The sequence below is a fragment of the Myripristis murdjan genome, chromosome 14 (assembly GCF_902150065.1).
Source record: "Myripristis murdjan chromosome 14, fMyrMur1.1, whole genome shotgun sequence".
Classification (NCBI taxonomy): Eukaryota; Metazoa; Chordata; class Actinopteri; order Holocentriformes; family Holocentridae; genus Myripristis; species Myripristis murdjan.
Window position 1 is genome coordinate 4,959,654 of NC_043993.1, and position 62,719 is coordinate 5,022,372.

Here is a 62,719-nt window from a genome sequence, read left to right on the forward strand (position 1 = left end):
TGGGGATTTTTTTTTTTTTTTAGACATGTTTCTCGTGCGCACGAGAAACTTTCTCGTGCGCACGAGAAAACACATGGAGATTTTTTTTTTTTTTTAGACATGTTTCTCGTGCGCACGAGAAACTTTCTCGTGCGCACGAGAAAGCATTGGATGCGCGCGTATGCCTATATGACACGTCCTTCCGCTCCACGGCGTCAGCCACCACATAAACCTCCGGTTTGCGGCTACCGCAACAGCAGCAGCTGCTTTTTCACCCGCTCCCTCCTTGATCTCCCTAAAATTACTGTGACAGACGTTAACCGAATCATTCAGGCTAATTCCGCCACAGCCAGCAAGGGAAAGGACAAAGGATTTACACTCTACGTGTCAAATTACTTCCATAACTATGAAGGTAAGTTAAGTGTTTTACGTTAGCCTCAGACTAGACTAGCGTACATGTTAGCGAGTGGCTAACAACGTTAACCTTCAGCGGCATCAGCTGCACCAATGATGTTACTGTTGTATTTTGTCCGGTGTCTTTTTGATAGAACGTATTTAACCTATATCTACATGTTGATCACAGTTTCAAACAAGGCTCCGACAGGGCTAACAGGTAGATGTCAGTGCTACAGGTCAGTGAGGAAGAGTCAGCCTCCTCACAGCCTGAGTGTAAGGGAGAGTCCTCATGCAGGTTCACTTCAAATTCCCGAGAAAACAACTTACTCAGATCAAGTTTTTGTGAGACATACCATTGTGATAAACGTCGGTTCGGCTTACAATGGATTCAACTAGTCTTTATTTATTTATTCTTAACAGTTTATGGTATTTATAGAACAGGAGGCTAGAGAATTATAGGGGTCTTATCAGGTGAATGCTCCTGTTTATTTGCTTACACATCTCCTCTTTATGCTCACTGTAGCTGTAATGTGTTGCAAATGCAGTATTTTCTTTTGTCTTAACATGTGTGTATTGTAACAGATTGTACTGAGGGATTCACGTCCTGTAGAGCTGACAGCTGCCAGTGTTGGTGTGTGGCCGGCCCCGCCCTGTGGAACCACGTAGCAGCTCTCTTGTACCAGACTGCCCACTACTCCCAGAAGAAGCTCACCTCTGTCCCAATTGTTTACACACAAGAGGACATGTTTATCCAGAGGATTACCTGTGACAATGATATCACAAATATCATGAAGGAGAGGGTTGACTTTTTCTTTTTTTATGTCTTTCTCAGCATATATTTGTCTAATTAGTTTTCCACTATAAGGCAAACAGATCCTCCGCATACTGACGCAAACTTTTACTTAATCACTTTATTTCACTGGACTGTCTGTGTCAGTGTGCGGGGGATCTGTTTGTCTTAGTGTGTCGCACGTTCCTGCTGCCTTCCAGCACCTGACTACCTGTGGCTGTGCGAGATTTCATTGATTGTAGTTTTCCACTATGTTGACTGAATGAAATGTCATAAACCTCCAACTTACTGAATGAAATGTCATAAACCTCCAACTATGATTTGAATTAAAAACATACTGATTGAATTACAAATGGCTGGTGTTGATTAGTTGTCTATCAAATATACAAATATGTGCATATTTTAAAATGAAGTAATGAGAAAATATGACAGGCCTTGATACCAAAGTGTTTATGTCAAAGTACCAAAATGTTAACACAAAAAGCAGTAAAGTTGAAGTTACATTAAGTAAAACATACACATCAGTTGAAAAAGAAACAAGTATTTCAACAAATAGTAGTTAATTCAAAGTTAACAATGAAATATCCTTAGTAGGTGAACATACAGATGACAATGAAAGAAACAGTGATGTCATGTGATTGCATTGAAACTATTCTCCAAACGCACACAAATTATGGTTGTTGTCCATCCACAGACTTCTATGTTCTAGTACAAAGCTAGACAAATTAATATGGTACACTTCCAGCATGTAGTAGTCTGGCATAAAGACACACAACAGTGTTCAGCAGTTGTACCAGATGTTCGCTGATATTTGAACTTTCTCATCTTCTCTGTGGTAAGGATAGAGTTGACTAGCTTTGCACTTAACCATATGAAGGATGCAATGGTTACTCCTGTGAAAAAAGGGCAAAACAACGCAAAGGTCAGAAATTTGAGCATTGAGGTCAGAAAGGTCAGACACTGAGGTTTTCATCACCATGTAAATATACTGTAGGTCATTACAGCTAGTTGCAATCAGACTGGGAAATGTGTCTGCTTTTAAATCCTCATAAAACCAAAGAGACATTGTGATTCAAGTTTGACAGCATTTAGGTGATACAGTAAGTAACAATACAAACTTTATGCCTTAACCGGATCTGGGTTAATACCTTGCAGTGAGATAAGATAATTATTTAGTATTATGTAAACACACTATACACACCTACACACAAATACGCCTGTCTAGTCAAGTTTAACAAGTTACCATGGTTCTTGGCTTGTGCCACCTCTGTTCTGACTCTGCAGCTGTGCACTGGTGGGACAGAGGTGAGCTTCTTCTGGGAGTAGTGGGCAGTCTGGTACAAGAGAGCTGCTCTGTGGTTCCACAGCGCGGGGCCGGCCACACACGCCTTGTTTGAAACTGTGATCAACATGTAGATATGGGTTAAATACGTTATATCAAAAAGACACCGGACAAAATACAACAGTAACATCATTAGTGCAGCTGATGCCGCTGAAGGTTAACGTTGTTAGCCACTCGCTAACATGTACGCTAGTCTAGTCTGAGGCTAACGTAAAACACTTAACTTACCTTCATAGTTCTGGACGTAATTTGACACGTAGAGTGTAAATCCTTTGTCCTTTCTCTTGCTGGCTGTGGCGGAATTAGCCTGAATGATTCGGTTAACGTCTGTCACAGTAATTTTAGTGAGATCAAGGAGGGAGCGGGTGAAAAAGACAGCTGCTGCTGTTGCGGTGGCCGCAAACCGGAGGTTTATGTGGTGGCTGACGCCGTGGAGCGGAAGGACGTGTCATATAGGCATGCGCGCGCATCCAATGCTTTCTCGTGCGCACGAGAAAGTTTCTCGTGCGCACGAGAAACATGTCTAAAAAAAAAAAAAAAAATCTCCATGTGTTTTCTCGTGCGCACGAGAAACTTTCTCGTGCGCACGAGAAACATGTCTAAAAAAAAAAAAAATCCCCATGTGTTTTCTCGTGCGCACGAGAAAGTTTCTCGTGCGCACGAGAAACATGTCTAAAAAAAAAAAAAAATCTCCATGTGTTTTCTCGTGCGCACGAGAAACATGTCTAAAAAAAAAAAATTTCCCCATGTGTTTTCTCGTGCGCACGAGAAAGTTTCTCGTGCGCACGAGAAACATGTCTAAAAAAAAAAAATTCCCCATGTGTTTTCTCGTGCGCACGAGAAACTTTCTCGTGCGCACGAGAAACATGTCTAAAAAAAAAAAAATTTCCCCATGTGTTTTCTCGTGCGCACGAGAAACTTTCTCGTGCGCACGAGAAACATATCTAAAAAAAAATTTTTCCCCATGTCCCTTTAGGGGTTCCGTAAATTACAGCTGCAGATGCACAAATTAAAAGACCATATCGCCATGTAATATATGTGAGATCATTTCATCCCACGGGCAGATATTTTACCTTCTTGTGAGAAAAACAAGAACCGCCTTGAGTCAAGGTAAGTCATATAGTCTCATATTACTTACCATGACTCAAGGTGATCTTTGGTCCAGTGAAGAATGTAGTCATTTTGATTTTGACCACAGTTCCTTCTTTAACCATTTTAGCCAGTTGGCTAGCTGCTTAAAAAACTGTTCTTTGGCTCCGCCCACAGGAGTTGAACTCAGCCAATAACATTATTTCTCCCTCTAGAGCAGCTTTAAGAAATATTTGTTGCATTAATCTGGCTTTTCTACAAATAGTGAACATCTCGTGTTGGGCTTAAAGTCTTGACTGCTTCTCTTTCCGGTTCACAGTGCCCTCAGGCTACCAGGCAGCATCCAGCATCATGGTCCGTCTGTTGCCATGGTGCCACCGGGGGTCATATTATGGGCTGGTGGGAGTGTCAGTCAAACCTCTCGGCGCTGAATGGAGAGGGAGCGGCCTCAGCATTAGGTCATCCCCTCCCCTCCTGTTCTCTCTCTCCCTCTTTATCCCCTCATCGCTGACCTCGTTCGCCCACTAAAGACCCCTCCTCGCTGTTCGCCCCATCTGTGGCTCCTTGACAGGTCTCATCACGCAGCGACCTGCCGGGCAGATTGACAACTCAATGAGACGACCAGTGCCGCTCTTTTACAAGCACCATTTCACGGCTGCAGTCTTTGTATGACAGCCCCCCTCCAACGCCCTCTTTCTCTCCCTTTCCCCTTTTCTTTTTCTTTCTGTCCAACAGCCCCATCCACAACCACAACCCCACCTTTCCACTGTTTGGGGAGCCGTGAGCGGTGATGTAGTGCTAAATAAAAAAGCACGGGTAAACTAGTAAACAGTGTATGTCTTCCACTCATCATCAGCCAAACAACCACCAGTATAAACTGACTGCAAAAAATCTCTTAACAAGCAGGGTAAGTTAGTGTCATAGTCAGTGTTAAAATGATGATAAAGATGTTAAAGGGTGGGATAATCCCATGTGGCTCCAATGCAGTTTCACTTGTTTCAGAAATTTTATGAGAACAAGTATAAATATATTGATACAAGGCAGAATAAGGCAGATCAGGCCACTATGATCAAGGAAATGACACTTGATTCAAGAAAATTCTGGAAATAAGTTGATTAGCATTGGGAAAAAAAAGTGGGATTAGCTCATCCCACCGGCAGATTTTATACTTTATTTGAAGAAAAGCCAGATTAAATGAGTTGAGATGGAGACTTACACAGTTCAAAAATCAATTACAGCTGCTCAAGCATTAATTAAAAGACCCAATCCCCATATTAAATGAGTTAATTTGATCATTTGTACCATGTAGTCGTGTTATTAAGGTTTATTTCAGACCAATAAGGTGAGTACCGTGTAAATAAAAAGGGAGGGTAAATTCCGTTTAAGGCGGGTTTAGCCTCCTCTAAATCCTCAGTTTGAGCAGGGTCGGGCATTAAGGGAAAAAAGGGAAGGCGAGAGGGGGTGATGCAAAAACAAAAAAGATGGAAGGTGGAAATGAGGGAAGTAGAGAGGGATAGAGGAGGGAGGAAGGGAGGGAATGAGGAAAGGATGGATGGATTGAAGGGAGGGAGGGGATAAGCTCACGCCTTGGTGACTCTCAATTGAAGTCTGAATCACCAGCCACAAAAAACGGCCCGCTCCATATACTTCATTTTTGCATGTGAATGGATGGCCCATTGTTCGGGCCTAACTGCACATTTAACCTGTCTGGGTAGAAAAGAAAGGAAAATTTCTCTCTCTGGGTGTCTCTCCTCACACCCTCTCTCTGCTTAACAAACCAATTAACTGGACATTTCTCCTGCAAAGATGACTGTGTTTTTTTCTTCGCACTTGTCCTAAATAGCAAAGCGGCGGCTCTCCATACAAAAGCAAAGGGATGTTTATTGTTTGTGAGAAAATAACACTCCCTCCGTTTCCTAGGCCTCCTTTTCTGTGTGTGTTCCTTGTTGGAGGTTGGATCGAGTTGGGCTGATTTGTTCTTGGATCAGTCCGAGCCTTAAAGATGGCCAAGTGGTAAGAGAGGCTATGCTGTAAGCGGATGGTCACAGGTTTGATGTGTCCACACAGCAAAAATGAACTCAAATGAAAATAGAGATTGACATCAGGGCAGAAATTGGTGCACTCATCTGGAGATGACAGCTAAATGTCTGTGTGGTTTGGCTGCTTGGGTTCAGCACTGTAATTATATTTACACATTTGTGAGCAGTATCAGGTTTTAGTTTGGTTCCCACAAATACGTGTTTTTTATCAGGTTTAATTTGGGGTTGAGCAAAATTGAAATGGGCTTCCCAGCTCTAATGGGAGGACCATTATGTGTATTTTCATGTTTCATCCAGATTTTTGTTTATCACGCTCTTGCTTGAGTCCAAAGTTCACCATGGTCCCCTGTGTGTTGATCACAGTTGACGACTGCTTCATATATGAGACCCATTCGGAGCACATTTGGTAATTTCATAAGATGCTCTGACCTCAGTTGGAAAACAACAATCTCGTTTTGTGTTTTTTTTTTTTTTTTTTCTTTAATTCTTGAAAAGCTGACTTTGGGCAGGCAAGCTCTTTCACCAAAACGCATGCATGCATAATGACCCCCAGCTCTTCTGCAGGTGTGTCCTCACAGAGTGCACTGCTCACGCTGCGTTCAGGAGTGGGGATCATTTTTTTCGTCTGTAGCCCCTGGCTGTGCTTTGTGTGGCTGAAGTGGCTCAGAAACACTGCTTGTTTGGCTCTGTGCTGGCACCATGCCGACCCACCAAAACCCAAAGCCAGCATCTGTGTCTTGGAGGGGGGATTTTTTTGGCCCAGTGTCATAAAAAGTGCGGTTCATATTCTCAACGGCCAACCGTTACTCACTCCATGACATTAGGTGGAATTCATCCGGGCATGGCCAGCACTATGATAACTTTTTAAAAAAAAAATTTTTTAAAAATGAGCATAAACATTATTAGATCTATACTAGCCAACAAGTCAAGACATAATGGAGCTTGAACGCCAAATTTTATGTGAACCTGTGTGGCCAAAGAAAACACAACACCAGCAGCGTTTTAGTGTCTAAACAAATTAGTTGGTGCCTTCAGGGACGGATGTGGGTCTAACCTGTCAGACTGATGCTGCTCGCTCTGTGAGACTTTCCTTTTCTGTCTGAACCTCGACTCTAGACAACCTCGACTCCATCCTGTGAAGTCATTTAGTCTCATCTTCAGTGCTGACACCTCGTTTTCTGTCAAGGTAAAACAAATCTACCAGTGGGATGAGATAATCCCAATTGTTTCCAATGCAATCTCATTAAAGCATAAAATATGTTGAAATAAGACCGAATAAGGCAGATCAACCCACTGAGATCACGAAAATGACACATGATTCAAGAAAATTCTGGAAACAAGTTGATTAGCATTGGAAACAAGTGGGATTATCTCATCCTACTGGCAGATTTTTTTTTACACTGCAAAAACCCCTGATCTAACCAAGACTTATCAGTCTTATATCTAGCAATAAAGTCTTTGATCTTGTTTTGAGAATAATATACTATGCAAGTGCAGATTGGGTAAGATTATTAAAAATTATTTTAAGAATCCTTGTCTTTTTTTTTCTTACTTAGTAAATCTTAAAGTTAGTTATTTGACATGCACAACAAGCTAGATGACTGTCAGAGACTTGTTTCAAGACGACCCTGTAACAACTGCACACAATCACACGTAGAGTTTGTCAAGTCTTAATTACATTATTGTAATTATTCCAAATACTGGCATTGGGTCAACATTAACGCATTTATTTATAAAGCAGTAACGGATCATAGACATCAGCAGTATCAGCTCACCACACTCTTTATAGACCTTATCCAGAATGGTTATCAATTTAAATGCAGTGACATCATCAAGGTTAGATTTTGTCACAGCATACACACTGTTGTTGAAATTTGGTTACTGTTGAAAAGCAACAAGTGATCTTTTTGTTTTTGCTAACAACCCCAAACAAGGCAATCTTTGTGTCATCTCTCTCTGTATCTTACGTCATGTTTTATTGTTCATTATTTCATTCATTCACTCATTCTTTCATTCATTCATTCCTGGTTTTATTTTGTTATACTGACTTCCCTCTCATTTCAGATAACTTCACTTCCTGCCCCTGCGTGTGATTTGTGGTCACACCCCGATTAGTCTCACCTGTGTCTCATGAGTCTGTGCAGATAGTCGGTGTGTTTCCTCCACCTCAGAGCCAGTTTGTCTTTGTCCTCAGTGCCAAGCGGTCCAGTGTTACCTCCTAGCTTTGAGGATTGTCTCCTGGTGTGTTTCAGACCTCTGCTCATTTTCCTGGGCTTTGCCTTTGCCTCCTCCTAGCCATGTGTTGTTGCCTGATTATTGACCTGTTGTTTAGACCCCTGCTTTTTATGCTGGGCCTTAATTTGGCCTTCACCTTACCGGACCTGTTGCCTGACTACAACACTATTGCGCTGAGTCATGCTTTCGAGTCCTCACCTGTTCATCTGTCATCATGATCTTTCAGAGAGATTCTTTCTCAGTTAGTAGCAGAACATCTTGGCGTAAAAAGTAAAAGTGAGACCGGCATGTACGGCTACTAAAACATTATTGCATTTTGAAACCACGGCTGCAACAGAGTTTAAAATCTGTGTAAACACAGCATCCAAATAAAAATCAGGACATCTATTGTTGTCAGTAGCTGCCACCTACTCTGCAAAATTCTGCAAACAAGTTGATTGGCTTTGGAAACAATTGGGATGCAGATTTTTCACCTTGTTTGAAAGACAACTAGATTTTTAACACTGAAGACGAGGCTAAATGTCTTGCTTAGATGGAGCACAAAAATGTTTTTTACATGTTTGACCTGAGCGCTGTGGTTTCTCCTGTTGCACTCCTTACTACCAGGGGTGCAAAATATTCGCAAGATAGGAATTGTATGATTTTAGAGTAGGAGGTGAATATTGGTGCACAGACCCAGTACCGGGCGCCGGGTTCTGTCACTTAGTCTCATGGTTTCACATTAACCCTGAACCTCCGCTGGAGCATGCTGTTCCTCAGGTTTAGGTTATTTTCTGCTGTTTAAATTGTTCATATTACTATTTTTTTCTATATTCCTTGTTTATAGGGTTTATATTGCTTGCTACTATTTATTATCTGTTTATAATGTAAATTTGCTTCATATTCTGCTATCCACTTTGCTACTGTAATGTTTGAAATTTCCCCACTGTGGGACTAATAAAGGAATATCTTATCTCTTATCTTAGACCTACTTTTAAAAATTATCGGCGTTATTGTAACTCTGGATGCACTCATTGCACTCACTGGAAGTCACACTGGACAAGAACATCAGTTAAATGCCCACCCAAAGGAAAAAAAAAAAAAAAGAAAACTGCAAACTTAAATGGGAATGCTGCCCTAAGCCCTGTCATGAAAGCAGGTTCCTGAGGAGTTGAGTCCTGGTGAGAGGAGAGAGAGGGAGTGAGGACGGCGTCTCGGTACCTGTGAAACCGTCAAAACAGCCCACTGGGGTTTGTTTGTGTCGGCAGCCGAGTCGATCCTCAGCAAGAGCCCTCGCTGCACAATGTGCAACGCCCCGGCCTGCTGGTTCTGAAGCCGAGCCAAAGGGGCCAGCTGTAAGAGCGTCCCAGCCGGGGGTCCCAGCCCGTAGCGGGTCCAATGGGCCGGTGCTGAGAGGCTCTGACAGAGGCAGCTGCGTCCCAGCGGCCCCTCAACGCCCCGCTCATTCTTCTAATTAGACACTTGGAGAATTAGCTCCCGCAAGGCCAGGGTCCGCCTCCTAACGCCCCGCTCTCCTCCACCAACACCCCCCACCCCCTGCCCCTAGCTGGAGCGGAGTACACTGGAAAAAAATGTGCCCAGACAGGAGTGAGTCTCAGTCTTGCAAGTTCGGACCTCCACATGAGCTGTTTTCCTGCTTCAGTGAAAGAGTGGATGGAAGTGAGATGATTTACTCAAGAATTTTCTCATATCATGAATCAGAAGTGTTTTGTTTTCAAAAAATATTAAACCAAATTGAGTTGTCTTCACTGCAAAAAAGTCTCCATCATAACAAGTCATTTACTCTCATTTACAGTAAAACAGTTTGTTTTTTTCTTCGCACAAGTGAAATAATAACAAGGATGAAATTATCCTATTTTTTTCAAGGCCAATCACATGTAATTGTCTTCATCCTAGTGGGCTGATCTGCCTGATGCTGCCTTGTTTCAACATTTATACTTCTCTCTGGAAAAAAAAAAATCCAAGTGAAACTGCATTGGAAACAGGTGGGATTATTTCATCCCACTGTCAGATTTGTTCCGTCAAGAAAAACAAGAGATCAAAATGATTCCATGACTTGTTAGGATGCAGATTTTTTACAGTGTTCTCAGCAGCCGTGCAGGCAAAATGATCGCTAACTCTTTCTCAGATTTTAATTGTCTTCAAAATGTAAAAGCTGTGCTAGATTTGAAATGAGAGGTAACTGAACTGTTTGTGTTTATGAAGGCCCACCCAGAAGTCCAGTATGCTGCACATAGTTCATTCACGCTTACCAACCCGGCTGCTCTATGATGCTTCATATCACAGAAAACCAAAGACACAAGAGGGGAAACTGGCGGGTCCAGTTTAGCTCTGGGCAATATGGATGGAATCAAACACCCAAATATCTTTGACCTCTGCACTGATACTGTGACAAGAATGATGACTGTTGGTGCTTTCATAAAATATCAGTGATGTGGGTATGATGATGGAGCAGGTAGAGGCACATCACAGAACAGCTAGAACAGCCTGATAGGTTCAGGAATGCTTCCCTTTACCATAATACAGCATTTAAAACCAGAAAAAGACACTTACCACTGCCATATCATGATGCTACAATGTCCAGAATCCAAGATGATATCAAGTGTCATATCACAATATCACAAAAACATGTTTTTTTTTCTTGGCATTTGTTTTTCCATTTTATGTTTCTGCAAATTTGAGATTTGCAGAAACATGAAATTTGAAATTTCACATTTAAGTTTTCTGAGACGAGTGAAAAAAACCAACAGAACTTTGAGTCTGCAGACCGGAGTTTGAATTCCATGACATTTTTGATTTTTTTTTTTTTTTTTTTTTTTTTTTTTTAATATTTTTTTCTAGTGAATGGGTAAGGATCTGAAAATAACACATTCAATATTTCAACAATTTACATAATCGCAGATAATTGCTCAGACACAAGTATCATACAATCACATACAGCTGTCATCACAGGTAATACTGTGTCCCCACCCACACAACATATCACACTTATCACACACACACACACATACAGTACATGCACATGCATAGGCACACATACAGTACAGGCCAAAAGTTTGGACACACCTTCTCATTCAATGCGTTTTCTTTATTTTCATGACTATTTACATTGTAGATTCTCACTGAAGGAATCCAAACTATGAATGAACACATGTGGAGTTATGTACTTAACAAAAAAAGGTGAAATAACTGAAAACATGTTTTATATTCTACTTTCTTCAAAATAGCCACCCTTTGCTCTGATTACTGCTTTGCACACTCTTGGCATTCTCTTGATGAGCTTCAAGAGGTAGTCACCTGAAATGGTTTTCACTTCACAGGTGTGCCTTATCAGGGTTAATTAGTGGAATTTCTTGCTTTATCAATGGGGTTGGGACCATCAGTTGTGTTGTGCAGAAGTCAGGTTACTACACAGCCGACAGCCCTATTGGACAACTGTTAAAATTCATATTATGGCAAGAACCAATCAGCTAACTAAAGAAAAACGCGTGGCCATCATTACTTTAAGAAATGAAGGTCAGTCAGTCCGGAAAATTGCAAAAACTTTAAATGTGTCCCCAAGTGGAGTCGCAAAAACCATCAAGCGCTACAACGAAACTGGCACACATGAGGACCGACCCGACATCGTCTTGCAGCTGGGTTGGATATTGATATAATATTGATATGCTGTTCAGCCCTGGTCCAGTTTTCTCTGGACAGATCCGTTTAGGAGACACTTTGTTTCATCACTTCGTGTGTGGAGATGATAGCGATGGTACACGGCTCCAGAATTTCATTTGGACAAACAACAACGATTCACGGTGTCCTAATTAGCGGGGACGGGACGCTCCTCTTTGTCGCTCGGCCTGCTCAGACAGGTGTGTTTTTACATAAAACTCTGCAGCTTGAAATGACTTGTTGAGACAGGCATTTTTTTGCAGTGTGTCGAAGGTGGCAGGTTGTGATCCTGCAGCCCACATCTCATATACATAATCCAGCCGGCAGGCGGGCCCCTGCTCTTCTTGAATGGGGGGCTCTCCCCTCCTCTGGGGACGTTTTGAGGCTGAAAGAGAAGCCTCACCACCCGGCTATTGGGGGCCCGTGGGCGCAGTGAGAAAATGAAGACCTCTGCGCCCCTCTAAATCCCCAGGAATTTCTCATTAAGCGCAGGTCCCGGGGCTGCCGATGCCCCCGAGGGCCCTCACCCACCCCCTGTGAGGGGTCTCCCTCTCTGGCCGGCAGAATGGAGCACTCCACTCCACTTTGTGCTGGCTGCCGGTTACCAATGCATGTTATTCACCTCTTCCCTTTCTGGCCAACACAAGAGGTTTCTCCCAATCGTGCTTTCAGAGGCCCTCAGGACTTCCTCTTCCTTTCATTCTGTTTTTATGTGTGTGTGAGTGTGTGAGTGTGTGAGTGTGTGTGTGTGTGTGTGTATGGCATGTGTTGTAAGGGCCCGAGCGTTGGGTTGGAGAGAAAGGCATAATTGAATTTGACATTTTTTAATGGTCTCCTGAGATATTTTTGTCCGGAGGCGCGAAAGCCGGAATAGACCGGACTCCCATTTCAAAGGGACTTGTTTTTGTTCCGCGCCTTGTTCATAAGTAGAAGTAGGATTAATGAGGATTATGTATATGAGGAGAGGTAATGAGTTTTGATGAGAGTAGAGAGGATATTTAGCGTAAGATTTCAAAACATCTCAATTCTGGCAGCGAGTCAGGATCTGGCAGCCTCAGAACCCTCTTCCTGCTTTTATTTTCTTCTTTGCTTTTTTTTTTTTTTTTCCACACAGTGCTCTTTTGTGGGAAGAAGGCATTAAATCAAAGATAAAGTATATGTCAATTAAGCTGCATTGAGAATATAAAGCAGAAATACAAGCCACCCTGTTTGCTTCAGCTGTTTTGTCAAGGTGTTTTATTTTGCTTAAAGAAATGCTGTTACCTCCCCTGTGTGGTGAACCGCTGCTGCTGCAAGACGGCTGCACGGCAAATCTGACGGCCGTCCTCTCCAAACACTCGAGTGCACTGCAAAAAAAAAAAAAAAAATCTCCATCTTAACCGGTCAACTCGTCTCATCCTGTGAACGTCTTGTTTTTCTTCCAAATATTATCATCAGATTATCTCACTCATTTTCAATGCCGTTACAGGAAATTGAAGGATTTTTTTCTTGGAAAAAAATTGAAAGTTGATTAGCATTGGAAACAACTGGAATTATCTCATCCCACTGGCATATTTTTTTTTCCCCTACTGAAGACAAACAAGATTTGAACACTGAATATGAGATTATAAATGCTAAAATGGAGCGTAGTGGAGAAGTGGAGCAGCCTTTGAGATGAGAGTTTTATGTTCAGTCTGGAATATTGAGTTCCTAGAGATGAAAATGATCAATTAGATGCATTCAGTGCATCAAACATGTAGATAACTCAAGACTTTCAGCAGCTGGGGTTACCCTCCAAACCCAAATTGGGGACACACTACCATTAAAATCCAACAGTTATTCGGTGTTCAATTGCTGCAGGTAGAGCGCACAGGTGAGCTTATATAAAAAGAGAGGAAGAAGAAGAAGTTATCTGTGAATGGCGCTGTTTCAAATCTAAACTCCTGGAGAGACAAAGGGACAGAGGAAAAAAATATGAAAGAAAATATGGAAAACTGAAATGGAGAGTGGAAGAGTGAGAGTAAGGGGGGGGGGGGGGGCAGGACAGCTGACAGCTGGGTTCAGGGGGGTCAGAGGTCATGGATTGGCAGCAGCGGGGGAGTGAAGCGGAATCTAAAACAACAGGAAGAGTCACACACAGACACACACACACACACACACACACACACACACACGGTTCCGGAAGAAGAGGCGAGCGTGGGCCTCCGGAAACTCTCACTGTCTCTCTCTCTCTCTGTGACACTCGGCTAAAACTTCATCAGTGTGGTGACGCTCTCCACCCACGCGTCCAGCAGCTCCCACTCTGTGTGTGTGTGTGTGTGTGTGTGCGTGCGTGTGTGTGGTGTTTCTCGCTCTGTCTCTCAGTAAAATCCAGTGCACTTCAATACTTCCATTCATTTGTGCTTTCGCGGTGTGAATTTGAAGCTGTACTAGTGCATCCACCTCCACTCATAGGAACTCATCTGTGCTGCCTTCAGCGCACCAGCATAAAGTTGGCCATCACCATAAAACTGCCTTTAAATGAACAATACATTTATGAAAGCACATTACTGAAAAATAAAAATGTGTTAGGAAAATAACATTTCATGGCAGGTGCTGCTGATTTTTTTTTTTTTTTTGGGGGGGGGTCACAGCTGCAGTCACGAAGGAACCTGCATGAAGTTGATACTGACTTATCAAGTTAAAATATTTCATAAAAAGGCAAAATGAGCCTCACTGGCAAACTGAAGGTGGATCAGTAATCTGGATTGTTGCTTCAAAGCTCTTGAACCTGGATGAACGTTGGATTCCTTGTACTTTCAGACTCCTTTCACAATAATAGAACCCTATGAAACCTGAACAAATTGGCTTGATTTTTTTCAAAAGCATGTGGGAAAAAGGCAATGAGCAACTTTGCAAGAAATGACCTGATAAGTTGCACAAAATCAGTAAAAAGTTACCAAAAATGGACATGATAATTATATATAAATATATAATTATAATAATTATAGATATTGTATATTGGATATTTTTCAGTGTTTTTTTTAATTTTCTGTGTGTGTGTGTGTGTGTGTGTGTGTGTGTGTGTGTGTTTGACATAATTTATTTTTTAAAAGCTAGGGGCAAATGTCCAGAAAACTATAATTATTCTAATTATATATACAGATATAATAATCTTGTCATTCCCTTGTAATTTTTTCTTGCTAATTTTGGGGTCATTTCTTGTTAAGTTCCTTTTCTCTCATGTTTTTGAAGGAAATCAAGTGACTCTGCTCAGGTTTTAAAGGGTTAATCAGGTTGAGTTTGCATTATTAGTGAGCATGCAATGTCTTGTGCATATTTCTTGTCAGCCAGATGTTAACCCCTGCCGCCTGCACCTCATCTGATGTGTTGTGCCGCCCCCTGGTGGCAATGACAAGTTATCACAAGTATCACAGTGAGGCTTCTTAGAGATTTTTAGATACAACAGGGAGGATACAACAAATGTGATAAATAACAGACTAGGTACATAGAATAAAGTAATATAAATGACAACTGGAATGAAAAAAAAATGAATAAATATGTGCCAAAGGTTATAAAAAGACCTAGCAATAACAGTAAGTTGAAAGGTAATTTTAATTTGTTTAGTTTTAATGATGTGGACTCCAGGCAGGTTGTACTAACAACCCAGTCACCTTCCATCTTCAGCCTCATGTCTGTTTTGCTTCATTTGATTACAACAGATGTGATTATAAATACTCTTTGCTGCTCAAGTGTTGGTGCACCTCACCTCAAGGTCTGGCAAAGTCCCAGCATATAATATAATTTACACAGAAACTTCAAAGCCTGCATATATCCACTGAATATCTGAGACAAATGGGCCTGGTGATTACTGCTGACAGCATCGTGTGTTATGAGCTGTGATGGATTAGCTGTAGGTTGGGAAAAAAAAAAAAAAAAAAAAAAAAAACACTGCTAAGAGGGGACATTGGTTCTGAAAGCTTTCTTGATGTGATTTTTTTTTCTTAAATTTTGCCTCCAAATACATTTCTGGTTATTTTTGTTTGATGTTTGCTCCCTACTATAATTAGCTACAAGATCAAATTTGGAGGCCTCACACATACCGTAGTAACCACATTGATGTTTCTGTTTTACATCCACAAAATGCATAAAACTGTTTTTTTTTTTGTTTTTTTTTTAAATCAGATACACTGCCAGCCCTTGTTCATTCAAGAATCAAGTGCAAAACCAGCAGTGGAGAAAGTATGAGCCATTCTGCAAGTAGGAAGACTGAGAGAGCAAACCGCTCACAGTTTAGTGACTAACACAGTGTTAATGTTTGGGGAAAAGAATACTGAGTGTAATGACTCAGCACATTATGTAAGCCAGAATTAAAGTTACAGTATACAACTATTTTGATATTCAAATATTAATAAATAAAAAGACTATATTACACATTATCAGTCTGCGTTGACTGCGCGTGTGTTTTGAGGGCTGACTCCCCCTTTTGCCTGAAATTAGTTTTTTTAAGCCAACAGGTTCCCTGGACTGAGAGGTGATTATGATATTAATGTGGCTTTGGTTAAATGCCTGAGAAAAGGTCTGTGGTCAAAACGTAAAGCCCCTGGGCCCGAGTTGTCTTACTTGCTCTTTTCAGTTGACTGATGTGCCATTAGTGTCAATTGTGATGTTTGTCTGGCCGACTGGCAGTGGTTAAGGATGTTTGTGTTGGTTCATCCCTCTGTTAGTTCAAGACTTTACTGCAAGGCAACACAACACAAACAAACACCATAAAACACACATTCATGCTCCCTGATGAATCCTGTCGCTCGGAGACATTGTGACCTTCACTGTAAGATCACCCTCAGGCTAAAATACACATTCGGTATGCAAGATATCATAAAAGGTGGCGGTAAGTGGGTTGTCATATTAATTTGATGAGTATATTTCCTCTAACACTACCATTCTGCCTACTCTACCATTCTCCCACTACTTGCACTGCACCAGAAGGCCTTCACTGGTAGAGGACTTATGCTTGTGTTTTTCAAATTGGATGATTTAAATAACCTTGCATAGCATTAGTCTGATATTTAGCATGTTACCTTTAGCTTTGAGTGTTTGCTGTGCTGGAAGATTGCCACCTGTGTTATCTTTTAACTAATATCAGTGACATTTATGCTTTAAAAGTTAAAAGCAATGCTGAATATCATAAGCCCATGTTAAAAACTGCTTATTTTTGGCACCCATCCTAAAACCCACAAATTATACCGGGGCTGCAGCCAATAAACCGTGACAGAGCTAGCTTCCAGGTTTGCCTACAAAGCAGCGCATCACTGGACCAGCTAGTGACAAGACTTGAGAGTGCGGATGCTGTGGGTTGAAACCATTTCCTGTGTCACAGTGACAATAGAAGAAGCGGGTCATTCCAGAGACGCTGAACATGTTTTTATCACAGCAAATTGACAGACATAAACCAACTCATCTGAGATTTAGAAAAAGAAATAAAGCCTTTATTAAATGGCTAGTTGATAACATAACAATAACTATTAGTAAACCAGGCAGCCAAAAGATGGTGGTGAGTTTTTATTGTTTTATTATTGTGGCGGCATGCTCTCCCTGTGTCTGTGTGGGTTTCCTCCCACAGACATGTAGGTCAGGTGTGTGTGTGTGTGTGTGTGTGTGTGAGTCTGTCTGCAGTGGACCGACGACCTGTCCAGGGTGTTTCCCCGCCTTCCGCCCAGTGAACACTGGGATAGATTCCAGCCCCCCATGACCCTAATTATAATAAGCATCTTAGAAAACAAATGGATTAATTTTTGTTACGATTTAATAAAAGCTTTGTAATTTTTTGCCAAAGAAGAGCTGCCTTGGCTCAAGTCTGTCGCATCACTTCCACCGTCTCACTGACAGCTCATCAAGATGAGGGAACTTGATCAACTGGGGGGAGGAGGAGGGGGGTGGGAGTAACAGCACACTTCCTGTCTAATCTAAATGTGAAAAGCTGCATAGTGGAGTGTTAAACCATATGACTTGACAGTTCAGAGAAACTTAGGCCATGTTGTGATTAAGGTGGGTATATTTGAAAATTCATCTTTTTTTCTGTTTCAGAGCTCTGCCCACAGTAAGCCAGCATTTTCAGCTCTTCAGAAACCGTTTCCAAAATGTTTAAATCTGAAAACACCGGCTTTTCTGCAAAACATGTCTCTGTATAGTGTGGAACCCACTTATGAATGTATAGCAGTACTTATTTATTTACAATTAACCAGTGGTGTAAAATAACTCAGTTCATAGTCACTGTAGGCCAACTTCAAAGTTTTTAGACTGTTTTTTTTTTTTTTTTTTTTTTTTTTTAATCAAGGTTTATTTAATGATGAAGGTGAACAAGCAGAGGAAGAGCAGAAGAGAAGGTGTGGTTGTGGAGGCACCTGGTGGCTCACCTGGTGGAGTGTGCCCTGTATCAAGGCCAAGTCCTTACCATAGTGGCCTGAGTTCAAATCCGGACTGGACCCTTTGCTGCATGTCATCCCTTCTCTCCTCCCTGCCTTTGCTGTCCCTCTCTCTACTGTGACTATCACATAAAGACATGCCAAAAATAAAGAGGCAAGGTGTGAAAATCCTGTTGCGGTGCAGTGTGGGTGGAGGGGCAAAACAGTGTTTTGGGATTTATCTGGCTTCGTGTGGACACGGCCTTAGAGGGCAGGAGAGGCTTTCCCTCCATTGTATTTTCACTGAGCCAATGGGCTGTCAGCCTCATGTATAATGTTGCAGAGGGGAGGAGGGAGTCTCTGTGGAAAGGCCTAGATTTTCTGCGCAGAAACCGCCAAGCCTCCCTCCCTCCTCTCTCCTTCTCCCTCTCTCCTGCTCGCTCCCTCTCTGGTCTCTGCAGGAAGAATGCAGCCTTGTGCTGCCTGAGGAAACAGGGGATAACCGGGGCGTCTTCGATTCAGCACCGCATCTGCACATGAACGCTGCACGCAGGGACGCTGCATTCATCTGATTCTGGCATTCTGATGCGTAGTGTCATAAAAGCAGAAAGCATGACGCACACATGCACACACACACACATACACACACACGTCCTCTTTTCTTTCTCACTGACCACCATGGATGGATGGATGGCTGAGAAACAGGCCTTTTAGAGGTACATTTTCTACTCAGAGGTTCATTTTCTTCAGACTAGATGGCACCGTTGAGTTTTTCCAAATTATATCTGTGCACTGGTATTTGATAAAAAAAAAAAAAAAAAGACAACAGTTATTCCAATAAGCACTTGTTTTTGACAAGCAGACTTTAATAGCTTGGTGAAAAATAAATCTGACATATGTTTTTTTTTTTTTTTTTGGTAATAAAAAAAGTTACTACAATACTACAAATACTTTGCAAATGATTTTTTTTAGCACTATTATCATTATATATAACAAAAAACCTGCTGAAACGTTGTAAACCAGTAGTCTACCTTCAGAGGAGTTGTCTCTGTTGGTAGCTGAGCCCAACAGCTACTTTCTAGCCTTCCAACAGGGTTTCCGGGATCCAGTACACTGAATCTTATCCAGCACTGATGTCATATAAGAAATACTTATGACATTAGAGGTTTGAATTTCTTTTCTAAGACAACACGGAACAGTTTGAACAAAGTGGGACAACAGTAAAAGCAGGCAAAATGTTTACATTTACCTTTACAGTGCAGACCTTCCTTTAGAGCACAGCAGTTACCACAGGCGCTCCCACAACGTCGCAATATCAGCTAGTCAAGGTAGTTAGCAGGGAAGCCAGCAAATGTATGCGTGGCACAAAAGAAAATGGAAGTTCAACCAACTTTTTACTTCTGCATTCCAAAATAAGATGGATAACTACCTAGGTAAGCTGGATAATTACACAGCTACTAGCTCTGTTCCATGACATGCTGTTAGCTTAACATAGGGGAGAGTGGGGTAAGTAGTGCCAATTTTTACTTAAAGTGCCTTTAAAGCAAGGGGATTACAGTAATGCCTCCAAGTAAAATATGCACATATAGTTTAGGATGTTGTGCATCCCTGGGAACAATCACTTTGGATCTTATATAAACTGTTTGAGAAATATAGCTTTCAAAAAAAAAAGTGGTTTTGTGGCACAACTTGCCCCCGGTGCGGGGTAAATTGTGCCATTAGAGAGAATACACTGTGGTAAATTGTGCCATTGATAATTGAAGTAAAACAGATCATTTTAATCTCACAAATGATAATGCTATATAAAAGCAAAACAAATTCAATACAAAATTATTTATTTAACATTTATTTATTATTTTAACAAGATCACAGGCCACTTTTCTATAACAAGGCCGAGCGCCACATGAACACATACCCAGAACAAAATAAAACTTCCAAAATGACCACCTGCAAATCATCTTCATCTGAATCTGAATAGTTTTAGTGATCAAAGGTAAGAAGACAATGTACAATAACAATAAAATACAATAAAGTAATATATAGTATATAATCACAAGTTGTGCCACTGGCACAACTTACCCCAGGCCCTTTGGCACAAATTACCCCAAGCCCACCATTTTGAAAAAAATGCATCCCCCAGCTGTTTTGAGCTAACATCATGCTAACTGTTTAGACTCATGGTGTAGCTTACTAAAGTACTAAAACCTGTGTGAACTGTTTTCAAAGTTTTCTATAATTGTTCAAACACAGCAATCAAAAAAATCATGATCATAGAAATTTTACTTTGGAGGGCAAAAAAAGGTTTTTTGAACTGAAATGTGCTTTCCTCTCAAGCCATGTGTCTCCCTTCTTTACAGAATGAGTGAAATGGATGCCTCTTCAAAAATATGTGGTCACATGACCAACTTTGGTTTTCTAGATAACAGGGGTGGCACTACTTGCCCCTTGGCACAATTTACCCCACTCTCCCCTACAGTAATGCAAATCTGAGGACATGTGTGATTTGCTGACAAATACTAAACACAGTAGACATGTATTTTTCAAAAATACTTTTTGCTAATTTTCAGGTAATTCGCTTCGTTTTTTGGCTAATTTCTGATTTTTTAAAAATGTTTTACACATGCAAAATGTTTTAGCGTCCAACATTTTTAATTTAAACCTGATTGGCCCAACACAGCCGCCACCACCAGGCCAGCAGGGCCCTCAGCAAGGAGGTCTAGATGCAGACCTGCAGTGGCCAGACCCAGCTCCCTGGCTGGCTGCTCGGGCTGAAATCAGTCTCACCTTACTGAGATACAATATGAACTCTTCAATTAATGTAACTGTAGGATGATGTTCAAAACCAACATTTTTTTTTAAATTATGCATTAGACTAATCACTTGAAATATATAACCTGAAGCAGTTTATAGAATTATATTGTAATTTCTTGATCCTTACATTTTTAAATGATTCTCACTACTGCATCTGTAGTTTGAGTTACATAAAATGCATTTGCATTTTGTTATGTGATCAATGTTTATGAAGCTTTAATATTTAATTTTTAAATAGATCTCATAATTCTATATCACACATTGAAGAATATGCATGTTTAGGCCTCACCCTGCCCTTTCTACAATAATAGGTGCGTGTGCTCGCCCTTTCTTTCCCTAAATTATTTTAAATTTAAAATTGAGATGTTTTTGTCTTTTATTGTAAAGACGTTCAAGTTCATTTCCACTGGTGTAATAAGCCCTGCCCAGCCACAGGGCGGCCTGCAGGTCTGCAGCTACATACTGTTACCTTCCTGCCCTCTAAGCTTCATGCGTAATATCTCCCTTCCCTTTAGGGAATGATGCATTCTTACACTGAGATCCAGTTATCAAATTTACTGATTGGGCCACCACAGCACCACCAACACAGTGAAAAGTCCCCAAACCAAGCTAAAGGGCAGCTTTAAGCAGCAATGTCTCACACATTAAAAAAAAACATGCAAGCAAACTACTGGCAGTCGTGAGGGGCATCATGGTCACCACTGACTTGTATTTTCAGAAGAGTTCCTTGCAAATCAAGTTTACCATTAGCTACCTGAAAACCTAAGCTCTGTGGCTCTGCCCACTGAAGTTTAACTCACCCAATCAAATGATTTCTGGTTTGCATATCTTAAAAATCCAGTCTGCTGGAAGATAGGGGGCAGCAGGAACTCCCCTCTTGATTCCTGCTAAAGGCCTTATCTGTCCTTATGGTATTTTTATCTTGTGGGGTATGCCTATAACATTGCTGTAAGGGTATGGTAAATTCATAGTGATCTTAGCATACTTGAAGATATTTTTAAAACTCCTATGGTACCATTATAATGTTCCTATAATTTTCCTATGGGGACTCGAGTATATCAGTGGTATTGTACTTTATGATACTTTTACCTCCTATGGTGTTCCTATAATATTTCCATAGAAACTTACTGGCATTAGGGATGCTGTATAATAGGATTGTGAAGTTTTTACTCCCCACAAATGTTTTCAGCAGCCTATAGATGCCGTTCAGGTCAGCACCTGGTGTCATGCAACAGTGGTGAAGTCTGCTCATTTAAAACCAACGATGGATTAGTGTTAACTACAATATGATGGCTGCAGTAAATGAGAATTAAACCAGGTGGACGTTTTATTGGAGACGCATGGCGCTGTCTTGTCCGGTGGGGCGCTGTTGTGCGGTGCGCCAACCTACAGCAGGCCCTGTCTGTCTGTCTGCTGTCTATCGGTCTCTCTCTCTCTCTTTTTCTTTCTCTCTCTCTGTCTCTCTCCCTGTCTCTCTCTCTGTTTCGATGTTTCTGTCTGTGTTCCTCTCTCTATCTCTCCGTCAAAAAACCAGCTCACTACTGAGATCGAGGTGGATACAGGAAAACGCAGTGCTTCAACCAAAAAAAAAAATCCCCTACTGAGTCGAGTCAGAAAAAAGAAAAACACGCCAGGCGAAGCAGAGAAATTATATTTCGTGAAGCCTCTCGTTTGATGGCGCAAAAACATCCATCTAACGCACAAAAACTGCTCTGCAATACTCCCACAGCGCCTCCGTGGGCTCAGTAGTGACTTTATAGTGACCTTATTGTACTTTACGGGGGTTTATACTTGCTGTGGTATCCCTACAGTATTCATATAATATTCACGTAGATGAGCTTAATGTAATATTTGTATAGTAGGCCTATCATAATAAAAATACTTTACTATAGCTCTGTCGTAAAGGATATGGCATTGAGACAACGCTGTTTTACAAAGCGTCTCCCAGTGCCAAGACTGTGGGGTATTTTTATACCTGACCACCACCCCCCCAATTCATATCTCCTCTGTGCTCACTGACAGATCGTCTCCAACAAATTCAGAGGCTTTTTATCTCCCTCAGAATAAAATATAGGCTACCAAACGAGAAATGAGTCAGTTCAGTGCCGTCACACGCCGGCCGAGCTGAATGTATCCCCCAAGCTTCCAGCCTGCGTTTCTGCCACAACAGCAACAAGAGAGGGGGGGAAAAAAAGCCCTGACTGTGTCCTGCCTTGCTGCTTCCATTTTAAACGCAAAACCCCACAAACCAAGCAGACCAGGCGACACGTTAAAATGTCATTTGGTGTTGTGACCGGGCTGCCAGACGTGCGTTTGACACACGCCAGGTAATAAACGTGTCTCAGTCCTCTTGTCGAGGCACAAACGCACACAAGACAGTGACTTTGGGAGGCTCAACATGCAAAGAAAAAGCTTTCTGTCGTTGCATGGATGATTCAAGGCTCAAACTGCCTCCAGAAACATCTCCAGAGTGCAGGAGAGGTGCGCTGGGCGCCTCAGCTTTTGCGTGGCGGGGGTGAACTTTATATCGAGCATATATTAACACTTTGTGGCCTGTTTTTTTTTTTTTTCCTCCTCTAAGGCTGAAGGACTCCATTTTGAAGGGACCGGGCGTGCAAGAGACTACAGCAACTCGTCTCAGGAAAGGAAACCCTCTGTTTTTCCGGGTAGCCTGCAGCACATTTTCACTGCTTTTTTCAGACGTGGACGTTTTTGAATTGCTTGATGAATTTCGTTTCACGGGGCGCCATGGGTGCTCCCAAGTGCGCGTCGTGGTGGTGGAGATGCCATTTGTTGGCACAAGTTTGGCATGTGACATGTCATTGGTGATGGCAGCCCGCTTTGGGTTAATAATTGATACTTATAATTAGGAGGAGGGGCGGGGCGTCTTGTTCTTTTTTTTTCTCTTTTTTTTTTTTTTTTTTAAATGTCGCCCGTGGTCATCTGATGCCTTTTGGTGGCTGACAGCACTGTGTTTTTATGTTTTAATTTTTTTATTTAATTTTTTATTTTTTTGTTGTTGTGATTGGGGGGGATTGATGGCCCCTTCTGTGCTCCATGCTGTGGACCGGCTGGGGAGGGAGGCAGTGGTGACGACTGGCAGTGCGCACAGACTTGCAAAAGAAGAGGAGGGGGGGGGGCAGCAAGTCTGCAGGCAGGAAATAGCCATTTGATAGGGCAATAATCCATATTGTACAGAGTAAAACGGAGAATTACAAAGTTGTAGTTATCACAAAGCAGAGGGGGAGTGTCGCTGGAGCAGCCCAACACGTCTGTATTTCTGATCCAGGGGCCGCTGGACCAGACTATAGCGCATGTAGAGAGGAGGAGGAGGAGGAGGAGGAGGTGGTGGGGGGTGTGTACGTTTCACAGGATCCAGGCCTAGTAGTATTGCCGCTGGGATTCTCCTCATCCGCTTTCAAAAAATTGGAAATTAGCGCATTTAAATGAAAAAATGAATAGGTTGAGGGTTATTTTTGCGGTGGCCGACACCTGAATGGTAAGATTCTTGCGGCAGATCCTGTGTCATTTGGCGTTTTATCCGTGATTTTTTTGTTGTTTGATGCCCATACATCTGACGGAGGGAAGCCTGTATGTGTGTATGTGTGTGTGTGAGTGTGTGTGTGTACGAGTTAGTGTGTATGTGTGTGGTTGTGTAGGTGGTAGGTGAACTTGGTGTGTGTCGTTTCTGCATGTTATGTGGCGTTCCTGTTTCTGTCTTGTGCACTACTGCAAGCCACTGATGACACACGCGTTACACTTACACACGCACGCACACATACACGCACTTACACACACACACACACACACACACACACACACACATACATACACACACATATACACACACACACACACACACACACACACACACACACACACACACACACACACATACACACACACACACACACAGCCGGGTCCATTTTAATCCTAATCAGGGACAATCGTGATTTTTCGGCCCAGTGTTTTCATACCGGGTTTATCCCCTCTGAGCGTCGGCGCGGTTCTGTTGCCTTATTTTTGAGATGACGCGCAAGAATATTCCTATAATAATCATATGTGGGGTTTATAGCGTGTCCGTGGTACCCGGTAGTGAGTTTACAGGCTACTGACCTTATCGCACTTGATGTCATGTTCATCTCCCGTGACATCGCGATAATATTCCCATCGGGATTGAATAGTTTTCCTGTGGTGTTTGCGCAGTATCGTTCTAAAATGTATTATAGGATTATTACAGCTCGACTCCATTCCTCGTTATTAGCGGTAGGCTGTTGTGCACTAGTGTGTCTGTTTACCTTTTTCCTCCCTTTAGATGTAATGAAGGCAGACTATCGTGTCTCTGCGCGCTAGATGTGTAAATTCTGTGATCAGTCATTTACCTTCGTCGGTCACTTTCAGCTCTATCTAATTACACGCGGTTTGGGATGACTTAACCTGTACCCATGTGATAGCGTTTTACTGAACGATAGACATGATGCCAGTGTCTGCTGCGAATAACAGCCGAAGTATCCGGATGATAGTTTATTTTTAAAGACGATGCAGGGAAATCAGCTCATTTATTGGAACATTATTGGCGTGTTATAGAGATGCTAGAGGAGAAGAAATTACATGCAATCTAATAGAATCACTGTAATATACCAAAGACACTATAGAAGTCCCTATAGGATTATTATAAGAATATTATAATGAATTTCCATCAGGGATGTAACATGTTATTGACATATATCATTTCTCCATGTTGACAAAAAATGTTGACATTGATTGACAAGCTGTGTTTTAACCTCACACAAATAATTTTTCTGTATATTTACAGGGAGGAGCCATGCCAGCATGAGCGGCCCTCACAAAGGGTCCAGCAGAGGGACTCCTCACTCCAGCTGCCCTTTGACCTCTGGCCGTGACCTCTCCACTCCCCCCACTGCCTGCTCGTCCTCCTCCAGACACCATGAGCACTGGACTGGACTAACCATGGCTGCTGCCACCTCCTCACTCAAACACATGTCTGTGTATGGGTTCACGCAAAGGGAGCACTCCTCTTCCTCCTCCTCCTCCTCCTCCTACAGCCCTCTGAGGCGGCTGCAGCACCTCACCACCATGGTGAGCCAGCCTGACCTGGTCCTGCCGGAGAGGGAGGAGAAGAAGGAGCGAGGAAGCGGCTGGGAGTGGGAGGGGAACAAGAAGGAGAGGGTGAAGGAGGCGCAGAGGGGCTCCTGGACTGACTGCACTACCAGGGATTACTCTCACACCCGGAGTACAAGCAGGGAGAACACGTTTGGTGATGCCACTGAGGGACGTAAACCACCCACAATCCTGCCAGGAACTAGAGACGTGCCAGCGTCCAACCAGAGTGATCCTGCCACCTTGGAGAAAAAGCCAGATGGCTGTTTCTCTGGCCCGCCCAGCCCAGCCTTCTCCCTTGACAGTAACAGTCCCTTTGCCAACGGCTTCCTCCACTTTGAGTCGTCTTTATTTGAGGACGACGATGACAATGGTGACAGCGCAGAAGGGCAGGAAGCCGCATCACCCATAGCTGACAAACATGAGAGGGCGGGGAACACTGTGAAGTCCACTCATGGGGTCTTAAATCCGGACTCCACGAACCCAGCCTTGTCGTCGACCAAGGTCGTGACCCGGTCCCAGTGCACCGGTCAGCGCAGGAGGTACTGGGATGGGTCAGATGACGACTGGGAGAGCGACACTGAGTCCTTCCTGTTTGGGAATAGCCCCTCGAGGCATTCAATGGCAAGTTTTACTGCTGTTTTGAACAAGTGTGCTGCAAAAGTGTGATTTTTTTTTCTGTATTTCAGGCTCTCTGCTGCACACAACTCCCATTCTTATCTAACTGAGATTGCTGCTTTACTGACTTTGTAGGCCTTTTTTGCTTTCCTGATCACGTCCCTGCTAGAGGCACTTGCATCTTTTCTTACTGGTGTGGACAAAGACAAAATGAAGACAAGGTTAAAAAGCGGGCTCGCACAAAGCATTACTGCTCCACTTGGCTTTGACACCAAACTCCATCTAAATACTACTCTATGTAACGTGGAACTTTTCAGTATCACTCAATAGCGTGTCTGAATCTTTTTGATGTAGAGGCACTTTCCAGCACATAAGAAGTTGGTATTTCAATCAAATCTCAACTTATGATGTGTTTGGTACCCAGCATGGTCTCCACCAAACCCCTCATAATAAGGCTGGATCAGTGCATTCATGATGAAATTGTCTTCTTGTGTTAAAGGGATAAGTGCAAGGGTTAGTTCACAAATATGTATTGTGTTACAGATGCCACACTTGCAGACCTTTTTCCTACCAAGACTCCAGAGCAATGGTGAACACATTTTTCTTTAACAAGCCAGACAATTACATCTAAAATCTAAATTTTATTTAAATACAAACTGCTGGGTGGATTGCTCGTATGTGAGGATCCTGAAGATCCTCATGATTCAGAAACTGTCTTGAGTGATGTCCTGCAATGTTTGCTGATGAAAAATGGCCACGTCACATACAGGAGCATTTTAGATTGAGTCTTGTAAGACAAACATGGGGCGACTTCCCATATGCATTCCATTACAATACTGATATAAGAGATATTTCTGCAAGATAGACAGTGTTTGAACCTTGAGAATGGGAGGATGGCTGTTGATAACATGAACTCACAAGTTTTCACCTGATTTTGGGTGTTATGGTCAGAGGGCTTGCCTGGTGACCACGGAGGATCTGTGTGAAGCATAGAGGCATAGAGAGCAGTATATGAGGGAAGAATGTTGTGGAAATATTCTTTGCTTGAAATGTGAAAGGCAGAATGACTAGGATTTATTGGTTGTGGTTTGTAAACATAACATTCAAAGTGGGACCCTCCCTCTCGGCGAAGCTAACTGTCAGCCAGCACCAGGCACCGGCACAGGCCAACACCATGTCACCCTTCATGCCCATCTTCTTTTTTCCTTTCTCATGTCCTCTATTCCACAGTCCAGATTCCTGGTTTTCAGAGTTTCCTATTGGATGTGATGCTATCAATCTGGCACAAAACAAGAAAATACAAGCAGAGTGGATCATATGTGATTAGTGAGAGGGATTGTTTTTGAACCTGTATTGTTGTGGTATGATTCACTGCGATGTAAAGAAAAGCTCAATGGTGCTCTTGTTCCTTTCAATGGAAGTAAATTGACAGCAGTACAGGTTTGAGGAGCAGTAATCCTGTGTGCAGGCCCACTCTAGGAATCCTAAGCCTTACTACTGACCTTTACCAAGTACTTCAAGGAAAAATCCAAGGTATCTAAAGGGAAAAGATCCATCATCATCCAGTCATTTAGTGGCTTCCAAGAGTTATTTTGTGATGACACGCTGTAATTTACTTCCCTCATCCTGCCTTATGTACCACCTATGCATCGGTTAGTGGTTTACTACATTTCCCAGAATGCCCTTTGAAAACCCACAGAGAACAAGTGAGAAATTGTTGCTTTCAATCAAAGGCAGATACAGCGACACATATATTTAGCTAGTCAGCCAACTTTGTTGTGAGCATTCAAACCACAACATGCCTTGTGTGCAGCATGTATGTCTGCCTTTCTCCAGTCTTTAAACTGTACTTGAGCAAATGTTATGTAGGATATCACTCATGAAAAATTGAAGTAGACTTGGATAAAGCAGGCTGAAGCAAATTAGGCACATTTAAACAGTAAATTACTAGTAAAACTTTATGGTGAAATAACTCCTGGAATACCCTGAACCTCAGAGTTTGATGATATAATGCTGTGAGAGAGGACTTTTCCATTAACCGCCATGCCATGGCTTTTTTTTTTTTTCCTGTGGTTGGCAGAAAATGACCCTGCCATGGTTACATCACAGCTGCAGCCGGGATCAGCTCTGTGTCCCATCCCGCTACATGCCAGTCATAACTCAGGCCTGCTTGTTCCGTGTGCCTGTCCACTCAGCCTGCTGCTCTGAGCCAGTCCAAAGTGTAGGCAAGAGATAGATACTAAGCACTAGTGATAATGAGTGTGAATGTGTCTACATGCACATTTATATTCCCAGTGTAAGACTTAACCCAGCTGATCACCTACTCAGGATTTGGTGTTTACATTGAACAGTCAGTAACCATTTTTACCATTAACCATTTACCTGTTTACATGGAAATAGCCTTAATATTCTGTTGGTTGCACGCTGCATTCATACAGTGGCTTTTCATTCTGATGGCCTTGACTCCATGAAAGCTGCTCTTGCACTGTTTGTAAAACCCAACGAGTGGGATGCCAGAATATATTGGATAACACTGGCAGCTTCCATATTTTAGATGTAGATATTTAGGTTAAAGACTTATCTCTGCTATCAGAATCAGAAATACTTAATTGATCCCTGAGGGGAAATCAGTTGCAGTTGCTCAGTTCTCCAGAAAACAATGAAATCATAAGAAACAGAAAAAGAAATAAGATAAATAAAAATACAACTTTGTAAAAAGTATTTGCATATTGTATAAAGTATATGTATTATGTATAAAGTTATATCAAAAGTATGTGCATTGTGTGCATTTAGTGTAAATATGTGCATTGAACCTACAAAATATTACGACAATATATACAGAAATAAGAAATTGAGCATAATATTGCCAATGCTGTTTACATGCACCACTTTATAAATGAAATATTTAGTTATCCCACATATAAAAGTGCATGTAAACACAGTCATTGCAGCATTACTATATCTTGAAATGATAAAAAAAAAAAACAACAACAACAACAACAACAAAAAAAAAACATTAAATTGTTGGTCAGGTTAAAAACATTGCTTAAAAATATTAGCATATTTGAACAATGAACATGTACAGTTGTGATGAAAGTTTTGAATCATGAAGTTCAGACTGATTTGTGGATATATAGCACTTTGGATTAAAGTCCTTGCCTTTTGAAAAAGTTGTCATAACATTTGTTACCACAGCCCCCACCATTTATGTAAGACATCTAAGTAGATTTATGTTAAGAACTGTTACTGTACATTGACCTAAAGCTTATTGGCAGTTGCATTTCCATTACTACTGACAGTTCAGTGAGTGTAAGTGTGGGCCTGTACTTGAGCTAAAGGCCTGGGGAGGTCAAGCGAGGTCAGGAAATTCCCTCATAGCTTAATAGATCCCAGCAGCCTCCATTTCATTTGGCTCATAGCCTCAGAGTGGGCTTACGCCTCTCAGGGATGACAAGAATCTGTGTTGTGATTCCTGTGATTTTAATGATGTTCAGGGAATGTAATATTTCAAGATTTTTTTTCCCTGAAAATTTTGAACACAGCACTGTCGTTCATGTCTAATAGTCTTGTTTTTTCTGCCATTTTACTTATTTGTTCTTTCTTTTTATGTGATCACATTCTTGGTGTTACAGTTGAATATTCCGTAAATTTATTTATCTTTATGGTAAAATACGTTTGAGGACTAGTAGGGTGTTGAAGACAGGGCAGACATAAGTGAAAGCACACTGTTGAATTATAACATGAAAGATTACGCAAAATGTCTGTATATTGATGTTTTGGCAAGTAGAGAAAATGCAAGTGTGCAGTGGAGTGGGTCATTCGACACTAACATGTTGGACTAAGAGTGACTGCCACTGTAGCTCTGATACAGAACATTTTATGAAAATCATAAGGTTTCATGATTTTCACAAATTAAATTACATTCTTGCATCAGAGTTGCGGATGTGCAGACTAACTTATATTCATTTTTTATTTATTTTTTTTTTATCTTGGTTTCTTCTTCTCTTGCCATGTTGCCTGCAGCAAAGCAGCCCAAAGAAAAGGATCCTGCCGCCTGTGAAGTTTTTAGAGGGAGAAGTCATATGGGCAAAGTTCAATCGAAGACCGTGGTGGCCTTGTGAGGTGGTCGTTGACCCTGAACAGGGAATCTACCACAGAGTGAAAGGTAAGCTGGCCTCCAGCATTAATCACTTACCTTGACATTACGTGGAGAAATGTATTGTGTATGGGTTTGTTTTTTCAGTTAAGCTACAGGACCACTCTGTAACTTAGTTTAAAAGCTGCATTGTGCAATACAAGGGGTGGATGAAGTTACAAAAAGTTTATGTTCAATTTAAAAAAAAAAATACACAAATAAATAAATTAAGTCTAAGTATTCTATTCCTAAATAATGTCAGCTCCCTCCCAGATAGGATGCTGATTGTTGTTTGGATTGTAGGTCACGTACAGGTCACCAAGCAGGGCCTTTATGCCACAAAGTTTTCAAAATATTAGCAAAAGACTGCGAATGAGACAAAAATGAGTTTAAAATAGAAACTTAAGACATTTAGAATAAGACTATAAATTCCTCTTATTGTAATCAGTCATATTATATTGGTGACCTCAAAAAATAGAGATCGTATTGCATTAATACACATCACTATTTGAACCTGTTATTTCAAGTACAAGCATCCCCTGACACTGAGATTTTTAATATATTAGAAGTGTTTGTGTACTTGAACATTTGGCCTTGGGCATTTGTTTTCGTATGGATTTCTGTAGTTAAAATGTAAGCATTAATTTGGAGTCTCCCACTGATTAGGCAAGCTGGAGCAAATGCTATGTTTTGGTGATTTGGTGCGTTTGAATCTGGCTCTCCCATGTTTCTAGTCACTCAAATGCTACGACCACTTGTTTTCAGGTAACAGTCAGTAGGTTTGTCCATGTAACAACCAGTGTTTTAAAGCCCTTACATTTATAGGCATATTTTTTTTTCCCTGTTATGTGTGCTCCATATACAGGATGATGTCTGTAACATTTACTTGTAGGAATTGCATTTCAGTGCAGGTTTTTAAAATGGCAGAGGGGCAGAGAACAACCAAAACTAAGGGTGACATAACACTAAACGGCTGATACTGTCTTGTTTCAGAGCCCAGTGACCGGCCTTGTCGGCTTTACCATGTCAGGACCTTTGGGGAGCCGGTGGAGTTGGCCTGGGTGGAAGGGAAAGCCATTCACACTTTCAAGGGAGGCTTTGAATTCGAACAGCTCCCTCTACTGCGCCGGAGGGGCAAGCAGAGGGAGGAGAACTACAAATATACTGTAATTATTATTTTATGAATGATGTGTCACTCCTTATTCAATGTTTGTCTGAAGTAGTAGTAATTTTTACAGTGTTAGTTTTTTTATTGTATCATTTTGTATTTTTCATCATCATTAGCAGCTGGACAGTATTGCCGTTAGAAAGTTCTCACACCAAGTTTAACAAAAACAAAAAGTACATTTTAAGGCTTTTTAAGAATTTAAGACTTTAACATTTAAGTTTTTAAGACTTTTTTCTGTTAAGAATAATTTGTGTAATGATTGAACAATATTTTTGTGGACTGCTGGCCTCGTTTATGTGCACAACTAATTAACTACAAGGTTTATGAAGATCCATTCTCTCTTTCTACAGATTGCTAAGCGTTATCAGGACTCTTGGAAATCCAGCGTGGCAGAGGCTGAAACTGTTCTCCCAGACAGACCCAAAATGGCTTCCTGCATATCTTCCTCCTTAGATGAGGCCTTCCATAATGGCTCCACACCAGATAGAGAGAACAAAGCCCATATAACCCTTCCTCCCTCCACTTCACCTGTCCTCACTCCACCTGAAGCATCTCATATGACCAATGGAACCGTGTCGTCCCCGATAACAACTCCAGAAAAGCCAAGCATTTTAAGAAGGCCTCCTGGCAAGAAGAAACCAAATAAACCGTCAAGGGACATAAGCAGTAAACACTCCAAAAAGACATTTCACAATAGTCCAGACCAGTCAGCGAGGGATGCGGGAGAGTGCCCATATTCTGATCTGGACTCAGTCCCTAAGATTTTATGTCCTAAAGCACTTGAACGCCAGTCCAAACTGGTCCCAGCTCCACCTTTGGTTGCAGTTGTCAAAGAGGTGAAGAAACAGCCAGAGATTCAAAGTGGTTTGTGGTTCAGCAAAGCTGGCAAAGACAGACGACCTAAAACAACCAGTCCTATACCAGACCGTACTCTCTTTAGTAAGGTGCCCTGTAAGAAAAAGGCCTCATCTATTGTCAGTAAAAAGACAATGGCTGCTAGTGTCACGTCCAGTGTGACTGGTGTGCCTGCTGACCAACCAGGATGGTCAGACAAGCACAAGACCCCAGTATCTCCTGAAACTGACATGCCCTCAGACCAATCAGGACATTTGAAGGGTAAAAGCACGTTGGTTGTTACTATGCCTTCTGGTATAACCGGAGGGTCCACTGACCAGTCAGGATTGTTGGACAAGCATAAGACCCTGATCTCTGTTGAGACTGACATGCCCCCTGATCAGTCTGGATTTTCAAAGAGTAAAAGGACTCCAGTCAGTAATGTGACTGTCAGTGTGACTGGCATACCTCCTGACCAGTTAGGCAGCTCAGATGTGAAAAAGACCCCAGTCCCCACCGTTGTGCTCAGTTCCATTGACCAATCCAAACTTTCAGAGGTTAAAGAAAGCCTGGTTTTCACTCAGCTTATTGGACAATCTGACAAGATGGTCAACAAAAAGGCCCCAGCAACTGGCATGATTTCTGACCAAGCAGAAAAAATGGAGAGTAAAAACTTCCCAGTTTCTGGTTTAAAGGTCAGCATCACTGACCCATCACGGAGACAAGGGAAGCAGAAAACCCTCGTCTCTGAGTCTGCCATGCCCATTGTCAAATCAGCACGTAAGGACACAAAGGGGAAGAGGACATCAGACTCCAGTATAATTGTCAGTCCCACTGACCAACAAGGACAGACAAAGCCTGAAATGACACTAGATACTAATGTGACTACTGTGTCTTCTAACAAGTTAGCTAATTCAGAATCTAAAAAGTCTTCAGTTGCAAGGTTAACCACTAGTTGTGTGACTGGTCTGCCTTGTCACCAATCAGAATCGTTAGAAGGGAAAACTCTTCCACCCTCCAGTGTGACAAATATGTCCGCTGATGAGTTACACAGCCCAGAAGACAAAAAGGTGGCAGTTGCAAAAGTGAGTGCTAGCAGTGTGGCATATTTGTCCCTTAACCAGACAGGATGGTCAGAAGCTAAAAAGTCCCTAGCCTTCGATGTGGCAAATGCATCTTCCGATCAATTTGGCAGCTCGGAACTTAAAAATACTCCCATAACTAGTGTAGCTTATAATAAATCTTCTCTACCCTCTCATGAAGTTGGAAATTTAGCTGCTAGTAGTGCTCCTGTATCCTCCATGTCAGTACATTCATCCTCCAACAAATCAAAGAAAACTTTAGATGATTTCAAGGAAGTTCTAGACAAAGTAAATAAAGGTCTTGATGAGCCGCCCGCTCACCTCCCTGCTAGCAACCGGCTGATGACCAGGGCCCTGAAAGCCATGCAGGAGGCTGAACAGAAAAAGCGTGAAAAGGCCCTCAAGGAGGCTGAGCAGAGGAAGCTCTCAAAACCAAATTCATGCTGTGCCGCACAAAACTCAACTTGGATACCAGAATCCAAACTGGACTTCTGTTCTAAAATGAAATCTCTAAAGAGTGATTATGATGACAGTGGTGGTTATGATCAGAACAAAACTTTTTCAAGCTGCAGCACTCCTCCCTATTCTTCAGTGTTATCCGATTCAAATGACTTTGAGGCTGACGTAAAGAGCGAGGACGAGGACTTCTCAATATCCCCAACTCCACCAATGGACTTCATACCCCTGACCTCTAGAGTAAAGACAAAGAAAGAAAAGTCTTCCTCTGACTTATCCTCATCCTCACCCTCATCACCCTTTTCTTTTATGAATAACCTGAAAGACCTGGAGGAGATATCCTTCCAGTCCCTTACGAAGGAGAGTGATGGGAAACCTATCTCATTCAAACCAGACACAAACTTCAAGTTCAGCACTTTTCTTATGCTGCTGAAGGACTTGCATGACACTAGAGAACGAGAAGGGGCTCCCTTAGAGCTGGAGATCGGGCCACCAAGTGCCCATGTTAAGGAGGAGCCCTTAGTGATGCCAACGTTGCCTGTGGAATCTTCTCTCACAGGCCAAGATCAACAAATTAAACATATCAATGACAAATGTAAACCTAAGTCAAGTCCAAAAAAAGAAATCACACACACACAAGATAGCGCAGGTCAATCCTCCAAAAGACCCTGTAACAGAAGGAGCAGCTCCACTGTGGGGAGAAAGAAAGCCAACGCCAAAGTGCCTTGTCGTCCAGCAAGGTCAGGACCTGGATACCCAGGCATGGAGGCCTTGCCGGGAAAACAGTCGTCCTCGGGCATGCAGGCCAGTGCTTGGGAGAGACTCATCCAAGACAGAGGTAGTGAGGGTGGAGTGGAGGAGGAGGAGGAGAATTGCAGCAGAGCAAAGGAGAAATTACAGAACTCGGTGCCTTTGGAGCAAAGGGTCTCTGATGCTGTGCTGCTCTCTCAACCAAAGGCGGGTCTGGAGCAGACAAATGGCCTTATTGCAGACTGCACTGAGATGAACGCAAACTCGGTGCACAGCACTGGAGGAAACAGGGAGGCTCCTGTGGGTAAGAGAAGTCAAGATTAGAGTCTGACCAATTAATTGAAGTCCAGCTTGACCCAAAGCCCGAAAAATTTCTGCCCAACCTTGTGTTAACTTGAGCTTGCAGGGATAGGAGATTACTCTAGCAAGACAAGTGAGTCTCGTAAGGTTATCACTCTGCAATACACATCTGGCCTTCCACTGCTGATAGGAGGTTAAAAATAGGGCAGGTCCACACACAAACTGGATGGTCCAGTTACAGTTTTGGAAACTGATCCAAGGGGGTGATGTAAGCAAGGTGCAGCACAGTGGGAAAGTAAACAATAATGTCAGCAGTGGAGTATGGTAGCCTTGGCCATATACCAGAAGCCATATGTTCTGTCATTTCAAGACTGTAGTGCATAAATGTATTAAAAGACAAATAACTGTGCCGAAAGCTTTCGTCAGAGGAAATGTTTTGGCTCTTCATATTGGATTCAGTATTACCAGCTTACCGCTACATACAGATGGTAAATATAGCTCCCATGTTTTAAGCTGCATACCACTGTTTACCAACTAGACTTGTGATTGTGAGAGAACTGTGTTCTCTCACAGCACGCTGTGTTGAGGTCATATGATGTGCGGTTCGGATTGGTTTGAGCATTTGTTCAGGGATTTGTGGCTTGAAACTCATCTGGATCACAAGGATAAACAGAGGCGAAGGACCAGTAGCCTCTTTTCAGTCTGAGTCTGACTTGAAGTGTGTTCACACTAAGCATGTTTGGAGAAGTTCATTCAAACACTCAGTTTGGTTCGTTTGGGAAGGTGAGAACAGTATAATTCAGATCCAGATAGAACCAATTAACCCCACTAGGGCTGCCTGATATGATGAGTGTTGGTCCACTTCAGGCTTGTTTTGGTTTTGCTTATTAGGAAGTATAAGTAATCCAAATTAAGCATTTTGAAATAGGAAAATGTTTTTTTGGGTATAAGGAGACTAACAATGAGATCGGAAACTCTGAAAGCCAGAAATGAGTATGGACAGGGGCTCATATTTTTTCCTGTGTTCTTAACTGTAAATCATGTTATAGACTATATGGTGAAATGTTTGAGCAATATTTTAAATACTAAATGTAGCATTTCACATACTGTAAACAACTGAGGAATCAAAACAACTACAATGTCCTCTCTCATGTGTCTTCTTCAGCACATAAACGAATCAGAAAACCAAGCAAAAGGCTGATCGAATGGACTGAAGAGTATGATCAGATTTTCTCCACAAGGAAGAAAACCAAAAAGCCTCTCAAGTCAATTGGAAAGGTAAAAATTACACAAAGCAAGATGTAATATAACTATGTAAACAGGGGCTGTGTTATATATGTAAAATACCACGGTATCAGTAATCTGCCAGTGCATTTTTACGGCAGATTCTAATTCTGAATACTAACTTTTAAGCATTCTCTTATCTAAACCTTTATTTTTTCTAGATGGTTGACTTTGGACCAAAATGATTGAGATAAAATCAAATTTTCTCTATTAGAGCATTCTAGGATGCTTTGCTTTTGAAAAATTCTTTGGCACTATTTAATTAAATTTTCTTTGATTGTGATGCTGGCCAAATGCTTGATACCGGTATCAGTACTGTGGCATCTTCAAATGGTGTATGATATAACAGTCACTGAAAATGAACACTCCACGTTTATTTTCTCAGGCGACTCAACCCATCAACACCACAGCCGATCCACCGCTATCAGACAAGGATGCACATGATAATGATGCACATGACCATCCTGCCTTGGACTTACTTCCTGAAATACAGACGCCACCTCCTGAAGAAGTCACTTTAACAGCAGCCTCAGAACTACAAGTTTCCAGTACTGAGAGTTCATCTTCCCAAGCACCAGTGCTTTCCATTGACACACTAACTCCGCCCCCTGAAGTTGAACCCTCCCTGTCAACGGAAAGAACAGAGACACTCGTCAAAGACGATGGTAAGGCAGTGTTTGTATGTCAATTTTTTTTTGCAACAAGCTGCATTCAGAATCATACTGCAAAACAAAATAAACTGCTTCAAATATATACTGATGTGAAGTGTTTTTAAACAACATTTAGTCGAGGTTTATAACTGCATTTAAAGATCTTTGACAGTCTTGTTGCAGGAGACTTAAAACCAGTCATAAGACAACCACAGGGGATTTCACCTGAGCAGCTTTTTGAGCCCTCAGATAGCATGTCTGGATGTCAGCTGTCAAAATTGGTTGGGGTTCAATTTCAATTCAAGATTTGTGAAATGACCTAGTTGAAACTGCCTGTTTTATTAAGGCTAATGTGACGTGATTGATAAGCTAACTGGTGATTACAAGGCTTATCTTGGCCTCACTTGTTTAATTAATTAATTAATATATTACAGTTTTTATTTTTTCAGCAATTACATGTAAAGGCTAGACTAAGGTAAAATAATCTTGTAGATTATTCATAGTTATTGTTTAAATCTGCTAACAGTAGGGGAGCTGTTCCCACCTGGTATTAACAACCGTCCTGAAAAATCCATATACTAGTGGACAGCTGTCAGTCCGTCCTTACACACCTGGCAGTAAGATGTGTCTCCAAATTAGTCTCACCTGCCCATTTGTCTTCAGATGTCAGTTTCCCGCTCTATATGCAAATAAACACGTGTCATTTCAGAGAGACAGAGGGACTTTGCTAGTCCGTCTTCCACTCAAATAAAAATAAAATGGCATTTAACAGGTAGAAAGTGTTTAACAAAAGCGGACATCCTCTCTCTTGCCAGCGTCATTTTTATGCAGCTGTCAATCACTGAAGACATATTTCACATCTGTTACAGTCTTGATCCGATCACGTTCAGGCTCATATTATTTAATTATTCCAGCTGGTCTGAGAAGGTTTAGCCACCTGTAATATTTCAGTGGCAACACGCACATATGCATGGCCACAGCTGCCTATAATATTTCTGTAGTATTCATATAGGAACTCTGTCGTGTCTAAAGTTAGAAAGAAAGAAAAAATCGGTGTTATTTTTACAGTGTTGAATCGTTACCTCTTCACTAGATATTAATGATGGGTCTCTGATTTAGTTAGCTACCTCACCTGTCTTGGTTGCAAAAGCGCGGTTTCATTCTTTCGGTCAGTTTCAGGCCACCATAGCTCAGGATGTGCCACACACTCAGGTGCTGGAGTTCCTCCTTTTACCATTGAAAATAGTGGTTGATGAAGGTTATAAATGGCTTAATACACTTTTACATTTCATGCCATCCTGATAGTGTCTTTGTATTCCAGTCTCAGCAAACGCTCCAGTCCTGGAGAGGAAGAGGAAGAGAAAACCCACCCAAAAGATCCTAGAATACTGTCTGGAGGCAGAGGCTTCAGCAGTGCCCAAAAAGAAGGTATGAAATGGAAATAAGATGAAGGAGAAGTGTGTGTGTTAGTATGTCAGCTTTGATACACCTGTATATGAATATTTTGTGTGTGTGCACACTGTATGTATGTTTTCTGTCAATTTTTTGTATCTCCGTACTGATTGCTATTTTGTATTTTGCAGCGAGACAAGAGTAACTCGTCACAGTCGCTGAAGAACAACACAACGAATCCTCCCCCACAACCAGGTTTGCCCTCTGTAGAAGATTAATTTATTTAATTTTTCATGATTTATTCAATTGAAATTTTAGGAATTCTCATTTTTCTTAAGGGCAAGTGAAAATGAATTCCAATTGTTTCTAGAATTTTTTGAGCGAAATATTTTGAAATTATGCAAATCATGCTTGCTTGCATGGACAGTGGTTAGCACTGTCGCCTCACAGCAAGAAGGTCCTTGGTTTGGTTCCCGGCTGGCCCGTTCTGTATGGAGTGTGCATGTTCTCCCTGTGTCTGTTTCAATCAATCAATCAATCAAATTTTATTTATATAGCACCTTTCAAACAAATGCATGATATTCAAGGTGCTTTACATCTTGATTGACAAATAAGCATAAAATAAGAAGTGAAAGGACAAGGAGACCGATGCACGCTCATAAAATATGGTTAATTTAAAATAAATAAATGAATAAATAAATAAACAAATAAATAAATAAATTAAAATAAAATAAAATACTGAATAAAATATAAAAAAAACAATATGGAACGATTTAAAACAATAAAGACACAGCAATAATAAAATAACTCAAGAATAAGATACCGAATAAAAATATAAAAACAATATGAAATGATTTAAAACAGTAAAAACACAGCAATAATAAAATCACTCAAGAATACGATACTGAATAAAAATATAAAAACAATATGAAATGATTTAAAACAATAAAGACAGCAATAATAAAATAACTCAAGAATAAGATACTGAATAAAATATAAAAAAACAAGATGAAAAACAATAAAATAGAATGTTGAATATAATAGAAACTGTCAATAAATAACAACCTGCCCTCCGTCCAGTGAGTGCTGGAATAGGCTCCAGCAACGCCTGCGACACTTACGAGGATAAGCGGCTTAAAAAATGAATGAACACTTGCTTGTTTTCAACATACTGTATTTTTTCAAAAGTCAACACCAGAGACGAGGGATTACTTCACAGCAGTAGTTGTTACTTTCTTTAAAGAAAAAATTACTGTTAAAACCAAATACAAAATGAAATAACTTGAGATGGATTCAGTTAATAATGATTCTAGCCTCACGGTTCTTATGATGTGTCTGCTTCAGCTGCCGCTGACGTTGCTGCGGGACCCTCAGGCGCTGGAGTTCCTCCTTTAAAATTGAAGAACAAGCAGCCGACGCCTTCCATCTCCACACCAGCCACCCCGGCGGCTTCCACCTGCGTGCCCTCACCCTCTGCTGAAAACACTCCCTCCCCCACCTCCCCCGCACCCCCCACCCCTCCACCTTGCCCTCCCAAACCTAGCCGAATAGAGAGAGTGCCAGGCAGCGTGACGACTCCACAGGCAGAGGAGAGCAAGGCACCTGAGGTCGGAAAGGACACGGCGGAGTCAGAGGTCAGCCATCTTCACTTTCTAACTTGGGCTGCATTTTCTTTTCCTGGTGTTTGTACGTGGGACTATTAGCTCTGTGTCTGTTATGAAAGTCTCCATGTCAGATCGTGCATTCGTAGTGACACAAATTCCTGCCATTCCTTGGCCGAGAGAGAGAGAGAGAGAGAGAGAGAGAGAGAGCACACTACGTTTGACCCCAACCAATCAGCACACACCGGCTTTCAGAATGTACTGCGACATCCACAAGTGACAGTCTGACAGACAGAAACATGTCATAGGACCAGTTTTTACAGTTTTGTGTTTTTCATTAGTTCTTTTTATTTTTCGTTTTTATGTTGTTTTTTTTATTATTATTATTATTTTTGTTCAGTTTGTATAGTTCAGTAAAGTTTCATTTAGTGTCCACAGTGGGTTCACTTGTTTCAGTTTAGTTTTTATTGTTTGAAAATGTGTAGGATTAGTTTAGATTTTATTTGTTTCAATATTAGTTTTTTTTTTTGTTTGTTTGTTTGTTTGTTTGTTTGTTTTTTAATTATAATGAGAGTGGCGTTTGTCATGGGCAAGATATAAGAAGTTCAGAATACATATTCCAATCCAAACACAGCACTTTTTGAAGGCAGCTGACTGCCAGTCATGTCGACGTCCCAGTCTCAATAAACATCAGCACCAACGCAGACTCATGCTGGTTGTGTTAACAGAGTTGACCAAACTGACAAAGACTACAACAAAATATTTTCTGTATATTTTTACTTTATGTTAGTCAGTTTTGTAAATACACAATAATGTTACAGTAAGTTTTCATTTCTTCTAAAGTCTAGTTTTATTTCATTTCAGTTATTTGAAATGTTTTTTCACACCTACTTGTAGTTTAGTTTTATTTAACTATCATAATCTTGCATAGGACTTGTAACACTAGTGGACAATAGGCAAAAAAACACGGGGGTGTCATGGGCCACCTGGACCACAGATCTCCCTTCTTGGAACATTTGAGACTGCACAGTTCAAAGCCACACAGCTGCTGCTCACCAGCTTTGTATTAAGGCATGATGCTGGAAATTTCTCTGGCATCATAAAATTGTCAAAACTGGGCTGAATTCATGTAGTCTGATTCATATGGAATAACTTCAAAATATATATTATTGTAAGACTGCAGTGCATAAAGCCCTCATTACAAAGACAAATGCACACTGTCAGTGGTGTGAAAACCATGTGGTGGTTTGGCTCCTCTTGTCCCCTTAGAGGGAAGACTCTACTACTCATTCAATATAAAGGTGTTGTAAGTGATCACAATTATCCTCTGATGAAAAATTTTGAATCTGATAGGAGAGGTCTCTTTTAGGGTGAGAAACCTCCCATCCACAGGGCAGCAGGGCTCACTGAATGATTTGATGAGGACGATACAGATAACGTCAGTCATGATGTTGGAGTCACAGACTTGGAGAAGTTCAAGTTTAGGTTTATTTCGAGTCCAGTATCACTGTTTACAGTCTCCAGGGGCTTCAAACCCAAAAAACCCAGCTGATCAGGGAGAATGGAAGAAATCTTGAGAAGGGCCACGGAGAGAGGAGACCCCATTCCTGGCCAGACAGATGTGCAATAGGCATCGACCCAGTTACAAGCATTACACTTATTACACTCAGAAATGTATGCTAAGGAGCATGGAAGCTGTTCTGTTGGCTCATGGTGACCCAGCACCTTACTAAGACAGTTTATGTTGGTTTCCCCTTTCATTTGTCGCCCATCTGTAGTTTTTTTGTGACGATCACATGCATTTTGTGTGGTGTGTCCTGCACGGCCAGCCCTCATCAGTGGCTGATTCAACATGCTGAAACCGTCCGGTGATTGGCTGTCGGGTGATTTGCGATTGGCTTGGATTGGATTGTGCTGATATTGTGCCAACTAGTTAACCAGGGAGAGCTAGTTGTGGTAAACAAATTTCCTTTCACAATAAAAGAGCTTCAGGTCAGGGTGGCTCACTGGATAAGAGTGTGTACCATGTATCAAGGCTGAGTCCTGACCTCAGTGTCCTGGATTCGAATCTGATCTCAGGCCCTTTGCTGCACGTCATCCCCTCTTTCTCCCCTGCCTTTCCTGTCTCGCTCTAGTGTGACTGTCAAATAAAGCAAAAATGCAAAAAAAAAAAAAAAAAAAAAGAGCATCAGGTTGGCAGCACCAGAGCGGCTGCAGTCTCTCACCAGACAGGTTCTTGATTTGCATAATGAAACCGTCTGAACAAGTTCAGAGTGGCTCAAAAGTGAAGTTCTTCTTCCTCCTCGTCTTTGGCAGATCGCAAACCAGCCACCACCTCCTGTATCAGAGTGTGCAGATTCATAGCATTATTTATGTGTACATACACTGATTAATCTCTCTATTTAAAAAAAAGAAAATTACACCCCATTTCCTAATCCTGCTTGCACTATATAACCTATCATCCCCCTTCTAATTTGCCTGAGGTCCTGTCCTGTGCCCAATATTGATTTTTAAACTCATTTCCTGATTAGTTCTGGTGTAGCATACCTTTTTAAGCCTGCTGCCTCCTCCTGGTATGGAGGGTTATTTCCTCTCAGCAGGCACAGAATGTGTTGCATGTTCACCATCAGCTGGAGTGTGTGCAGTGTGTTGATGGACAGTGAGGTGATGAAAAGCTCTCTGACAGTCTACCTCGGTTGCTGCACGTTCTTCAACACGGGCTTGTTGTGTCCCAGCCCAACTCTATATATTATTGGAAGCCGTTCTTCCATTCCCCTACGTTTTGAAACAAATGCCCTATTTTTTGCTGTATGACACTGTAATTTTCTTTTTGCACTCTGTACTTTTGTCTCCTCAGGGCGACCAATCCAGCCTGGATAATAGTTTCTCTTCTGTGAGGGAAGACTCGTCACTGTGTGATGACCCACTCTTACCCACCAGGAAGATCATTGGGGACCGAGGAGGTCCCGCCTCTATGAAGGAGAATATATGTCAGGTGAGTTGTACATGACTTGTTTTAAGACTGGAATCACAACTTCTCCAGTTTCTCCATTTTTCCCAAGCAGCTTCTTGAGATCTTACTTTTTTAACATAAAAAAGTAAGTAAGTAAAATAAAAATAAAAAATCAAGTCAAGTGTAGCATCAAGTATAGTAGTGATGGAGTTTATCTCAGTGAAGGGTTTTGAACTTAGTCGAGTCCTTATAATTTCCCCCCAGTATTTTGCACTTATTCCTTTTTAGAATGATTTTAAAGCCATTTGGTGGATTTCAAGTACCTTACATTTCCATCAGTCAGGGCTCAGTAGTAACCAGGAACCAGATGTTGTCTGATCTTTTTTCCTGTACTGTGCTAAAGTAGCTGGATAATGTGACTCTGCCACGATTAGACTCTCCACCAGGTTGGAATTTCTCTCAGGTGTCAAAATGCCCAAGGCAGCATTCTTATTGGCTGACTCTGCAAATTTGAAGGTCAGAGTTCAACACAGGTTAACTCTGCACAAAGTGGTAAAATATGACACATTTACAAGGAAGGATCAACTAGGCAAAAGTCAGGCACGCTTGTGCTTTATTCAAACATAACTAGCCATGTTTGAATAAAGGCTTTTTATGTATCTAAAGATTCCTGCTCGACCAAAGAATGCCCTAAGTTTACTTCCTTCCTTGATGATGATCACAAGCCCTTTTTATTCAAGGTCATGTGTGCCTTTTACTTATTAGAGTGCTATTATATGATAAAGAACAGTTCCCAAGAACACCACTACTTCTTCTCATAGTTTATGATCACAGATTTATTTTAAATCTAATAAAATATAGTGGTACTTTTATGGACGGAATTACTTTGCAAGGAATTATTATTTAAATATATTATTTAATCCTCTGTGTTTAACCCTGCCCCATTGACATCAGGGACTCTCACTGGCAAAAGAAGACACGGCCACAACCAGACAAAGGCCACTGTAAAAGAAACAGCCAAAATAAAATTTGTGTAATGTTTATGTCCAAGATATTGTTAATTTACACTTTCCAAATATAATACATTAAAATATGGGTATAATGCTCTCAATTTTGGCCACCACGGGCTGATTCTTTCTAAAAGTTAGTGGTACGCCCTGTGAGTCCAAACATTTTTATCACGTGGGGTCCCTGTGGGAATCAAACCACTAACTCACCCCAGCCATGTTGCTGCAGGGCTTCAACCACAGACCTACACAGGACCACGTTTTATAGTTACTAGTTACTCAGCCTTTATTATTACACTCCGTCTTTTACAGCAGCTCATAATTTTTGTCCTAGGTGTGTGAGAAGACGGGCGAGCTGCTGCTCTGCGAGGGTCACTGCTGCGGGGCCTTCCACCTTGCCTGTATCTCTCTGGCTGAGGCCCCGAAAGGGAAATTCATCTGCCCTGAGTGCAAATCAGGTACATCTGGGCTGGAGCTTTAGGACGTCACAAGCTACACCCCCCTCAAAAAAAGGCTGGTGTTGGATAAAGCACTAATGCAGGACAGATGAAGGGTGGGGCTACTTTTGCGCTGTAAGCTTCAGTGCACTGTAGCCTACACTGTATGCAGCACTACATGATGATAAATACCTGAAGGGGAGAGACTTCTGTAATTTCAACTAGTGTTTACACTGCTAACACAGGACAGATGTAGCAAAAGAGACTGTTCAGTGTCTACAGTGGCACATTAAGGAACAAATTGGGGTGGTTTTGATTTTCTTTTCCCCACCAGACACAAAAATGTGTGAGAAATGTGTCTAACATTTCTCACAAAAAACACGTTGTACTCGTTCATCTGAACATGTTTTTTTCCTCAGCAGGGGCTTTCCTTTTTCTAATGACTTGGGAAAATGAACCAGTTGAAACAGGGAGAGAGTTTGTGTTTATGATGACAAACTGATGACTCGTATTAATCATAGTGTTACTCTTCTTCCAGGCGTCCACACCTGCTTTGTGTGTAAGAAGCGCAGTGAGGATGTGAGGCGCTGCATGATTCCTGTGTGTGGGAAGTTTTACCACGGAGAGTGCATTGCCAACCACGCTCCCACCGCCCCGCTGAACCGAGGCTTCCGCTGCTCTCTCCACGTCTGTCTGACCTGCTTCATCACCAACCCCAGTAACCCTTCTATTTCTAAAGGTAATGTAGACAGCGTCAGTGCTCAGCGTCTTCCTACTCAGCCTACATCATAACAGGCACAGTGTGCAACGTGTTAACATCAGTTTCAGCATCCTGTCTGTTTAAATGCATGGTTATAAATGACTGGGTGTAGATGCAGGTGTAAACCTAAGTAGATACAGGGTAGTTTAACGCAGGTTAGAGGCTAGGATATCAGCTGTCTGGCACCAACATCTTTTAAGGTTACAACTGGACTCCCCTGGACAAAAGCCTTTGCTAAGGCCTAATGTAGCATGATTTAATGTTGGTCCAGTGGAGAATTACGTACATAAATTAGGGCTGGGTGATACATCTTAATCATACTGGTACAGGAAACTAGATATTGGCTGGGATTTGATTGATTGTATTATTGTTCTGTGGGATATGTGATATCTTCTCGTGGATTTAACCCTCCTATTATGTGTGGGGTCATTGTGACCCCAGCCAATGTTTAACGTCTCTAAATAAATGATTAACATCATTTTTTTGCTTCATATTTAATGAGTGTTCCTAATGTAATGGGCACTACCAGGTAAAGATGAAATTGACATGATGATATGTTTTCAATGTCCTGTACACACTTTGTAATGCATTGGTTATAAATAACAAAAATCTGTACTTAGAAATAATATAAAGCCATTACAACACCAAAATTTCTTTCCAATTTTAGATCAATCAGTGAGATTTTATGGTGATTTGCATATTTTTCAATTGTCGTGTAATACGAATACTGGATGTATAACTGGGGGTGGGGGGGAGTTATGTTTTATTCAAAGGGCTATTTAGGTAATCAACAAAGAAACATAAAGTACTTGACACATAAACTTTGATAACAATTTTAGTTAAAATAATTTCGTGGAAGTTTAAACTGAAGGGGTCAAATTGACCACAAACATAAAAGATGTTCAAAAATGTGAACATAACAGGAGGGTTAAAGGCTGTATTACAGTAAATAAATGCAATTTTCTGAACTTATTAGACTGTTCCAGCTGTTTTGTTATTTTAGCCTTCCCTTCAGCACTGTTATAATATTGATATCGAGGAATTTGGTGAAAGGGTATTGTGATATTTGATGTTGTTCATATTGCCCAGAGTTAACCTAAGTAACGCCTAATACCATGACAACTGGCAAGGGAAAACTGAGTTATGTGTTAAAAAAGCACCAGCTTCTCCTGGGTAGTGTGCAAAATAAGATGTATACAACAAGGCTGTGATGATTAGCTGACTGGACATTATGGTTAGCCAGCTAACAAGCTAAAACTCATCTGAACTAATTGTGTGGAGATGTATTGTGGAGCACACCCTCAGCTGTCCACCGTGTGCTCAGGAGATCAGGACGTCCGGTATGGCCGTGAGAGGGTCTGTCACGTCACCCGAAGGCCTTCCTGTCTGTCTGCAGCTCGTCTGTTTCTGTCTCTGGCGCTGTGACCCGCCTCTCTGCTCATTTCCAGCTGTGCTCCTGTGCTGTGTGTTTGTCTGAAGGTCGGCTGGTGCGGTGCGTTCGCTGCCCTGTCGCCTACCACGCCACGGACATCTGCATGGCGGCGGGCAGCGTGGTCCTGTCCAACAACAGCATCATCTGTCCCAACCACTTCACCCCCCGCCGCGGCGTCAAGAACCACGAGCACGTCAACGTCAGCTGGTGCTTCGTCTGCACTGAGGGTACGTTTGTTGGCACTCACACACCAGAGGAGAGCGTGCCCAGTGGGCTTCTGTCTCTGTGATGCTGGCTTTTATATTTAAAAAGCATGTTGTGTGTTGCTGACAGTGCTCAGAGCGTCCGTTGCGTCGACTGCTGGTCTAAAATGTGTCAACTATTTGTGAAGAAGCTGAGGAAGGAGATAAATGGTCAGTTATAAAAAATACATTTAAATAGCGGCATAAGTATTGTATGTATTTGAGAGAAGAAAAAGAAAAAGAGAACATATGAAATCTTTTCAGTTGTAGCTAAGCAGCAATGAAGCAAAACAGCTGCTAGCTAAAAAAAGAAGTGCAATTTCCTGAGGTAAAAATCATATTATGTAATCTATTTTTTTTCATACATGCCAATAATTGATATTTCAGCAATCAAATAGGGATCTTTATGGTTTCTCTTGTTTCTTTCATGCTTTCAATTAAAGTAAATATTGCTGAAGGGATTTCTTCATTCCCATGCCTTCATTTTCAAACCCGTGGCACCAATATGATATATGATAACCAGAGCACGTCTATGACGAGCCTTGCCACTCTCCATTAACCCCATTGTATCGAACTTGGTTGCAGTTCCACCGTAATTCCACTGGGGGTGATCGCGGGCGAGTGCAGAATGAATGGGGCTCTATGGAGCTAAACGGCTAAATTTGTCTCTTACTCCTGTTTATGGTTGAAAAATCGCAAATACTGTTGTAGTGTCTGAAAGTTCAATATGGATTATAGGTTAAAAGTGAAATTAGCGAGAACTTATATCCTTTCAGTTTCCTACAGTTTGGGCTGTTGTTGGCCATAACACGCTAGCATTTGCTAATGAATGCTGATTGGTCAGTGTCGGACTTGCGGCTGTTTACGACGAGGGATCCCACTTGATGGCACCTGAAGACCAAGAGAACATGGAAACCCCACTCTTAAGGAGGACTTTTCTATCAAAGTTGATATTTGTGTGTACAGAGAATGTCTAATATAGTGCAGACGGGCTCTGGCAAAAGTGTCTCGAGTGTCTCCGTCTGCTCTCCGGAGACGGGCTCTGGAAATCAGCGTAAAGCAGCACCTCTCAATGTGTGACGTCATCACACTTTTTGAACGGCTTTTTAGAACAGATAGGTGAACTTTAAAAATCCAATATTCAGCTGAGTGCATTTTTTAGCCCCTCCTTTTGAAAACAGTATTCAAATTACTTGAAAAAAAATTATTTCCAGAGAAAAGGGGATGAATAGGGAACTCCTATTCATTCTGCACTCGCCCGCGAGCGCCCTCACATGGACAGAGACGTGTTTCCGAGAACCGGAAATTAGACGAGAGCGGCACTTCTCCCTGTATTAGACATTCTCTGATGATAACTTTGGAGGAGGAATTACTAATAAATTCACACTTTTTGTTGCTGTTGTTCATCCTCCTGTGCTGCAGGGGGCAGTCTGCTGTGCTGCGAGTCCTGTCCTGCTGCGTTCCACCGAGAGTGTCTGAACATCGACATGCCCAAAGGCAGCTGGTACTGCAACGACTGCAGGGCCGGGAAGAAACCGCATTACAAGGACATCCTGTGGGTCAAAGTGGGGCGCTACAGGTCAGTGGCTCGCTGAAGAAACTGCAACATGATGCCAGAAAGTAATTAAAAAAAAAAAAAAAAAAGTGGTTTAAACAACTTTGAAGTTCATTTTTGGATGCTAAATGATGCACATCCAGGATGATTTACAGTGAGCACAACGTGGAATCAAATTAAATTTTGATAGAAGGAGAAGTTAAATGAATAAGAGCCTAAGAGCACAGGAGAGGTGGAGAGCATGTAGTAAAATATAAATAAATATATATATATATATATATATATAATAAAAATATCTGCTAGAATGCAAAATAGCTTTGAATGATCAATATGTGAGAGATTTTTTATTTGTAATTAAGGCAATAGCATCACAATTAGTCACAGTGTAAACACAATATTCAGGTGAAAGACATAATTGATAATACTGAGGTCATTATTCATGTATTATTGTAAGTATTGTGGTTTCGTAGATGTGTTGTAATCAACCTCTGAAGCCAAAGGCAAATTTCCAAATCTGTGGACAATAAAGATTATCTTATCTTATCTTATCTTATCTTATCTTATCTTATCTTATGAGGAAGTTGAACTGAAGTTCTTAGTGTCTTGTTTCTGTCGTGGTGGTAAGTCCCTGTTAGCTAGATTGGAGACAAAAAAGACATATTCTATTAAGGCTGGGCAGTAATATTGCTGACTGAAATCGTGATATGAATGTTGTCTGTTCCTGGTTTTAACGGCTGTGTTACAGTAGAGGGATGCAGTTTTGTGAACTTATTAGAAGAGGCTGTCTCTTGGCGTTTCCTTCCCTGTCCTGCTCGGTCCAGGTGGTGGCCAGCCGAGGTCAGCCATCCCAAAACCATCCCAGAGAACATCCAGCGGATGAGGCACGATGTGGGAGAGTTCCCCGTTCACTTCTTCGGCTCCAACGACTACCTGTGGACGTACCAGGCCAGGGTCTTCCCTTACATGGACGTAGACGCCAACAGCAAAGAGAAAATGGGGAAGGGCGTTGACGCCATCTATAAGAAAGGTAACCAGGGTGGTGCTAAACCGTGTTTCTCTAACAGAGTCTATGAGCACAAATTATCATTTCTGCCAAATCCCTGTGGAGGAAACTGAGCAGGCCTCTTGAGAAATTAGCCACACATAAGATAAGTGTTTGATGCATTCACTGGCATCACATTTATTAACTGGAAATATCGACATTAAAGTAGCTCAAACATCACAAACAATGCAGTAATAACTGGGGAGAGTGGACTATATGTGGACTAATGGATTTGTCTGACCCAGAGGTCAGGCTCTTTTCTCTGCCTGTCTGTGATGTATGTTTACATATCAGGATTATCAACAGCTATTATAGTTGTTACTGTTCATATGGAAGTTTCTTTGCTCTCAGTAGTCGGTAGCACTGTTGTAATGGTTAAAGGAATACTGCAACTTTTTGGGCAAAATCCCCTTTTCCCATCTTCCCCAGACTGAGACAAGATGTTTGAAACCATTTCCACCTCTGTATGTCCAGTGGTTCAGCTCCTATGGGTAGCATTTTGTCTTAGCTTAGCATAAAGACTTGAAGTCTATGGGAGTCGTTAGCCTGGCTCCATCAAAGTGAAGAAAAAAAAACAACCTTACAGCAACTCTGAAGCTGTACTGTTTACACAGTGCATCATGTGTATTTGAAATACATGTCTTGGGATTTTTTTTAAAATGAACATGTATTTCAAATACACATGATACACTGTGTAAATAAAAATGAACATTTTGCAGTTGAGGTATTCAGCTGTCTTGCTCATTCAGAGTAGTGTGCAGCGCCAGTGATGACTGAAACAAACAGGAGTGCAGAGACAGTGGAAGTGAAAACATCTTTGTCATCTGAAATATTAATGTAACGCAAACAAGGGAAGCAGCTTCATGACAAACAAGTGCAAGGCACAGAGTGGCCTTTTCTCCATGTAATATGACCCTTATAGCTCGTTATCATCTCACAAAAAAGACAAGTGCTAGAAGGTTTTAACTGCACACCCTGATTCTGGCATTTTGTTTTCATTAGCTTTGAATGTAGGTGTTTGTTGTGTCTGGAGTTTGTTCAGGCATCGCGGCTGTTTTTTTTGAGTATTTCTTTCTGACTGACTGTTTGATCTCCCTTCTCAGCGTTGGAGGAAGCAGCTGTGCGGTTTCGTGAGTTGCAGGCGGAGAAGGAGCTGCGGCAGCTGCAGGAGGACAGGAAGAACGACAGGAAGCCTCCTCCGTACAGACACATTAAGGTCAGCAGGGAGACTGTGGTCTTGTCATGGCGTCCAGGCTGACCTAAACACATCACAGCTGGACTTGGTCCTGATTGGCGGCCTCCCTGAATAGCAGTGTTGAAATTGCAGCTTCAGAAGCTACAAGTTACTCCTGATTTAACAAAAAAAAATATTAAAAAATGATTTATAAAGTTGCAACTAGGCATCACAGTCACACCGGGTAACAACGCAGCAGCGCTTATGAATCCTGCCTGACAGATGACTTCTGGAGGAAAAATGTGAGGAGTTACGTCCTCCCTGTCCCTGTCCATCGTCCTCTGACTCTGATGTAGAGTTTGGTTGCACTACACTGCTTCATGGTGGAAAAAGTAGCTCGCTATGGGGAAATCTACATTACATACATTTACATGCACACCATATTCTGATTTGGGTCAATATTCTGGTTATTTTTCCTAATAAGTTGTTTATATGCGCTGCAGCAACTGGAATATTCTGTTTACATGTTACTTGGCATATTCCTGTGTTTCGATGTATTCCACGCTCTTATTTAATGCAACACTCAACCTGCGGGGGGCAGCAATGCACGTATAGGCGTCTGGTCTGCCACAAATACTGAAGAAGAAGAAGCAGCTGTCGCTATTTCTGTGTTTTCTCCCATTGATATCCTCTATGATATTTAAGTCTTTCATTAACTGAAGGCAGACTGCAGTCTCCTGGCTCTTGCTGCTGTTCGCCATGTTGTTCTCCCCGCTTGCAGTAACCATAGCAACAAAGATGCCCCAGGATTCATTGTAAATCGAGCATGCGCAGACGTAACTGAATATTCCGGTACGGGGCATTTTCCGACTAAGGCGTTTACATGCCTCAATATTCTGGTTGGAACAGGAATATGCCAGGAGTCTTATACAGAATTTTCTCCAACCGGAATATGACCTTAATCGGGTTCGGTGCGTGTTTACATGACACGTGCACAACCGGAATATTGAGGATACTCCAAATAATACAGGAATACGGTGTGCATGTAAACGTGCATATTGTTGTAGAAGTGGCAAAGCTACTGTAAAGCTCCTGACAACTGTAGCTAAGTCGGTACCTACTCCATACGCTGCTGAAGACTGAAACCTGTCATCAGTGAGTGGAGTTTGCAGTGTTTGAACTGGAAAGCCTCAACTCAGCAGGTTTACCTCATTTGCATTAGAGGACCTGCTGTTGTCAGCAAATCAGAATCCTTTGAGTATTATGAGGATTCAGCCTTCAAATTAATTAATTAATTCAGTCTAACATGTAACTTCAAGACCACATGAAATGGACTTTTAATTGCATTTCCTGTTGTAACAGGATGTTTGAGCAGGACATGGTGCAGGGAAGGATCACTCACACGTGTAAACCAATAGAACAGACCAAACCCTAACCCAATAGGATTTTCAGTTTGGGAAACAAAAACAGTTATATTTTAAGGCATCGGTGGATGAGAGAAGATGTTGAAAGATATGCAAAGGTGTTATTGTTTGGAATTTTAATGTATACCTATTAGTGCAGGATGAAACACCCTGTTTTACAGGAAGTCAGAATCATGTGCCATCATTTCATGGGGACTTTAACTAGATTTATTTGCAAAACATCATCAACAATCTCTACCATACAGTCTATTTCAAGAACCGTGTGATATCAGACCTTTAAATCATTGTGGCAGTATCAAAGCATGTTCAGAAAATGTGTACAGAGATATGCTGATGACATTTTCACCTTTCCAACTCATTCAGGTGAATCGACCAATAGGGAAGGTGCAGATCATCACAGCGGACCTATCAGAGATCCCGCGCTGTAACTGCAAGGCGACAGACGAGAGTCCGTGCGGGATGGACTCAGAGTGCATCAACCGCATGCTGCTTTACGAGTGCCACCCGCAGGTACGCAGACACCTCACACACACACACCAAAAGGGGAAAGCAGCTTTTTTAAGGAGATTGACCACCGGTCAGTGTACAGGGATCATCGTCCACTGGTCCCTAGTAGATCATTAAACAGTGAGTCAACACCAGGAGAAATCTTCTGCTGTACTGCCCTCTAGGGGCATGTTACACTGCTGGATTTATTAAAGGCTGATATAATAAAGAAAATGAAAAAGCAGATAGCTGATTAATTGGCCAATATAACGTCCTCCCCTCCTCCACCCAGCCCATGCAAAAACAGATTTGACACTGTCTGAAATGAATTATCTTTGACTTTATTAGATACAGGATCGCTACTGAACTGAACGTCTAAGTCAAAGTAATAAAGTATAAATAAATATACAAATTCATAAATAAAGCTGGAATTGAAAACCAGAACATAAAAAATCTAGTATGTAAAATAACTCTTTTTATTTTTTTTTGAGCAGTTTTTCCCCTCAAAGTCAGTAATTCCAGTTGAGAGGCCGGATATTGTGATGGAGTTTGTCTGCAATGTGGAGCTTTACAGCAGGGATTAATTTCATTCTATTGTTTTGGACTTTTACAGAATTAAAATAATTATTATGTCAGATTGTTTTATCTATTATTAAACTATTATTTATACTTAACTATAATTATACTTAACTATTATACCATGCTATTATTTTATTCATATGTTTATTCACATGTGAAAATTTTTAATTATTTATGTCCCCTTTGCCTAAGGACAAAGTCATTTTTGTGTAGGGTTAGTGTTAGTCATTTTAGTTCCTACCTGTCAGCCATCAGCGATCCGAGCCAAGTCCCACTGACACCGATAGTTCATAAAGCGTCCTGTCTGTGCCAGTTAATCAGCCAAACCAATTAATCGGTCGACCTCTAGTGGAAACAGGTACTTTGCCGTTGAGTTGGTAAAAAATACCTGTTGCCACATCACTGATTGGGTGTGGCCAGAGGTGCAGCAAAGTGTCCACCCCTAGAGGGCAGTGCAGCAGACACTTTCTGCCCTCTGTGGTTTAGTGTTGCATTCCTCTGTAAGTCCAGCCCTCCATGCATGCAGTGTGTTGAGTGATAGGATGAGGGCCTTTGAAAGTTGTCGTGTGGACAAATAAAAGGTCTTTAGCACATAAAGAATTAACAAAAAGGGGTAAGTAAATAAAGGATAAATAAAATAATTAAAAATACTGTGTTTTGTGATATGACCAGGCATTTACAGAAGCAAAGTGTTCTCATCATTGCCTTCAAATGTGAATCATGTAATTATGAGTTTGAAGGTGACCCTCCTCACCCGCAGGTTTGCCCGGCGGGCGAGCGGTGCCTCAACCAGGCTTTTACCAAGCGTCAGTACAGCCAGGTGGAGATCTTCAGGACGCTGTCGCGAGGCTGGGGGCTCCGCTGCGTCCACGACATCAAGAAGGTAGGAGCGGCAGCATACAGAAAACACAACTAAATTGTATGGTGTGTACACTCACTGTGTCTCGAGGAATTGTTCACCAAAAATACAAAAAAAAAAGGCCAATTTCCCACTTAGCCCTCGTGCAGTCTGTCCATCCCAATAATTTTTGTGTTATTTGGTGATTTTTCCAGTCTGGCTCCCTTCATGCTGCTGTAGTGGGGTGGGATGGGCTTTGTTTTCTTTGTTTTCTGGAGCTCAAATCACGTGATAAATGTAACAGCAGCACCTTTTTCCAAGAACAGTGACACAGATATGTAAAATAATCCACAGCACTCGGGGCGAAAACTGTCAATGGGAACTATCTCTTGTTGAAGAACACTGACAACTTCCAAAAGTTAGATAGATACAGTTTGCCCCTGACTGTCATGTTATTTTTATTTGAAAGTGTGTTGCACCATGCAGAAACTGTTCAAATGAGTTGTCATTTTAAAAGTAAATTTGAGACTATACTACACAAAGGTAAAAAGAAAAAAAAAAGATGCCAAACAAGCCTGGCTTGTCCACTGGAGCAGCTCACATGATCAGTGTGCTTTCCTTGGATAATACAAGGTTAAAAAAACAACAACAATAAAAATAATGAATGTGTGTGTGTGTGTGTGTGTGTGTGTGTGTGTTTCCTGTCAGGGTGAGTTTGTGAGCGAGTACGTAGGCGAGATGATCGATGAGGAGGAGTGCAGGTCGAGGATCAGACACGCCCAGGAAAATGACATCTGCAACTTCTACATGCTCACCTTGGACAAGGTAACTCTCCCAGTCCTGTGTGTGTGTGTGTGTGTGTGTGTGTGTGTGTGTGTGTGCGTGTGCTTTCATGGTCATGTAACATAAACTAAAATATATTAATCACATAATTTAATTGGAACAACTCACAGTGTGTACGGTGGCCAGCAGGGACACAGTTTTGGATCTGGCAAAGTCCAAAGAAAACTCAGGTGTAAAAATACTGTGTCTCAAAAAGTTATTGGCCTTTGAGACAGGCGATTCCTATTGATTTATCCACCAAAGAAGACAAATTGAACAACATTTAACACTGGACAGGTGTTAAATTAACACCTTTGTGTGTGTGTGTGTGTGTGTGTGTGTGTGTGTGTGTGTGTGTGTGTTTTAGGACCGGATCATTGACGCTGGGCCGAAGGGGAACGAGGCTCGCTTCATGAATCACAGCTGCCAGCCGAACTGTGAGACGCAGAAGTGGACGGTGAGTGGAGACACCCGGGTCGGCCTGTTCGCCCTCGTCGACATCACTGCAGGTAAGACGGCATAAAGACGACTGTTGCAGAGAAAAAATTTTGTTCTCCAACGCTGATCAACTTGTTTCCAGAATTTTCTTGAAGCAAGTGTCAGCATACTTATACTTTGTGAAACAAGTGCAGTTGCATTGCATTGCACCTTGCTTGAAGAAAATATACTTTTAAGATTAAGTGACTGATGGCTTGTGGTATCGCAGTTTGACCAGCAAATACGCACTGAGCATGCAGAACATTACTGACGGTGTTAATCCAAGTGACAGCTTGATTTGGGTAAATGATGGATTCTTAAAAATTTGGGTGACTGAGACTTGGATCAATCACAGAGAGGCCAGGAGATCAGCCCTAAAAAATTAGACACTTGATTTCATCATAGCATCTGTTGTCTGTGTCTGTTGGAAATATAAAATAACACAGCCCATTGTGTGTGTGTGTGTGTGTGTGTGTGTGTGTGTGTGTGTCTGCCAGGCACAGAGCTCACCTTCAACTACAACCTGGAGTGTTTGGGTAATGGGAAGACGGTGTGTAAATGTGGAGCACCAAACTGCAGCGGCTTCCTGGGTGTGAGGCCAAAGGTGAGAGGAGCCATGTGAATAAAATACAGTTTGGCTTGACAGAAAACGCAACATTTAAATTGGAAGTCATTTTGTTGAAAGAGAAGCGTAGAGTCGCGATGAAAACTCATCAAAAAGTCAACATCCTGGGAACGGAGAAAATTAGTTTAATCTGCTGGCGTGTGCTAAAGTTTTAGCAGACTGTGTAGTTTTAGCAGATGGTATAAACTAGATAGATAGATAGATAGATAAAACTTTATTCATCCCCAAAGGGAAATTCAAAATATCCATGTCCATAAGATATGATGCAGTTGCCAATGCAGGAGTCACGTAATTAATGAAAGTACAGTGGCAGCAAAGTATGACCAAGCAGAATTATGTGTATTTACCTGCCACAAATCTTTGTAGCAATGGGCAATTAGCTTATTAGCATGTAAACAACTTTATAAACGGTGTCATTACAAAGTGTAAATTGTATCATGTAGTTGGAGAGCTCGTGAATTTGTGATTACTACTTTAGAATAAACTTTAGCTAATAATTAGGATTTGTTTATCTGATTGGTATTGTCACATTTTTATAATGAGATATATTGAGTTTCAGTGTTGTCCCATCATGTTGTTGCATCATCTCAAAGGCTCACTGAAAACACCAAAAGTCGCCGTGTCACACAGTGGTGAACTGGGTTAAAACGTTGATTTGCCCAAAGTCTGTGGGCTCATTAAGTTTGAAGTTTGAAGTTTGAAGTTTATTTCGGCCAAAAGTAGCAACAGAAATACAGAATGCATACTAGCACATTAGATGAAATTTGACTATCTCATAAGATAAATATACATGTATAATTAATAACAAATGAAAGGCCGAAATAGGAATAGGCGGAAGCCAAAGGCTTATTTTAGCCTATCCTTTATCCTATCAAACCAGACTAAATACACACATAATGGTAAAGAGAGGAAAAAAACCAACCAAAAAAAACAAAACAAGGAATAAACAGAGGAAAGGTACAAAGGCATTTACACAGAATTTGGGAAGAGTCCCAACCCTACACAGAATATTTAAGCAGTAACTTGCGTTTTAAGTTGCATTTAAATTTCTGTAAGGAGCTACATAGTTTCAGGTCATCGCTAAGGATATTCCACAGTTTAACTCCCAGAATAGAAACACTTCTGCTTTTAATATTCGTCCTAGCCTTACCTACATTATAAATACAAGATCCTCTTAAATTATAGTTGGATTTTCTCAGCGAGAATAATTTAAGGACACATTCCGGCATAGTTTTTAATCTTACACGGAAGACAATTTCAAGGGTTCTACCATACACTATATCTGGGAATTTTAAGAGGCGGGACTTGACAAATAGTGGATTTGTTGTTTCTCGATAACCAGCTTTATTTATTATTCTGATTGCTCTCTTCTGTAATTTAACAATAGGATCTAGATTTGTTTTGTAAACATTTCCCCAAGCCTCAACACAGTATGTCATGTGGGGCATAACGAGTGAACAGTACAACAGATGGAGAGCTTTTTCATTTAGAAGGTCCCCAGCTTTATACAAAAAACCAACAGATTTGGCTAATTTGCCACGGATAAATTCAATGTGTGGTTTCCAAGACAGTCTGTGATCTATAGTGACCCCCAGGAATTTAATATCGTAAACTCGCTCAATTTCAGTTTCATTTAGCTTAAGTTTGATTTCACAATCAGCCACCCCACTCCCAAAGACCAAAATTTTGTTTTGTTTTCATTTAAGGAGAGCTTATTTCTATTGAACCATTTTTTTAACACGGCCAATTCTCTTTCCACTGTCGATAGTAATTCATTCAAGTCACCTACTGAACAATATCAATTCGTATCATCAGCAAATGTGACGCATTTCAAAATATTTTATACTGAAAAAATGTCATTCAGAACCCTGTGCTGGGGCATTTAAATAAATAAACACCAAAGGGTTAGATAATAACCAAACTCTTCCTCTCCGGCGGGCAGAACAACCCTCCGTCTGAAGACAAAGGTCGCCGGGTGAAGAAGAAGGGCCAGGGCAAGAGGAAGAACAAGGTGGTGGTGACGAAAGAGAGGGAGGACGAGTGTTTCAGCTGCGGAGACGGAGGCCAGATGGTTTCCTGTAAGAGACCCGGCTGCCCCAAAGTTTACCACGCCGACTGCCTCAACCTCACCAAGAGGCCTGCAGGTCAGTGAGCACGGCCACGCCTGCCCCACACTCACCTGCTCACCTGTGTGTGTGTGTGTGTGTGTGTGTGTGAGACCAGAGTTAATATAGTTTTGTAGCTGTCATTAGTTTTTATTTTTATTTTTTTGTTTTGTTTTGTTTTCCATTCAGTTTAGTGTCCAGAGTGGGTCTGCTCATTATAAATTGTAAGTTTTAGTTTAGTTTTCATTAGTGTCACTGTTAGTTGTAGTTTTTTATTATCGTTGTAGTATGGGGTGTGTTTTGTCAGGGTCTAGATTTCAGGAGTTCAGAATAGGTGTTGCAAACCAAACCCAATACTTTGTGAAGGTAATTGACTCCCAGCGCCTCCTCACACCTCCTCATACTCAAACTAAACACATTTTCTGTATGTTTTGTTTTCTTTTAGCGAATTTTGTCAGAACACAATATCATTTAACCCCTTCAGACCTACATTTTTTCTGCTGGGCAAAAAAAAAAAAAAAAAAAATTAACTGATTCTGACTCCTCTCCAACATAAAAACAAAGTGAAAAAAAATAAATTTTTGCTAACTCATGTTTTTGATAGTATTTTTTCATGTCCATTGCAATGGACATCAGACTTTGAAAAAATCCTGTAAATTAACCATATGATGTATGTTCAAAATTACTTAAAATATTATCACTTGTAACAGTTACAATTATGCTGACAGAAAATTTGTTTGGCCATCATGAACATAAATTTAGATTTTTGATTTTATAATGGGCACTCACTCCTCCCTCTCTGCAGTCGCTCAGCCATGCTTGTCTTGTCCACTCTCTCAGAGCGTGCTCAAAGTCATAACATGATTATGTTGGGATAATCAGGATCCAACCAGTAACCAGCATTACTGACATCATTCAATTACCCAGTATTTATTGGTTTAGAGACAGAAATATGTCATGTCCATTCCAATGGACGCAGGGTCTGAAGGGGTTAAGTTAGTTTTTGTTTTTACCAAAGGCTAGTTTTTATTTTTCTGTTGGTTAGCTAAAATGTTGGGTTTTTTTTCACACCTGGTTGTAGTTTTTAGTTTTAGTGAGCTATAATAACCTTGGTCTACACATCACAGGTCGCTGGGAATGCCCTTGGCACCAGTGTGACATTTGTGGGAAGGAGGCGGCCTCCTTCTGTGAGATGTGCCCCAGCTCGTACTGCTGCCAGCACCGCGACGGCCTGCTCTTCATCTCCAAGCTGGACGGCAAGCTGTCCTGCAGCGAGCACGACCCCTGCGGCCCCGAGCCGCTGGAGCCCGGCGAGATCCGCGAGTACGCCCCTGAGCCCCGAGCCCTGCCCTCGGGCCTGGGCATGGCGGTCATCCCCTCGGCTTCCTCCAGCACCGCCGCAGGTCCCGTCTGCACTGCCACACGAGTCCGGGGGATGAGGACGGGCGCCGAGTCCTTCCCGCCTTTCTCCATCCCGGTACCCATCACCATTCCCGTGGCCGCGTCCGCCACGACACCTCCTCCTGGCTCTAACACTTCCGGGAGCCCGCAAGCCTTCGAGCTTCCTCATTACTCACCGGTCTCCTCGTATGAGGACGAGAGGGATGTGGCAGAGGAGGAGGTGTTGGCAGAGGAGGAGGAGGAGGAGACGGTGGAGGAGGAGGGCGAGGCGGGACGGCAGAAACCGGATGTACATGAAGAGGACGGAGATGGAGCGCTGGAGGAAGGCGGGCTGGAATATGTCGAGGTAAAAGAGGAGGAGGACGAGGACGAGGAGGAGGAGGAGGAGGAAGAAGAAGAAGAGGAAGAGGAAGAAGAGTGACACAGTGGATCATCATTCTGTGGTTATTACAGTGGCATGGGGTATGGAGGCCAACCAACTGCAAAAAAAAAAGCAGCTCATCTCTTTCTGCTGGCGGCCAGTGAGCACGCATGTGGAGCCGAGGTGGGAAAGGAAGTAAAGAAGAAAAAAATCACGTTACGCAAAAGCCCTGTCGTCATTTTGAGCGAGCGAGGTGGCTCCTGTGACCGCAGGAGAAAGGCCTGCTGGCAGTTGGTTGGCCTGGCTAACCAAACACAGATCTTGTTGTCATTGTAAATACAGACGTATTCACGGATTTGGGTGCAAACCATCTCTATAAACTGAGTTTATAACACGGTGACTTTGCACACACATTGACTTTGCACACATTGACGCTGCCTGCACCTTGAAACGGGACACCCGACAGACGAGATTATATGGAACTGCTATAAAAAGAAACATGGGATCATTACAAATTGGAACTGCAGCCACATTCACTCCACTGTACTTTTGTTTTATGGGGGGTTTTTTTGTTTGTTTTTTTTTACATTTGGATCAGTCTCACCTAGCTGCTGGTTTCGTTTGGTATGTTATTTTGTTTTTACCGCGGATGTCCACATGTCATTTGTGCCAGCAGGACGCCCTGCAGAAGCTCGATGTCGTTCAGTCCAGCGTCTCCTGCACTGTGGATCTGCTCTTTAGGTGTTAGATTCTAGCAGGGACCGCAGCCTTGAACCTGTGAGTCGTGCGCCTGATGGTATGAGTGGCTTCACTGCTGATTGAGCTGGTGGAAGAGTGCACTGCTGAATTAGGTAAAAAAAAACGTCACCGTGCTAAACCTCACTTCACATCACAGCATTACGGCCGGATGGTCCATTCAGTTACAATCTAACGCACTCGTGTTTACATCGCTGCACATTCTGTGGGAGGTCGTGGCACCAGAGCTACTGCAAACAACGTTTGATATTTTGGAGTAGGGGGGGGGGTTAATATTCCAAGAAAAAAACGTGGATATGTTCTGAGATTAAAGTGGTAAATTTACTGGACAAAACTCACAAATTTATGAGAAAATTAGAGTGCTGTTTTCTTCTGAATATGCCCAAGTCACAGCAATGTCTCTTCATAGTCCGGACGCTGATGATAATCTTGTGATTCTGGGCTAACATCAGCAGGATCTCCTTGGTACTAAATGCCGCTGTAAGCTGCAGGCCTGATACACGGCGAGCAGCAGCAGACTCAAGCCGTGAGTTTCCTTCGCCCAACAGTTTTCCAAGTGATGTCTCATAAATCCATGAGTTTTTCCTCATAAATTTATGATTTTAATTCATTTAATTATTTAATTAATTTTAAGTTAATTCTAAGTTGTTGTTTTTTTTCTCAGAATATTACCCAACCCCCCTCCTCCGCCTGCAGTGGCCCTCATACGCCGTCGTACCAGACAGCCTCAACTAGGTGGAAGCTTTCCATCGGGTTGATTGATCTGGGCGACTGTTTTTAAAATCTGCTCAATGACATGTAATTCTGATTTTTTAGTGGACACAGATAAAGTACTGCTGAAATCAAAAGGGCCCTCTGCCTTTAATGCCGCTTCAGGTCTCTGTGGCTGAGAGTTTAGCAGGAGCTCGGGCAGGCTCACGGGTTTTAAATCTGTCGCCAACGTAGATCTGTATCTTCTAAATGCGGCAGTGCCAGATTGTGCTCAGCTGCGGCTGAGTCCAGCGAAACATCTGATGGCCCATGTGTGCCGTGGTCACCTGGAGTCGCCAAGAACAAACTGATGGGTGCCATCGCCCGTCAGCATCAGTCCCACTCCCACAGCGGGCAGCACAGCTAACTAACACCACCCATCAGACTGTAGCAGCGCCTGCCACTCACTGGGCTGTAACTCATATGTTGATGTTTTTTTTTTTTTTTTTTTTTTTTTAAGACGGACTGATATTTTTAGATTGAAGAAGCTGACAGCCAATATTTTGTGCAGATACTCTGTATATTTAAACGCGACCATTTTCTTGCCAATATTTCCAGCAGTATCCCCTCAGATTTCTTGTTTTTTCATAGTGTAAACAGCATTCAGATCATCATAAGACGTTTAAACGCTCCACTTAAAGCCAGAATAATGCAGTTCTGGGCTGGGGTTTGCTCCTGAAGGCAGGGTGGAGCAGGGTTTGTTGCAGGTTTTTACAGACTGCCACACCTGAGGCCGGGTGTGTAACATCCTGTCCCCGCCTTCGTCAGATCACTGACTGGCCGATGGCAAACTGGCAAACTGGCGTGTTGGTCCAACCCTCGCGGTTGCTGGAGGTCCAAATGCAGAGATAGCACTAAGATTGCTCAAATGTGTATGGTTTGTTCTGTATTAAATATTTATATAGGCTTTTGTAACGCACAAATGATAACAAGGAGAGTCGGGGTGCACGTGCTCTCTGTTGTCAGTCCAAACTTCCACAGAGGGAAAAACAAAAGACTCTTTGACATGAGGCACTTGAAAAGACGGACTCCTGCCAGGACGCTTGCACTTCAGTACGTATCCTCACCACATGTGTGTGTGTGTGTGTGTGTGTGTGTGTGTGTGTGTGTGTGTGTGTGGTGTGTGTGTGTGTGTGTGTGTGTGTGTGTGTCGCTCCCTCTTGAAGCTGAACATCGTCTTCGTGTGTTACCTGCCAATACTTTGAGAATATTTGTTTGGAGATTTTTTTTTTTGGTGTCCCCAGAATGGCATGATGGCTATGTGATGCCAAGTTTTCCTGCCTTTTTTTTTTTTTTTTTTTTTTTTTTGAAAGCTGCCCAAACCTGCAACATCAAGTCTCATTCCAGTGAATATTACCTGTTAGATCTCAAAAAGTGACCTGTTAGAAAAGTGCTTTGCAAA

The 62,719-nt window shown here is 41.8% G+C and overlaps 1 protein-coding gene across 1 annotated transcript; it reads left to right on the forward strand.

The window, feature by feature from the left end:
- Nucleotides 1–24,083: 24,083 nt before the first annotated feature.
- Nucleotides 24,084–60,305, forward strand: nsd1b (nuclear receptor binding SET domain protein 1b). The gene is made up of 24 exons (XM_030069037.1): nucleotides 24,084–24,199; nucleotides 25,517–26,445; nucleotides 30,463–30,604; nucleotides 31,568–31,740; nucleotides 32,093–35,168; nucleotides 36,330–36,442; nucleotides 36,834–37,113; nucleotides 38,420–38,526; nucleotides 38,682–38,745; nucleotides 39,835–40,124; nucleotides 42,949–43,086; nucleotides 44,386–44,509; nucleotides 45,027–45,227; nucleotides 46,728–46,907; nucleotides 48,345–48,501; nucleotides 49,299–49,504; nucleotides 50,623–50,735; nucleotides 52,481–52,627; nucleotides 53,943–54,065; nucleotides 54,729–54,845; nucleotides 55,210–55,351; nucleotides 55,817–55,923; nucleotides 57,887–58,088; nucleotides 59,177–60,305. Exons 2-24 carry the CDS (start codon nucleotides 25,534–25,536, stop codon nucleotides 59,869–59,871), a joined length of 7,809 nt encoding a protein of 2,602 aa, XP_029924897.1. The 5' UTR covers nucleotides 24,084–24,199; nucleotides 25,517–25,533; the 3' UTR covers nucleotides 59,872–60,305.
- The last annotated feature ends 2,414 nt before the right edge of the window (nucleotides 60,306–62,719 follow it).

Bases quoted from the DNA above. Each gene is read 5' to 3' on its own strand.
- nsd1b (XM_030069037.1), top strand. From the start codon at position 25,534: ATGAGCGGCCCTCACAAAGGGTCCAGCAGAGGGACTCCTCACTCCAGC. The intron at 36,443-36,833 runs GTAAAAATTACA...TTATTTTCTCAG, and splicing joins CTCTCAAGTCAATTGGAAAG to GCGACTCAACCCATCAACAC. The intron at 46,908-48,344 runs GTACGTTTGTTG...CCTGTGCTGCAG, and splicing joins GTGCTTCGTCTGCACTGAGG to GGGGCAGTCTGCTGTGCTGC.